General features: G+C 42.4%; 3 protein-coding genes and 3 long non-coding RNA genes across 12 annotated transcripts in view; 3 read left to right on the top strand and 3 right to left on the bottom strand.

Moving 5' to 3' along the window:
• Nucleotides 1–6,965: 6,965 nt before the first annotated feature.
• LOC307045199 lies at nt 6,966–10,083 on the top strand. Of its 3 annotated transcripts, XR_013809806.1 has the most exons (8): nt 6,966–7,584; nt 7,694–7,777; nt 8,372–8,548; nt 8,654–8,823; nt 8,934–9,172; nt 9,260–9,470; nt 9,599–9,794; nt 9,871–10,083. It is a non-coding gene; the product is annotated as an uncharacterized lncRNA (long non-coding RNA). The 3 variants fall into 3 exon arrangements; XR_013809807.1 differs by having other exon boundaries at nt 6,966–7,777; XR_013809808.1 differs by having other exon boundaries at nt 6,966–7,777; nt 8,372–8,566.
• A 17,066-nt stretch (nt 10,084–27,149) lies between these two features.
• Nucleotides 27,150–29,527, top strand: LOC307044958 (uncharacterized protein). Its single transcript, XM_079690414.1, has 2 exons — nt 27,150–27,165; nt 27,361–29,527. Exon 2 carries the CDS (start codon nt 27,417–27,419, stop codon nt 29,037–29,039), a length of 1,623 nt encoding a protein of 540 aa, XP_079546540.1. The 5' UTR covers nt 27,150–27,165; nt 27,361–27,416; the 3' UTR covers nt 29,040–29,527.
• Nucleotides 29,528–30,886: 1,359 nt separating this feature from the next.
• Nucleotides 30,887–38,503, top strand: LOC307042453 (uncharacterized protein). Of its 5 annotated transcripts, XM_079686323.1 has the most exons (12): nt 30,887–31,375; nt 31,624–31,705; nt 33,357–33,564; nt 33,649–33,775; nt 33,969–34,267; nt 34,424–34,514; nt 34,605–34,721; nt 34,848–34,923; nt 35,016–35,273; nt 37,358–37,529; nt 37,700–37,848; nt 37,939–38,503. In XM_079686323.1, the coding sequence occupies exons 5-11, from the start codon at nt 34,080–34,082 to the stop codon at nt 37,752–37,754; spliced, it is 957 nt and encodes a 318-aa protein (XP_079542449.1). In that variant the 5' UTR covers nt 30,887–31,375; nt 31,624–31,705; nt 33,357–33,564; nt 33,649–33,775; nt 33,969–34,079; the 3' UTR covers nt 37,755–37,848; nt 37,939–38,503. The 5 variants fall into 5 exon arrangements, with proteins under 5 accessions (XP_079542449.1, XP_079542448.1, XP_079542450.1 ...); XM_079686322.1 differs by lacking the exon at nt 31,624–31,705; XM_079686324.1 differs by lacking the exon at nt 30,887–31,375 and having other exon boundaries at nt 31,395–31,705.
• Nucleotides 38,504–38,700: 197 nt separating this feature from the next.
• Nucleotides 38,701–43,567, bottom strand: LOC307044533. The gene is made up of 3 exons (XR_013809661.1): nt 43,193–43,567; nt 39,188–39,415; nt 38,701–39,007 (listed from the first exon to the last, which is right to left on the bottom strand). It is a non-coding gene; the product is annotated as an uncharacterized lncRNA (long non-coding RNA).
• Nucleotides 43,568–60,475: 16,908 nt separating this feature from the next.
• On the bottom strand, nt 60,476–63,214 carry LOC307045390 (E3 SUMO-protein ligase ZBED1-like). Its single transcript, XM_079691030.1, has 3 exons — nt 61,905–63,214; nt 60,728–61,737; nt 60,476–60,625 (listed from the first exon to the last, which is right to left on the bottom strand). The coding sequence occupies exons 1-2, from the start codon at nt 62,340–62,342 to the stop codon at nt 61,333–61,335; spliced, it is 843 nt and encodes a 280-aa protein (XP_079547156.1). The 5' UTR covers nt 62,343–63,214; the 3' UTR covers nt 60,476–60,625; nt 60,728–61,332.
• A 7,954-nt stretch (nt 63,215–71,168) lies between these two features.
• The window catches only part of LOC307045391, a 3,598-nt gene continuing 3,184 nt past the window's right edge, over nt 71,169–71,582 (bottom strand). The window contains exon 2 of the long non-coding RNA XR_013809903.1: nt 71,169–71,582. This exon is cut by the window's right edge and continues 1,296 nt beyond it. This is a non-coding gene — a long non-coding RNA (uncharacterized lncRNA).

Here is a 71,582-nt window from a genome sequence, read left to right as displayed (position 1 = left end):
TGAAGGTGAGGTGTGTGCATGGGGATATTCACCAGTACCCGGAGGTGACGCTGGAAATTTCTTATAACGGGAAAAAGCATAGAGTCAGGGCTGGAGTTAGCACTCGCCTTACGCACCCTCTGATTTTGGGAACGAATTGGCCGGGGTTTGCTAAGCTATCGGGGGCTATGGGGGTGCGTTCACGGACGGCAGGGAAATGTGAGTTGTGTGCTGTGTTTAGTGAAGAGTCGGAGGCGGCTGACGTCATCGAGGGGGAAACGGACACGGAGGGGGCCGCGGAGGTCCCTCTGGACCCGATGGTGTTTCCCGTGGAGGATTTCCCCCTCGAACAGTCGAGGGACGAGACCCTTCAGCACGCCTTCGGCCAGGTGGTGAGTATTGATGGCTCCCAGCTACACCCAAACGCAGCACTCACTCACCCACACTTTACGGTGGTTAGGGACAGGCTGTATCGTGTAAGCCGTGACACACAGACAGGAGAGATAAATACCCAGTTGTTGGTGCCAAAAAGCCGTCAGGAAATGGTTTTCCAGGCGGCTCATTATAACCCCATGTCAGGTCACCTAGGGTACGACAAATCACTACACCGGATAATGGCCCGATTTTATTGGCCGGGCATTCGCGCAGATGTGAAGCGGTGGTGTGCATCTTGCCGTGAATGTCAGCTGGTTAACCTGCCGGCCATCCCCAGAGCGCCTTTGCGCCCGTTACCATTGATTGAGGTGCCTTTTGAGTGGATTATGCAACGCGATATCCCGAGGCAGTGCCGCTGCGTAATATCTCTGAAAAGAGCGTCGCGCAGGCACTGTTTCACATTATCTCCCGAGTCGGGATCCCGAAAGAGATCCTGACTGACCAGGGCACACAGTTTATGTCACGCACACTACGCAAGCTGTATGAACTATTGGGCGTCCATTCAATACGGACTAGTGTTTACCATCCGCAGACCGACGGCCTGGTGGAACGGTTTAACAAAACACTAAAGAACATGGTTCGTAAGTTCGTTCACGAAGATAGCCGTAATTGGGATAAATGGCTAGATCCTCTGTTGTTTGCAGTGCGGGAGGTGCCCCAGTCCTCCACAGGGTTTTCTCCCTTTGAGCTGTTATTTGGTAGGAAGCCCCGGGGTGTTTTGGACCTAGTTAAGGAAAACTGGGAGGAGGGTCCAAGCACCAGTAAGAACGAAATACAGTACGTTATGGACCTGCGAGCAAAACTCCACTCACTGGGGCAGATATCACGGGAGAATTTGCTCCAGGCTCAGGAACGTCAGCAGCGCCTGTACAACAGAGGGTCGAAACTGAGACAATTTTTACTAGTGCTAGCAGTTAAGTCATATCATACAGAAAAAGCCGACTAAGGATGACTGACACGGTCAGGTTCAGCAGATAAAAGCCAAAATAACAAAAGCACATAACACATAATCAATCTAAATCCTGCTTGTTAGTTACCCAGCATCATTGATATATAAGCTGCTAGCGATTCATTACTGAAATCTTACCTTCAAAGCTGACGAAGTCGCGCGAGCTAACTAGCAGGCAATGCTAGCAAAATTGGTTGTAACAACCAAGATAAAATATAGATAATTACGCTGTGCATATACAAATGAAGACCAGTATAAGCATTATAAAGGGCCTCTGAGCACTGGCGGCACATATCAGACCCGGGCCGGGGGGCGGGGTCATATGACCGGGCCCTTTAAACCCAATAAAGCTTGACAAAAATATCGGGAGTCCGGGGTGCTAATCTGACGCTCGTGCGTAAAAAGTCGCTCAGTCAGTAAGATTACAATTTAAAACAATGTTTGAAAGAAAAGTAACTAAAGAAAAGGTGTAATATTTAAGATTTCGTTTCTGCAAAGGGTATAGAAAAGAAATATATATCAGAGATAATAATGATATAACATGACATAAAGTCCAACAAACCACAAGGACAACGAAAACATAGCCTAATAAAATGACTACATTTCTGACACACCATTCACCATGAACAGCCAGCCGCCACCATGAGAGCACAGCAGTGTAAAATTGGCACGGCGGCCCATACATTCACGTTCAAGTAGGCTACTGTACAAATAAAATTTGAAGTGTACTCACCACTACTTGAAGGGCACTCGGCGAGCCTTGTGCTCCGCGAACTCGTCCACAATCTGCTGTATGTCCAATTTCTTGGCTCGGTCACTTTCGATGGACAGCAAGGCCAGTCCACTCAGTCTCTCCTGTCCCATCGTGCTCCTCAAATAGTTTTTGATGAGTTTTAATTTGGAGAAAGAGCGCTCGGCGGTTGCCACGGTGACAGGAAGAGTCAGAAATAAGATGAAGGCTGTGCAAACCTCACTGAATGTAGATGTTACTGCTGGGTTGTAAACAATGAGCATTTTTACCAGATCCGCGACAGATTTTAGTTTTTGTATTTGGTCCCTGAAACAGTTTCTGAAAGAAAGCAGCTGGCCAGGGAAGCTGGCGGCGATGTCCCGACCGTAGTGCTCTCTAAGCCGCTGGGCAGCTTGGTGTAAATCCTCATCCTTTGCTTGTAGTAGTGTGTTGGGGTGAATTGCCTCAAACATGTTCACAGTTGCATTTAAGATGGTGAATCTTTGGGACAGTTGCTGGATGATTATATCGAGACATGCATTGAAAACGGTCACCCGAAAGTTGCTCTCTGCGTCAGTGAGGCGGCTGTCTTCAGAAAGTTCATCAAAGTGTCTCTTAACTTTCCTGGCCCTGGTTGTTTCAAACTGTGTTTGACTTCCCCATTTAGTAGCCAGGGCAAGAGTGGCGGACTTCGCCTCATCAAATTGTCCCCTATACTCCACCAAAACACTGATGGCATTTTGCAGTAGAGTAGATGCTTTGAGAATATCCGCGTCTTCTGCTTGCAGTAAATGTGAAGCACAATTTATGCTTTCCAAAATCTTGGTCTGCATGTTGACCAAAAATAGAAAGCTAAATTTGCTTATGGCATTCTTGAGTGCACTTGCTTCATTGCGCTCATCCTTTTTGTTACTGGTAAGGGATATTTTGACGAGGGCTTTTATAATGTCTCCATATCTGTGCCTTAACGCAACAAGTGCATCATGGCGAGATGACCAGCGAGTGGGACATAAGCGTTTTAATGTGATAGTTCTGCTCTCTGGCGTCATTAACTCACTGAGCAATGTCCATCGTTTGATACTGTGACCAACAAAGTTGTAGAGCGTCTCTACAGTGTCATAGAACTGCTTCACTCCAGGGACATTTTTAACAGAGTCGTTGAGTGCTAGGTTGAGATTATGAGCAGCGCAATGAACATAGTGGGCAAGGGGCTCATTCTCGGCTATTCTTGCTTGCACGCCACTCATATTAGCCGCCCCATCATAGCCCTGTCCGCGACATTTAGACAGATCTAATCCGTTTTTCTCTATAGAACCAAGGATTTTGTTTTCAAGCTCTGAAACTGATGAACCTTCAGTCACTTCAAAACCCAAAAAGACTTAATTGATCTGTATATCTGTTGCAATATCCATGTCGTTCTTAACAACAGTTATGTAGCGGTAAACCTGACTCAACTGGTCTATCTTTGACACATCTTGCGTTGTGTCCATGATGACGGAATAAAATGGGGCTTCGTTTATTTCATCAATGATGTCAGCTTTCACACGTTGAGATAATATGTAAATAATCTCATCTTGAATCTGGTGACTGAGGTATTTCACTGACCCTTCTGGTCGGTTGATTAGCTCTTTCAAAACAGGGTCGTAGCGAGCCAATAATTCTATTATTGACAAAAAGTTGCCAGCTTTTCCCTGACCTAGAACCTCTCGATGGCCCCTGAATGCCAAGTTGCTTGAAGCTAGAGTGAGAGTTACATTAACAATGCGCTCCACGACCTGTCTCCAAAATTAGGCGGCATTACGCACATTCCTCTCCATGTCAGCGTCTATTGTGCCGTTGGTTTTCCACTGCTCATATACTACGCATACACCAAGGTGTATTTGAGTGGATTCATGCCTCTCAATTTTAGTAGAAAGATGTTTCCAGTCTTTTATTCCGTTTACCCATGCATTGTTGTAGAACGGTGCCTTTCGGTTGGCAAAAAGCCAGCAAGGCTCACAGTAGCAGCAGTCCAATTTTGGGGAATAGCACATCCAGCTACGTGGACATTTCATCCCAACTTTAGTGGTGGAGGTGTAATATCTTTCTGAAAAGCAACGGTTATCCTTGTCTTTGGGAAATGGACCTTTAGGTTTGCATGGGCCCATTTTAAGGATATATCTTTTGATATTGGCGTCCTCAATGTTTTCAAAATAGTTTGCCCGATCAGTCGGAAAACGCTCCAGAGGATAATTGCAGGACACATCATGATCCGTGGTCTGAGTTTCACCCGTAGGAGTAGCGTGAGGAGGAGACCTGTTGCTGCTTTCATTCCCAGTGTCCGGTACTTCTTCACCTTGCGGCGCAGCAGGTAAGGAGTCGGAGGGGGAGGGGTGCGGCTGGTCAAGCGTCAGGCCTGGCTCTCCTCTAGACGAGCAGCTAGCAGCTGCTGAGTCGTCCCTATTATTATTATTATTATTATTATTATTATTATTATTATTATCATCATCACTACAGCCGAGAGACAGAAAAGGAAATAAGATAGGCGGCCGAGCTACACGAAGTAACAACAACCATGATATCAACATTTACCACAAACTCACATTTTCTTGCTGACAGACGTGTGTGTCCGTGATTGTAGCCTACCTGTAAATCTGGCTAACCCTCACTAACGTTGTTGGCGGGCTGGGGCTCGGGGATGAAACACGGCTGGCAGTGGCAACAACTTCAGGTTCATCTCCCGCAGGAGGAGGAGTAGGGCGAAAAAAATATCCATCTAGCTTGGACAATTTGGCTTTTCCTTGGTCCTTTTTATCTTTTTCTTTGCGTTTTGTAGCTCCACTTTTGTGTTTATAACTGCTCATGCTTAGGCAGTGCTCTGTTGAATGACAAGTGATTGATGATGACGTTGACGTTCATTTACGTATGATGTTGATGGACGGCTGTTGATGACGATTTTGCCCAAAATACATTTGGAGACAATAGAAGGGATTCACTTGCAATTTTTCATGTTTTAATGTTAAATGTGAGTGTGAAAATAGCAGCACAAGTTCAACTCATATTATAGGCTACAATGCTTTATACCTAATATGACCACGAACGTCAGTGCACTCAGTGGCGCGAGGCAGCAGGGCCCGCCGGCGAATATCTCGGGGGCGGAGCCTGCTGCCTCGGCGACCGGCCCCCATTGGGTCCCGACCGTTCCGGGCTCGGGGAGCCCTGCCCCTACAGCCCCCCCTGAAGCTCCACCCCTGCCTCTGAGACAATATAGATAGTTGACAATTCAAAAGAGTTTGATATTTCAGCAACTTACCTCTGGAACTAATCGACACGCCGTAACGTAAGTGAATGAGGTCCAACGCCCAAATGACAATATTTGGAACTATTTCGATGTCCATACCCCAGAAGTAGGCGCCGCCATTTTTTACAACGAAGGTCTATGGGAGTGTCCTAACTCTTATCTCTCTAGGGCTCTGGTTAGAGCCAATAGAATCGAAGGGAAATCGTCCCGCACACACTCATGTTAAAAAAAAATGGATTCAATCTTGCTGAAGAGTGTAGGAATGGCCTGCTCTACTATTTGAAAGCGGAATTGCAGTTTTATTGCTTATTATTCTGCCCTTGCGTATGCATCGCACTGCATACTGTAGCTTAACAGATAGCGAACAAAGACTCAGAAGACGGTTGTTGAGTTGACCATTTACTGAGGCTTGAAATTGTAAAACTGCAAGAATAAACAGAAAAATACAACACAAGTTACACAATTGAAATAATACATGTGCAACATAATGCAAATAGAGTGCAGTATAATCAACAGCCTATGCTAATAATTAGCTATGTCCGTTAGCTTAGCAGCTAGTTAGCTTAGCTTATCTTTAACATTGAAACCACACAATCAATTAAACCAAAATGTGGAAATGCTCCCGATTTCTGAGGTCTCAAGGTTGGCAAGTATGGTTGTAGGCTACCTAGCGCCACATGTTTTGATGTACGTTTTTGTTGATAACGTCGCGAGTTTGTATCTTTCAGTGTTGAGGTGTGCACCGTTAGATTCTGTGTCTTTACGATCATAAACAATGTGTTGGATGTGCAGCTAGGATAAGTAATAAGGGAGCTAGGAGTGATTTTCGGTGCAGTAATTCGGTTAGCATTTTTCACTCGGGGCTAATTCAAAGGCTCACTGTTAGCATTGTGTGTTTTTTTTGGAGAAAAAAAATGAAAAAGATCAGTTAAATTCATTTTTTCCTGTTATATGGATATAAAATATTCATAGTTTATTAAATATTAAGGTTCCTTAGACGTTGTTTCCTGCAAAATGACGCGATTTCGGCCCCGGAACCGGGTCCGTAAGGCTTAAGAGTTAAGGCCCCCAGGTATTTGTACTGTGAGACCACCTGTAGCCTCTCCCGGAATCAAACACATCTGGCTCAACGTAGGAGGACTTGGTTTTGGTGAAGAACATATACAGTTTTACTGACATAGTTGCAGACAGCATTGCTCCAACCAAGCTCAGTGTTTCCCACACAATGTTAATACTTGGGCGGGCCGCCCAGGTATATTAAGGCCCGCCCAAGTATATTTCGGACCTTTTTAAAAAAAAATGTATCCGTCCGCGAGCGACGCCATCTGCGAGTGATTAACTAATGGACAATGAGCCCTCGCTCTACGTCTCCTGTGCCTGTTCGCTCTGCGGTTGATTAACTAGGGGACAATAATCCCCCCCTGTTCGCTCTGCGATCGATTAACTAGTGTATGATCCCTCGCTCGACACCTCCTGTTCGTGCTGCCATCGCGTGGAGGGAAACGAAAAACGGAGAAGACGACGTTAATTTAGAAGACGCGGACACTAAGGTAAAGTAACTATTTTCTCCTTATTGTGTTGCTGTCTTCTGACTTTGGTAGGAGATTCGAATTATTTGAAGTTAGTGGCAACTAAGAGTGTATTTAACGTAACCAGGCCAACTTTGCTGCGTGCAAGTTACGTGTGCTAAATTAAATATAAAAAAGATTATAATTTGTTTTCTCTTCGGGCTATGCCAGTTAGAAGGACACAGATTAACTTTAGCTAAGGTTAGACTGTTAATTTCCCCTGCATTACTCCTCAGATATGAGTATTCAAAAATATTTTAAGAGAATACGGGGTGAGGATGAGGAGGAGAGACGAGGAGAGGAGGAGAGACCACAGGTAACTTAGCCAATGTTAGCATTTTGCTTGCAATGGCAATAATAAATGCATAAGTCTCAATAATGATATATGTCGGTTCATTTGACCTGAAATTATACAATTGCAGTCAACAGTGAGTTGCAATGCAGAGACCAAACTAGATTCAAGCTTGTTTTCAATTCTAGCCGGTGGTCAGTGAAGATGCTGGCACAACTAGTCAGAGTACTGAGGGAGAGGCAGCAGGTCCCAGTGTGGTAGAAGCAGCAGCAGGTCCCAGTGTAGAAGCAGGTGCAGGTCCCAGTGTGATACAAGCAGCAGCAGGTCCCAGTGTGGTACAAGCAGGTGCAGGTGAACAAGCAGCACAGTTCCAAGCATCACAGACACAGACACAGACATAGTATAATAGCAAGGAGAACTCTACCATTTAAATGCAGTAATACCAATGCATTATTTTCAGATTCCAAGCATCGCCACTCAGGATGGAACCCTGATTGGCTCAAAATGCCACAGTTCAAGAATTAGCTCTACCTCACCCAGCATGGTATGAATGGCATTTGCAAGTTCATATTTGTAATAAAACTTATTTTTTGTAAGAATTAACACGTTTTTCTTTTTAAAAAGGAATGTTTTGCCGAATCTGCAGGCAACACAAGCCTCCAATAAAGAAAGGCCCCTTAAAATGGGCTTTCATAGAAGTTGGGATTCTTGTTTTCCGCAAGGATTATATCGAGCGCCACATCTCCTCAGAGCCTCATCAATATAGTGTAAAGCATCAGGTCTCACTTGCATCAGGTATATCATTTTTTTATGTAAAGCTAATTTCTGCAACCTATCAACCATGTTTGGCTCATATAATGAATTATGTCTTTGCCCTTGGTCTAGGCTACTCAGTGATGCAGGCTTTTGAGCCCACAGTTATTATGGAGCATGAGGCCGTCATAGGTGGATTCAAATGTCTTTACTGGCTAGTAAAGAATGAGATGGCTCACCACACCAACTACCCTAAGCTCTTAAGTTTAGCTCAGCTTTTGGGTTGTGATTACTTTGAAAATCTGAAAGTAAACCTAGTACAAAATGATGCTTGTGAAACTAAGAACTTTGACCAGCTAAATGTTAAATGATGTCTTTTTCTCAGGTGGATCAAAGAAACAATTATCAATCACACAGAATAGTGGATGAAATGCTGGAGATCCTTGCAGAGATAGTAGAGTCGCCTATTTTGGAAGAGATAAGGTCATCTCAAGCAATCAGGTCTAGAGGTTGATGAAACCACAGATGTATCTGTAAACCGCCAGCTGGATTTACATGTTAGGTGGGGTATTTTTTAAAGGTATGATGTGCATTTAAATAAAGATGTAGGCCTAGTTAAACTTAATATTTATTAATATGTGTGAAAACCTATACATCTTTATTTTAGACACCTGGATAAAGAGGGTTATGTTTTCAACCACTTCCTTGACCTGGTAACTCTGGAAGATGGGAAAGCTGACAGCGTTGTTGCTGCCATCAAGAGTGTACTACAGAAGAAGGATCTCCCGGTAGACAGGCTCTATGGACTCGGGACAGACGGTGCAGCAGTGATGACGGGTATGGAGTTTATGGTTAAATCTAATGGATTGTGTGAAATGTGTATTGTCAGCTGTTATTAAAGGAAACAAAATGACGCCCTCAACACTGCATTTAATTCTTAAACTTAGGCCGTCTGAATGGAGTGGCAAAGCAGCTCACAGACAGTTTTCCAAAGCTGGTTTCTGTAGCGTGTGCTGCTCACAGACTAGCACTGGCATGCAAAGATGCCTCAAATGCTGTCAGGTATATGGCAAACTTCAGGAACCACCTGCAGGAACTGCACCTATTCTTCCGAAATAGTGCAAATAGGTCAGCCACACTGAGTGCTGCCGCTACCACTCTTGGTCTGAACGACTTGAAAGTCAAGGTGTGTTTTCACCTATTTTCATAATACTATTGTGGTGTCATATTATTTACATATATTTTACTTACCAGTGTTTCTACTTGTTGTTAGGAGGTGAAAGATACAAGGTGGCTATCGCAGCACCTAGCCGTTCAAAACCTCCAGAGGAACCTTACAGCTGTGCTGGCTGCTCTGGCGGAAGAAGCAACCACAAGGAAGTGCCCAGTGGCCAAAGGTCTATAATATCTGTGCCACATACCGCTTTGTGGCTGCCCTCTACCTTCAGGCAGATGTGCTGCCCCACATTGCAATGCTGTCTAAGGTGTTTCAGAGAGCTGATGTGAACTTTCTCTACATAAAGGAGTAGGTAGATTACAAAGAAATGCATTTGATGCTCCCAGTTATTTGCATTATCCATCCTATTATATTGTTGTCTTTTTCCACATTTAGGTGCCAGTCACACTTGTTACTCTGAGGAGAATTCTGGAGGCAGGCGAGACCCCACTCCCCGGAACGTTCCTTGCTCGCCTACACCAAGACTTGGACAACCCAGGTGGACTTGGGGCGTTTAGCATTGCCGGAGAGGAGGAGAGGATCAGGAGGGGAGCGCCCCCGGGAAGATATGTGGGCCAGATTTGTCAGAGATGTAAATACATCCCTTCTTACTTTTACATTCCAATATTTATTTTCCTTGAACTGAAAAATTTATAATATCATTCCAGGTCCTCAAACCTTACATCTGCAGCCTGGAGAGCAACATTGAGAGCAGGTTCCAGCATATTGAAGTGCTGGGGGCCTTCAGTGTCCTGGGTCCAAAGGCAGTTACCTCCAATGATGTAACCAACATTTCAATGTTGCAGACCCTTGCCAACAAATTCATCCCAGGGCAGGATGCCACAGTTATCCAAGAGTGGACCTCCTACAAGCAGCATGTTCTTGAAGGAAAATTTAGTTGGGTCTAGAACCTCAATTCCGTGACCATTCTTCTGCTAAGATGTTTTGACACTTGATTTGACATCATTGGACCTTTTATAAAAAATATAGACCCAAGGTCCCTCCCAAAAATCCCGGCAATTTTTGCTAGAGGGCCAAATCCAAGATGGCTGCTCGCGCCATCTTAAAAAATTAACTTTTGAACCAGAGCGCCTAGAGTCATGTGTAAATGCACTTTTTGGGGTAAGTCGGCCACAAGGATTCAATTTCTGACATCAGTTTGGTGCGATGACATCGTTCGGACCCACAAATCCAAGATGGCCACCATGGTCGAGAAAATATACACGTTTTGAACGGGAACATGCAGGATCACGAGGTACCGGTCACGGCAGTAGAACAAGCACTCACTGTTATAAACTGAAGTATATATATGTACTATATATGGGGGCGGAGCTTCCTACAGGCGATATAGACGTTTGCCTAGAGCGCCACCCAGAGGGGGGCGCCACAAATTAAAAAAAAAAATAAAAAAAGTTTGCTTGGCGCAGTTTTGGCTCTATATCTGCAACCATTATTTTAAAAAAAATAATAATAATCTAACATAAGGGAAAATGAGCCAAAAATCTAAAATGGTCGGTCGGTCTAAGAGCCTCAGCTTTAAGTGTTCACAGTCAGAACATGCTAGAGCGCTGTGCATTGATGGGTATCTGTCAAGTGTTTTTAAAATTGAGCGTTGAGGAAAGAAAGACTAACGTTAGAGAACTGTGAAGAGGCAAAAGCCATCGGGGCGCAGTATAAAAACAGAAGAAAAGAAGAAGAAGAGAAACGTGCCAAGTTGAAAGGTAGGCTATGCCATTTTGATTGTATTGTCAACATTAGCGAATGGATCATGTAATCTTGCTAGTTAGCCAAGCCAACGTTAGCTAGCCAGCGTTTGTTATTACCATTCAGTAGAAACTGTCATAAGGCTATTTTTGTTGTGTCATGAAATAGAAATATTAGTAATAATAACAATGTTAGTTTTGGTGTAGCGAGCTACACGTTAAGTTTACCTCAGAAAGCAGATTGACTATCCGAGTCAAAAATTTGCCAAATTCAACCCTGTCATAATGTGCGCTAACGTTAGCTAACTAGCTCAGTGGTTCTCAACTCCAGTCCTGTTGAATGTTTTCGTTCCAACCCAGAACTAACACACCTGATTCAACTGTTCTAATAAGATAGTCATAGCTCTTGATTAGTTGAATCAGACCTGTCAGGCTGTCCAAATGCTTACTAACTAAATAATAGCTACATTTAACAAATGGAAATTATTCTTAATTTCTTATCTGCCCCCATATCAATATCTAATACGTAGGCCTACTTGTGTTTCTTATAGGGATTCATGAGTATGCCGCACGATATGGATCATAGCTTGTGACAATGTCCAACATTCCGTGTATCCTGCAGTGTGGAAGGGTTTGCAGCAAAGCCACCGATGCCATTACCTCAATTGAAAAATGGGACACTCTAAAGAACAATACAGAGTTATGGAGCGGTCTTGACAAGTTCGGAGACGTCCATACATCCATCGACTGGGATACAGGTCCCGTCGGACACTGTGTCCATGATACATGTAGGTTGACCTTATGCAATGCCACAAAACTGGAACAGGCCAACAACAGACAGAAAAAACGAGTTGTCGATGAATGCAAAGCTCAGTCTTCGTCTACGTCTGACATTAGTTCCACAGCTGCAACTCCATCTTTCAAGCGGCTGCGATCTAGTCTAGGGCTGATACACGATAAAAATAAATGTGTGTGGTGTTGTAAGACGGAGTCGGCAAAACATCCAGAATCAAAGTTGGTCCTGATTTCGTACGATCATGCATGGGCAGCGTTCAAGAGCCATACGGTGGCTCTGGAAGATGAACTAATGCGCGACAGAATCAACTGTCTGATCGATTATGCAGCTGATCAGCCGTATGCACTTGAGATCAGATATCATCACAAATGCTGGTTTAAATATGTTCGTAACTACCAGAGAATGAGTGAAGATGACAAACTTCCCCACATGCACAATGTCACTCTCCGTGAAGCTCAGACAATTTTCTTTGATAACATCAGAACAGTTATCTTTGATGAACATGAACTAAGGTCACTGCAGAGCCTCCTCAGAGATTACAGCTCTATCGTTTCTCGGTATGGATTCCCAACATCTGGAGTCAAGTCATCCTACATCAAAGATATCCTGACCCGGGAGTTTAAGGACAAGATCGGCTTCCACTCTCGCCCTCAGAGAAACCAGAGCGACCTAGTCTATGACACGTCTGGGAGCGGTTCATATGTCGAAGCAGCGATCTCCTCTATTGGTGTCAGCAGTGAGCAACTGGTGCAAAATGTGGCTGCGCGGCTCAGAGATGATGTCAAGTCCATCAAACTCGTCCCATGGCCTCCACGAGTCGAGGAGCTAGAGGAGGAGGAGGAACTCCCGCCTCTCGTTTTGCAGTTGCTATCGGCTTTGCAGGGGAAGCATGGGGTAGATCTGTCTCCAAGCACACTTTCTCTCACCTCTCTCATCACACAGTACATTATAAAGCGACCCACCACTACCGCCATCAATGCCACCGTCACCCTTCACGGATTGACTCGTAGCAAGGAGCTTGTTGATTCGTACTACAAGCTGGGCATGGGGATCAGTTACCCGAACGTGCTTCTGCTACGTGATGTTTGGACAATGCATGACCTTGAGCGGTGCTCGGTCTGTCCGGCAGAGATCGCTGAAGGGGAACCAAGCATCATTATCATCGACAATGACGATTTTCGGAACGATACATTGACAGGAGGAGGTACTTCACACCGCTGTAATTGGATGTTTCTGCAACGCGAAGAACGTCTTGTACATAAGCATGAGGCAAACACCCAGGATGAGCAACCGCGGATCAAACATGCCAAGACTGTCTCGGACGTGCTGACTGAGAAGGCCTCTGAGATGCAAACGGTTATGCCATATAGGACCGTCAAGCGTGGCGAGCCTCCGATCCGTCCTAAGCCTACTACTGTCTCATCGAGTACTGAGCCTCAGCGCCAGCGAAGCATTATTCATGCCCTTGCACGTGCTGATGTGAATGGTGACCGCCCTGTTGCAGCCGAACAGAATATCCCTTCGTACAACGGGTTTCACGCTGGATTGAATATGTGGCAGGACAAAAGCAAGGCTTATTTTCATACATCTTACAATCAACCGCCCGACAAGTCAGTTGTGAAGGACGTCATGGACAAGCTGGTTACCATCATCGCAACTAAGCACATGCCCTTTGCCTTCTTAGTTGGAGATCATCCCGTGTATGTCCTCATCACCCTGCTCAAGGCCGAAAACCCAAGCAAATTCAGTGCCATTGTACCTTTTCTTGGTCCCTTCCATACACAGTGTGTGATGATGAGTGCCATCTACAAGCGGTACAAAGGTAGTGAACTAGGTGAAGTACTTGTCGCGGCTGGAGTTATTGCCGATGGCTCCGTCGATCGTGCACTGAAAGGCAAACATTATAAGAGGGGGCTACGCTGCTTGCGACTCATGTACGAGGCCCTTATGTGTCAGCTGATGAAGGAGAACCTCGGGCCCGACCTGGCTGATGAGACGAGGGAGAACCTTGACATTCTGAGAGATACGAGTCAATCCGAGGAATCCCGCGCTGATGCTCATGTGGCACTAGAGAATGATGCTGACCTCAAGAGCCTTGTCACCAACATGTTCACCCACGTTGAGGCCAGTGACATGGCAAACTACTGGAGGGATTTCCTGTCCATGACAGACGCGCTCATGCAGAATGTACATGCGGTCCATATATGCAACTGGGATGAGTATGTGAGCTCTCTGCGTGCGATGCTGCCATGGATGGTAGCTTACGACAACAATAGATATGGGAAGTGGCTGCCAGACTTTTGGGCGATGTTGACAGCTCTCCCTGCAGATCAGGTTGCGTTCCTTCGTACTGACTTCACCCAGTCCATCACAGGCAACCCCTATTCCAACATGGCCTGGGACATGTGGATCGAATGCACCATGAACAAGGGTAGCAAAATGAAGTCTGGTTGGCTCTCTATCCTACAGAATGAGAAGCAGCTGCTGGTGCACTCCAGAAATGTGAACAATGTGGCCCAGATCCGGGCAGCTCACAATGCCCTTGCAAACCGAAAAAAGACAAAGAGGAAGCACACGGAATGCGGCCCCAAACGGATGCGAGAAGATGAGCAGTGTGTGCAAGACCTGGTTGAATGCATGCATGAGTTTGACACCTTCCCGTTCGATACGGCCTCAACCACCCTCCGTACCTTGCAGTCGTTCATGCCCGCCTCTGATGAGTTCGTTGCAGACTTCAACTCAGCCCATGCCGCAGGGGAGAAGAAATTGACCCACTTTTTGGAAGAACGGGTATTCAATAAGAATACCTCTCTTCATGCACCCGTCCCTCTGTGCAAACGATTGACGTTTGCGAAGGCGTTAAGCAAGGAGAAGCCATCAGATGAACTCAAGGCGAAAGCTGCAGAAATGGAGCGAAGCGCCCTCAAGGCAATGATAAACCTGGTTGAGGGCAGTCAACTTGTGAACCTCCCCGAGTTGCTCGAACATCGTATTGTCGAGGAGTGTGTGCCATTATTTAACTCCAACGGCACCTTCAGAAAGACACAGAAGAGCATGCTCGTGCAGAAGCTCTCTCTGGAATCTGTAGATCTGCAGGAATCATACATCGCTCTTGTGGACATGGGCATGATCTGGAGGATGGCAACTCCATCAGCAGAGGATCGGCGGACGCAAGATGGCAACCCATACAAGTGGTCGGACTATGTCCACAAGCTATCATCTATTATCCTTGCACGCCATCATAATGCTCACTGTATCATATGTGTGAACGACCCGTACGACACAGCATACTCGACGAAGGATGACTAGCGAGACCTGAGGGTACAGGGAAACACACATGTGCCCAACACCTACATGAAATTGGGTGACGCATTCCCCACTGCCAGAATGTTCAAGACGCTGCTGTGTAGCTCCAGCAACAAGGGGCGGCTGCAGAAAATGATATGCAGCTACCTGACCGATCTTGCACAGAGTGTTGATGTGGAGATTGTCTACTCTGTCGGCTCCCACTGTACCAACTTATCAACCCAACAACCGATGCAGAACTACAGCTTTGACCAGTCTGAGGCTGACACTGTCCTGTTCTCCACCTATGTAGTTTTGCGCGAGTCAGGCTACAGTGGTCCAGTTGTCATCGATGCCACTGATACTGATGTATATGTTGCGGCAGCACTTATCTCACAGCAGCTGCCAGGTATGCTCTGTATCAAGAGGAAGCAGGAAACGGTACGCTGCTGTGACATGACAACTGACATGATGGCCGACTGTATTGTGCAGCTGCATTGTATGACAGGCTGTGATGCAAACTCAGGCTTTTACGGCAAAGGTAAGAAGTCTGTGTATGACCAGGTGGCGAAGAGCCCTGTTGCCCGACAACAGCTCTCGCGATGTGGAGATAACCTTGCCCTGACAGAGGAGGTGCTGGAGCAGCTCTTTGCCTTCACACGTAGCATCATCTACGGTGACAACAAGAGCAAAACCATGGCTGAGGCCCGTGCTGCTAAATGGAGGACCATCAAAAAGAAATCCTTCATCCGTCTCCCTCCGGATGCCGACAGCTTGCGTCAACATTGCCTCCGTGCCAACTACCTGGCGTATCTGGTGCGCCATCCATCGCTAAAGCACCATCCCTCACCAATCGGACATGGTTGGGAGCTGGTTGGTGGTTGCTGTCGCCCTGTACGTCACACGCGACCCGCACTCCCGATGCATCTACCTGCACCAAGGCCAACTGAAGAGGGACAGGAAGATGAGGAAGATGAGAGCGATGATGATGACGAAAATCGAGTTGCTGCTGTCCAGAGAGGCGATTCATCGGAATCGGAGGATTCAGAATGTAGCGAGGCAGGGTGCTCTGATTCAGACTGATACGGACTCTCAGTGTCATATTGATAAATAAATAAAAAAGCAGAATTGTGTTTCATTTGTGTTATTGTTCAAAACTTGCCATTTCTCGAGGCAGCATTTTTGCGTTATTACATGTTGTTTGAAGTGTTCTCATTTGCTAACTAGTCAAGTTACAGCTAATAAAAGTATTTTATTTGAAGGTTAAGTAGTTGTATATCTTGTCATACATTCTTATTTCATGGTAAAATATTAATATGCAGATTATTTGCTTATAAGTCGATCAGTACTCAAAACGTGTGTAATTTCTCGACCGGGTGGCGGCCATCTTGGATTTGTGGGTCCGAACGATGTCATAGCGCCAAACTGATGTCAGAAATGGAATCCTTGTGGTCGACTTACCCCAAAAAGTGCATTTACACATGACTCTAGGCGCTCTGGTTCAAAAGTTAATTTTTTAAGATGGCGCGAGCAGCCATCTTGGATTTGGCCCTCTAGCAAAAATTGCCGGGATTTTTGGGAGGGACCTTGGGTCTATATTTTTTATAAAAGGTCCAATGATGTCAAATCAAGTGTCAAAACATCTTATCAGAAGAATGGTCACGGAATTGAGGTTCTAGACCCAACTAATTTAAGGTTGGTAAATACCTAAATTAATATGAACTTGACGGTTAGAATTGCTTGTTTTGACATCTGTAAATGTTTCAATTATACTGTATACTCATTTAACCTGCCTTGGCTAATCTCTGAAGGACAAGACACAAGCTGAGATCATGCAGCTCTTGGCCAGTGAGAAGGACGAATGGGCAGAAATATACCCAAACCTCAGCCTTCTCTCTTCAGCGGGGTTGGTCATCCCTGTCTCCAGTGTAAACTGCGAGAGGGATTTTTCTACGATGAACAGGGTACGTGTCTTGCATGTCATTCTGTATAGTTCATTTAAAACAAACTGTCTGTTTTACAGATGAAAACTGACATGAGAAACCGACTGAAAGGGGAGCACCTGGCTGCATGCGGATAGCAGTCAGTGGACCAGCGGGATGGGATGAGGCGTTCTCATACACACAGGCGTTGGAGCTGTTCTTCAACAAACCTAGACGGATTAAGTGCTCTGACAAACAGTGCCATCTTTGTACAAAATGAATATTGCCATACAGTAATGTAAAGTTAATGAATAAACCTGTTGTTAAAACTTGTTGTTTGTCACATGTGTTGCACGTCACAAAGCCCGCCCCGCGGTCCGCTCACACTGCTCGCAGCCCCCCCCCCTGGCACCTTCCCCCCCAAGTATATTTCAGATCTGTGGGAAACACTGAAGCTGTTACATGAACCATCGTGTTCGTCAGTTCATTAGCCACTTGTGTCAGACTGCCTCCGTGAACATAAATGACAGTATCATCAGCATACATTTGGATGTTTGTTTCAGGACATATCGATGATAAGTCGTTTATATACAATGGAAATAACAATGGACCCAGAATTGACCCTTGTGGGACACCTGTGGACAGCTTGAGGTTAGATGATTGATTATTCTGTAATCTGACATACTGAGAACGGTTGAACAAATATGATTCTATCCATTTAAGTGTTTGTGTGGAGAAGTTAATGCTGGATAGCTTAAATATGAGTTTCTTGTGATTAACAGTGTCAAAGGCCTTCTTTACTGTAAGTCGAGAAACACTGCTCCTACAACACCACCTTTATCCATTTTGGATTTTATTTGTTCTATGAAAAAACTGTTGGCTGTTTCTGTAGAGTATTTGGCCCTAAAGCCAAATTGCATTGGATGCAGAGAAAAAGCTTGTTTTTCAACAACTTTTGATACTGTAGGAAGGATACTAATTGGCCTGTAGTTATTGGTAGACATTGTGTATCCACCTTTAAAGATTGGGATAACTACAGCCGGTGTTAGAAATTAAAATCAATGTTTTAATGGGGAAATGTAGTTTAAACATGCCGTCAGTTTTAATGCTCTTTTATACTGAAAAACCAGAAATTCTTGTGCACAAGCAGTTAAGCTTTTATTCTGAAAATCCTTCATCTACGGTTAGCATTTAGCATGTGGCTAATATACGATTTCCTAAAGAGGTGAATTTAGTAGCGAAATGATATGGAGTGGTGCAAACCGAAGCCTACTGATTTAACACTACAACTATAGATGTCGAGATACTACCATGCTGAATATTAAATGAAGGTACAGTTTATTTGAATACATTATTGTTTACAGGCGAGAGTAGCATGTGACAACATCCGGAATGACCGGAAATCAAACGAGCCGAGAAGTATTTTTTAGAGTATTGATTACAGCGTTTAGAATGTGTTAAATGAAAAGTGATGAAAGAGAATATGAGGAGAAAAGGCGTGTTAAGCATATATTGAATGTGAAAAGAACCAATCCTCTGTTTAAATGCAATAACGGACATTGGAGACGAGGCGAGCCGGCTGTCGGGGAGGAGCCAGCAGAGGATATATAACAGCACCGGAGGAGAGATCCAGGCTCTTCTCTTCCCTATCGAGGAGCGGATCACAGCTGTTTGTCTGACTGAACAATATCATGCTTGTGACCAACCCGCGCCTTTTTTAATTAAAGTACCCAATTGAACTTTCACAGAGACTCCATTTAGTCTCCTTTTAAAGCTTCTCTCCTGGACGGGAGAATAACGAACACAGTTAACAATCTGGTGAATTCCCTGACGTGATCCCGCTGACCGAGGAGAGAAAACCAACCGGCTGTTTCCTGGAGACGCTTGCAGCCATTCGACACACAAGAACTCAAATCAATCGGTAAGAAGATGCCTGTTATGACAAAGATTCTTCACTAGTTAAACTAGGCAAAGTTAGATTTGTGTGTTTGACGGCAGCCGGCTGATCCTGAAAATAGCTGTGCATTTTCATGTTAAAACAACCCAAATTGATAAAATAATCACTCTAAAACCACGAGGCGTTGTTTTGTCACAAGCAGGGTGAGTTCACACTTTCTTTTGTTCCATTAACCCTGCATGCTATTAACCACGTGTGGGTGTTGAATTTTAAATATATAGTGTGTGGACATTGTACTTCGGATAGGTGCCTTGCTGCTTTCACATAGGTGTCTCTTGTTACGTTAATAGTTAGTTAGCCTATGACGTAAGGGTATATAGCCCATTTGACGATTTTTGTTAAGATCTGGAGACATAGCGAATCGGTTAAGGGCCGAGTAAGTGAAAACCAGCGGGGCATAGTGAATCAACTCAGGGTTAAGACCGAAGTCAGTGCTTTAAAGAAAGTCTTTTTCAAGAAAGGCTTGGTTAAGGTCTAAGCCTTTATCAGTGGTTAAAACTGTTCTGTTTAAAAAAAGATATTGCGGGTGGGTTACGGTAATCGGAATTACAACAGCAGTGCAGTAATAAGACGACGGTCTATTATCAGTGGCTGATAGGTCTCCATATTGGTCCCGGTTTGGCGTGTCCAAATAGCAACAGTTAACCATAGTCGACTATAAAGTCAAATATTACGTGAACAGGTTTATAGCTAGTGCGTAAAGGTTCCTAACTTTAAAGTCCTTATCTTACATTAAAAACTTTTTTTGGCAGTTGATTTCTGGGGGGTGTATGCAACAGATAGTCAATGTATGTTTCTTTATTTCATACTGAATAATATGTAAAAAAAGGAAAAATATTAGGTCCAATAAAAAAACTTTGCTTCTGGAAGCAGGCCATTTTGTGACGTCACGTGTGGTTCCCGGCTGCCGCTGTCTGGCTCCCTGCTGCCGTCCGGATCGACAGCCAATGCGCGCAGCCAGCGAGAGTTCACAACGAAAAATGGCGTCAAATATTGTTGATGTTTACGCATCAGAAAAAGCTAATAGCGCGGGTATTTGGCCCAATTTGACAGAACAATTATTTGGTGTGGACGATGCGAGCAGTGACGATGAATCTGAACGATCTCTGCCGCCTTTTACACCAGAAATAAGAGGCCTAGAACCGTATAGGTTCGAGCCAGCAAAACGCGAATGTGCACCACCGGCCTCAGCTGAAAACATGGAAGTCACTCCGCCCTCGCCAGCACCAGCTCGAGTCGGCAACACAGATTGGTAGAGCTATTCATATGTTATGTTATCTTCACCATGATCCGGAAAAAACAAGACAAACTCGGAGATAAACACTGATACACAAAGTTGACATGCGGCTATACCAGCAATGCTACACTGTGTGATGCTGGGACGGGCTGAACTCACCAGGATTCGCGGAACCACACGTGACGTCACGACACAGCACCAAGCAGCGGCAAGTTTGAATCCAGACTTTTCTGGATACCTCTGAATTTGACCCATTTTCCCGATATTAACAAGTGATTTACAGCAAATAGGAAACGATATTCGATCTATATCACGTGTTACTGGAATAAGACCCAACAAGTTAATGCATTTTGAAACAGTTCTATGATCTTTCAGCTACAGTAAATTACGCAAGATAAGGACTTTAGGTGATAATATCAATAAGATAAAGCCCATAGTCGACTATAAAGTCAAATATTACGTGAACAGGTTTATAGCTAGTGCGTAAGGGTCCCTAACTTTAAGTGATGATATCAATAAGATAAAGCCCATTTTTTCAAAGTAAACTAGATAGAAATGTTGTTATTTTAAACTAAGCGTTGTTTTGGCTTGGATTTCAGGGTTTATAATACCACACCAGTGGTTTACTTTGTTACGGTTCGTTTAAAGATCACCTCGCCATTGTTTAAACTCCCACCTGAGAGCCGCATGGACAAATCTCTTTGTCTACAGGTCAGAGTGCGAAATAATCGGGTGCCATCTTGTTTACACCCCACATGTGGAAAAACAAAGACAGGGCAATCGCCATTTCGTGAAATGCAAATTCAATTTGCTCCTTTTGCTTTGAATTTGCATTTACACAGAGCATCCACCAATTAGAAGTAGCAGAGTAGAACATTTAGCAGACTATTTTTGTAATTATGAGAAGGATACAGATTACAAGTGATGTTGTTCCCCCACACAGAAAACTATTGTGTCCACACAACTAGTGAGGTCAAGAAGACGGGCTTCCACCCAAAATATGCAAGGGGCGGCGATACACCTGACGTGAAGCTGTCCAGACCTGAAAACAGAAACTCGATTCTGCTGTGGTGAAGTCTGGCTACAAAGGGAGGTGTCCGATAGGGTCGCTTGTCTCAAACCAGTGAAGAAGTCAACAAGAACCCAGCAGAACTAGAGAGTGACTGTTAGTGGGAGAACTGTGACGGAGCGACAGAGACTGGCCCAACATTTTCCAGCCTGTACATAGATAGACCCCGTCAGAAGACCGGGGCTGTGTTTAAAGGGGAACTTCATTTATTCTTAGCCAGAAGTGCAGTTTTTAATCAAACAATTATGTGATTTATGGAGTCAGATTACATTTTTCTCATAAACACAATTTTATAATCGGTCTGAAGTGTCTGTTTTAAGGCATGAGCCGCAGATTAAATAACATAACACTGATTAAGAGCTTGGATGAAGAAGTTGTAGGGTTTTTACAACAGTTTCAAGAATCAGTCTTTATTTATTTATTCTTGAGTAACTTTACTGATTTATAGTGTAGTGCGTAAGGCAATATCTCATTATGAGTGAGGAGCACCAGCCCTTCATGCAGGTCACTCTCTGTGAGAATAGTTCATATTTTCCCTCCAGTTTGGAGACAGATTATTTTATCATAGGTTAGTTCAGCAGTGTCAACCAATCCTCTAATCCTAGAGTTATCGAGACGCATTAGCGACACCAGGGGTATTGTTTTTCGCAGCAACGATGATGCATAATACCATGACAAAAGCCATTATTGAAACAAGTAAACTATTAGAAGTGCTAATGGGAAATGTTTTGTGAATATGCATTTATGCCATCAGAAAGCCATACATCATATGATATTTTTGTACGCCTTGTGGGTACACGGAGAATTTATATTTATTTAATGCAACGTTGTGGGATTTCCATGTCCTGTTCATAATACGGTAATCATTACAATATTAATTGAGCATTTTATGCTCAAAGGAGGGAGTGTCATGATTATACAGATATGTTGATTTCAGTGACGTTGTAGTTAATAAATAATAACATGTAGTCAACAATAGGTCATAAAACAACAAGAGGTATGCCGAAGCTTGGGCCTTCTCCAAGGAGGGAGTGGTCCAGTTTTAGATATTAGACAAATAGAAGTGGATGAATATGTCAGAACTCTTGAGTAATATTATGCAAGTTTTGTCTACACAGCAGGCTAGGAAAACTACAGAGATACCAGACGAGACACCAGAAGAGACTCCTGTTCGGCCAGGTGATTGGGTGAGGGTGAAAGTTCACAAAAGACAGTGGGCTCATCCCCGGTGGACGGAAGCGTGAAAGGTTGTAACAAACTTCACACGCGCTCCGGTTTAAAGGTAAAGAAAAAGGAGCAAATTGACACCACCTCACACATTGTCACCCTTCACTGGCGACTTCCAGAACATTATTGGGAGTTAGGACTGATTTGGCAGAGCTGGAACAAAACAATAAATAAAAATGTGAAAACCTATTTTTTTGTTTTACATCTGAAAAAGAGTCCAATTTTTTGTATGTTATTTTTGGACTCATTATTTAAATTCTGTAACGGACACAACCAGGGATAAAATAGAGATGATGACGAGAACAAAGCCAAACCAATTGTGGGGTCCCCTAGGGATAAGAGTCAGAATAGCATTGTTGATTGTGCTCATTACACTTGGCACCTTGTTGGTTGGAAGGGGAGTACAATATCAAGTAAAACATGGAACCATTAGTTCACTCATAGAGAATGCCCACATCACTAACAAGACTCCAGCTGTGTTTCACAGACTTTCACTTATCCTCAGAGCCAAAAGATCAGCTGAGCAACAAGAGGAGGAGTTAGAAATACTCGTTCCCAAACAAGAGGCGGTTATAATCAAGATGATTCACCCCCCTATATGCAGTTCTTGTATCAAATGATGAGATGGGTTTAAGTGATCGGGATATGTAAGTGATGGGGATTTACAGATTAGGGGAATCTCTAAATACACTGGATCCATGTTTTAGTCTGTACCAGAAACACCCCCTGTTAAGTTTATGAACAACCGACCGGTGACCTGAGTAGAATTATTGAAAATGATTACAGTTGAAACAGGCTACTAACCCAAAAGTACAGCTTTGTACGTACAAACTCTATGAACAAAATTTCCTAGCAGACAGTGGCGACATTGCAGATATGTCCAGTCACCAAAGTTACTTATGTTCTAAATAACAGTGAGATTTAAAGTGATTGAGAAAATATGGAGACGTTCCTTTATAGTGTGTGAAATATGTGGTGCTTGAAGCATCTAGGTATTTAAATTTATGGAAGAAAGTGGTTTCCTGAAAGAGTTAATTGGAGTAAACATGTTACAGTGGGTGAAAACAATGTTTAGGGATATGGTACAATTATTAGAAAACATTGACTGGGCTTAGATGACATTTAACATCAAAGAAAGATAGTATGGTTAGGAAAATAGAGTGGGAAAGATTGGATTTATTTTACCTCAGTGTGTTAGAATTAACTATAGATAATGCGTCCCGAGATCTCTCTCTCTCTATCTCTCCGCCTGTCAGAACGCTACGACCCCAACTTCCAAGCAGACAAAAGACCTCACCACGGAAGACTCCTCCTCCTCCATCGAACAGACAGAGAAGCAGAGCTGAACCATCTCCACCTGAGGAATCCAGAACTACAGGTGACATAAAAAGGCACACTCTCATCGGTCCCCCACAGGACATGAAGTTCCAAGCTGAACCACAAGATTTGGACACAAGAGCAGAGTGTGGGACATGAGAGCAGAATACGCCCTCCATGCAACAAAGTAGAGACTGTAAAGGAGGAGATGAAAAGCAAAGCAGATGGGACACTGAAAAGAGTTACAGCGGAAGGATCCAAGCGCAGATGGACTGAGGAGAAGGTGAACGGAGGAGAAGACAGGCCGGAGGAGTTGGCATGGTCCGGCAGAACGTGAGGGGGTCGTGGCTTGACAACCAGAGGGGGAGAGAAGGAGAACGGGAGTGAGTGAGTTTACACATAAACACACTTATTCACCAACGAGAAATACGTAAAGAAAAAGGTTTATTAGCCATGAATTAATCAATTGGTGAATTTATAAAGTAAGAAAGAGGAAACTATTAAATAACCCTAAAAACACACTGAGGGTAGAACATATTATTCAATCTTTTCATCATATGAACAAATTATTCTTTAAGAGTTTTTTTATTCATGTGTGAATTTGGGTAAGATTTAATTTGTTACAGTATAGACCTACAGTTTAAAGGGATGGTTTTAGTAACCACTCTATAAAAGCAGACAAATCTTTATTTGTATGGAAAATGTTAAAGGTAGAGCTAGTACCAAGCCAAAGATAGTATTCCAATCTAGAGTATTGATATCTCCATTGTAGCATGGTTATTACCTCAGGAGGGAAGATTAAGGTGGAAATAACAGTTATTTTTTGTCCAAGATGTAGAGTTTTAAAAAGACAAAAGAGAGATTGCACATTTTAATTTAAAAAAAACTAATATAATTGGGAGTAATACATGGGGGGCCTTGGATCACTCATTGTGATGGTGCATATTTTACAACAAATATCGTTCAGGGAGAAGGGGTCGCTCGATCCACCCTGCAGATGTTTTAAATCTTACTTGCAGCTTCAGAGGGAGCGCACGGCACCAGAGTATGATTTTTAAAAGACAAGCGCCACCAGCTCCTAAAGGTCATCCATTCAATCAGTGATGACCTGACTTTTAGAGATGTTATTTAAAGGAGAAACATATCTGCCATAGGTGTAAATTCCTGAATTGAACTGCAAACCATTAATGAAATGACTTCTGTTTTAAAGTCCTTGTTAAAGGAGGGAGTAATTATCACATGCTCGGGCACCCAAGGTTCCACACACTGTTAAAGGGGTTAGCATTGCTATTTAAGTAGACAAGAATTGAAAATAAATTAGTATAATGAGTTATTGATATTCCACTGGTTTTCCCACCATTTCAGGGACTTTATCACTGCATTAGAACAGACCACCCAAAGTTACTGAGTAGGAACTTTTAAGTGATGAAACTCTACAACTGTTGTAACTGACCAAAATCTTCTCCCAGAAATGACTGTCTAGAATGCAGTACCCCAGAGTAGAACGTACCGATTGATCACGACGGCCCCTTCTAGAGAACATATTACTTTCATACCTTAAATGGTATGAAAGGAGGGAGGGTACATTTCTCATGAGGAGATAATTACAAATGCTAGCAGAACAAGACGACCAACCCCCGTATACAGATGTTGATGCGATGATGAGTTAGTTTAAATGATATGGATGTTCGGAGATGAGATTGATCAACGAATGTCCAGCTGATGTGATTCTTTACATTATGAAATCATGTGAAGAAGTGAGCAAAATAAAATGCTAAAATGGAGTGAATCCATTTCAATTTACTTTACACTATTCCAAGATAGTTTATTTTTATTTTTCAATTTACTTTGCCAATCCAAGATATTTTATTTTATTCTTTATTACTTTATACTATTCTAATATGGTGGATCTCATGTTGTAAAAATCATTGCTATTCTAAAATGGTTTGTTTCTTTTCACTTTGTAAAAACAAGTGCCTTAACAATGAGCGTGGTATGAGAACGGTTTCTGTGAAAGGAGGGACGAAGAAATGTTCTGATACCAAGCCATTGCTGCTATTTTGAAGAATGATATTGAATGTAAACACTAGAAGTTATGCACAAGGGAAAACTTTTATGTTTGAACACAGACAAGAATTTATTTTGTATTTTTGTAAAGCCGGCTGTAAAACCATTCCATTTGATTGTATGTCTGTTAATATGAGATATGTAATATGCAAAGTTCAGATGAAGAACTCATTGATTTCAGTATTATACACACCTTTTAGGTGTGTAAGGAGGGACTGTTAGAAATTAAAATCAATGTTTTAATGGGGAAATGTAGTTTAAACATGCCGTCAGTTTTAATGCTCTTTTATACTGAAAAACCAGAAATTCTTGTGCACAAGCAGTTAAGCTTTTATTCTGAAAATCCTTCATCTACGGTTAGCATTTAGCATGTGGCTAATATACGATTTCCTAAAGAGGTGAATTTAGTAGCGAAATGATATGGAGTGGTGCAAACCGAAGCCTACTGATTTAACACTACAACTATAGATGTCGAGATACTACCATGCTGAATATTAAATGAAGGTACAGTTTATTTGAATACATTATTGTTTACAGGCGAGAGTAGCATGTGACAACATCCGGAATGACCGGAAATCAAACGAGCCGAGAAGTATTTTTTAGAGTATTGATTACAGCGTTTAGAATGTGTTAAATGAAAAGTGATGAAAGAGAATATGAGGAGAAAATGCGTGTTAAGCATATATTGAATGTGAAAAGAACCAATCCTCTGTTTAAATGCAATAACGGACATTGGAGACGAGGCGAGCCGGCTGTCGGGGAGGAGCCAGCAGAGGATATATAACAGCACCGGAGGAGAGATCCAGGCTCTTCTCTTCCCTATCGAGGAGCGGATCACAGCTGTTTGTCTGACTGAACAATATCATGCTTGTGACCAACCCGCGCCTTTTTTAATTAAAGTACCCAATTGAACTTTCACAGAGACTCCATTTAGTCTCCTTTTAAAGCTTCTCTCCTGGTCGGGAGAATAACGAACACAGTTAACACCGGCTTCCAAACATTTGGAAACATTCCTTGACAGAAAGAGAGGTTGATGATTTTGGCAATAGGATGAGAAAAACTGAGGTCTTTGAGCATAACTGCATCCATACTGTCACGATTCTCATATTATGTCACGTTTATAGTTTTGTAGGTTTGGGTGTTTTTGCTGTTTTCCATGTCAAGTTTTCCTCCTGTTTATTGTCTGGTCCTTTCCCCTGTGTTTTCCTCTTGTCATTAGTTTCCCTAGTGTGTCTAATTGTCTGATTAGGTTCACCTGGGCCCCTGTGTTTTCTCCTCCCTCCTCACCTGTGTCTTGTTGTGTGATTGAGTCTTGTGTGTATTTAAGTTCTGAGTTGTCTGTCTGTCTTGGTCGGTTCGTCGTATTCCCTGACTAGTTCTGCGGTGAGTGTTCTGTTTGTCATTGTATAGAGATATCATAGCCTTGAAATAAAGGAAGTTTTCAGTTTATATCTGCATTTGGGTCCTGCTTGTTTCACGCACCGTGACAGTACGAACCGACCAAGAAATGGGCCCAGCAGATCCGTTCGAGTCGGAATTATTAAATGTTTCCTTTTTTTTGGCTAACTGCTCGGATAGATGGAAGAGAGCACCCGGAGTTCAGCAGCGGGAGGCTGTGTTGTCGGAAGCGCCAGATGGCTAAAGAGAAACCAGGTATGGTGAAGTTCTTACCTGGCTGGATTTCAAAGATCCTCCCTGTGTGTGATTCCCGGCCTGCTAGCCCCAGGCATGCTAGCTCCCGGCCTCCCAATTCCCAACCTGGCACCATACGCCTTGGTGGGTTCCGGCTGAAGTCAACCCGTGCTTCTGCCCCAGTTCCTGCTCCTGTCCAGGAGTCATATTCTGGAACTCGTCTGGCTTATGGAGGTCCACGGAGTATTCAGGCGGCTGCTAAGAGGAGGAGTCGCAAGGCCAAGCTAGCAGCTCAAGCCCCAAGAGCCATGTTTCCGGCTCCAGAACCGGACCTTACAGCCATGTTTCCGGCTCCAGAACCGGACCTTACAGCCATGTTGCCGGCTCCAGAACCGGACCTTACAGCCATGTTTCCGGCTCCAGAACCGGACCTTACAGCCATGTTTCCGGCCCCAGAGCCGGACCTTACAGCCATGTTTCCTGCTCCAGAACCGGACCTTACAGCCATGTTCCCGGCTTCAGTGCCGGCTCCAGTAACCATGGTCCCGACTCCGGCTCCTCGTCACCTGCTGACTCATCGGTCGACGCCAGCTCCTCGAGTCCTGTCGGCGTACCGGCCGACTCCAGCACCTCGTCTCCTGTTGGCTGTCCGTCCGACGCCAGCTCCCCGTCTCCTGTTGGCTGTCCGTCCGATGCCAGCTCCCCATGTCCTGTCAGCATACCGGCCGACTCCAGCACCTCGTCTCCGGTTGGCTGTCCGTCCGACGCCAGCTCCCCGTGTCCTGATGGCTGTCCGTCCGACGCCAGCTCCCCGGGTTCTGTTGGCGAACCAACCCACTCAAGTGTCGTTGGAGGTCCCGCAGACTGCCCCGCTGCCGAGGGTCCTGCCAACCCCCTGTCCTGTGCCGTTGGAGGTCCCGCAGACTGCTCTTCTGCCGGGGGTCCTGCCAACCCCATGTCCTGTGCCGTTGGAGGTCCCGCAGACTACTCTTCTGCCGGGGGGCCTGCCAACTCCATGTCGTGTCCCGTTGGAGGTCCCGCAGACTACTCTTCTGCCGGGGGTCCTGCCAACCCCATGTCCTGAGCCGTTGGAGGTCCCGCAGACTGCTCTTCTGCCGGGGGTCATGCCAACTCCATGTCTTGCCACGTTGGAGGTCCCGCCGACTGCTTTTCCGCTGGGGGTCCTGCCAACTCCATGTCCTGTCGCGTTGGGGATTCCGCCGACTGCTCTCCTGCCGGGGGTCCTGCCGGTCCTGTGTCATCTTCCATGGAGGATCTTGCCGACACCGGCTCCTGACCGGCCTCCGGAGCTGTCTGGTCTTCACCCCTCCTCGGACTCTGCCTTGCCCCCGGGCCGTCCGCCCGAGATTCCCTCCATGGACTCTGCCTTGCCCCCGGGCCGTCCGCCCGAATTCCCCTTTTTGAACTCTGCCTTGCCCCCGGGCCGTCCGCCCGAATTCCCCTTTTTTGAACTCTGCCTTGCCCCCGGGCCGTTCGCCCGAGACCCGTCCTCCAGACCCCCTCCACCCACCCTGCTGGATTTTTGTTTTTTTGGGACGTCTGGAATCCGTCCCTTGAGGGGGGGGGGGTTATGTCACGATTCTCATGTTATGTCACGTTTATAGTTTTGTAGGTTTGGGTGTTTTTGCTATTTTCCATGTCATGTTTTCCTCCCGTTTATTGTCTGGTCCTTTCCCCTGTGTTTTCCTCTTGTCATTAGTTTCCCTGGTGTGTCTAATTGTCTGATTATGTTCACCTGGGCCCCTGTGTTTTCTCCTCCCTCCTCACCTGTGTCTTGTTGTGTGATTGAGTCTTGTGTGTATTTAAGTCTTGGGTTGTATGTCTGTCTTGGTCGGTTCGTCGTGTTCCCTGACTAGTTCTGCGGTGAGTGTTCTGTTTGTCATTGTATAGAGATATCATAGCCTTGAAATAAAGGAAGTTTTCAGTTTATATCTGCATTTGGGTCCTGCTTGTTTCACGCACCGTGACACATACCAAATATGTCCTTTGCTTTAGATGGTTTAAGGGATTTAATTACTCTTTTAACTTCTGCTTCAGTTGTGTTTCTTAAGCTGAAAGCTGGCTCCATTGTATACATTTGACAATTACTTGAGAAAAACACTGTGCAATGTTATCAACAGAATCAATAAAATAGTGATTTAAAACTTCAGCTACATCGCCTGGAGTGTTTATAAGCTTACCATTTACTTTAAAGGTGACCTATCATGCAAAATGCACTTTTGTACGTCTTTTATACATGAATATGTGTCCCTGGTGTTCCAGGGAACTCACCAAGTGTCAGAAAACAGAACCTTCTCTATTTTCCTCCATACCCAAATCTCTTAAAAAGGGGCTGCAACGGATCTGATACAGACTGATCCAGATTTGAACACTTCTGTCGTCACAGAAGTGGCGCTACGGCTATTGGGCCAACTCCACCAATCAGGAGGAGACAGCCACGGACATTGCCGTTCGAAAGCGTTGGAGACGCTGTAGTACATATGCCAGGCCTGTAGATGGTGCTGTTCTCACAGAATCAGCCCATGCAAAGACAGTGTTAAATTGAGCGAAATGAGGAACGGCTAAAATGCATGATCTGTTTGGTATTTTGAAAAATAAAAAGTATAAATATGCCTTATATAGGTATGGTCATACACTATATTAATCAAATATAGCATGATAGGTCCACTTTAAGTTCAAACTGTTTTCTTTCCCTATGTTGATTACCAGTTAATGTTTTTAACTGGTCCCAGATCAGTTTTCGAATGACCTCCTGACTTGTCTTTTATAGTTACAAAGAAATCTGCCTTAGATTTCCTTAACTTTATTCCTAAGCATAGTAAAATGACTTCTGTCATGGCTTGATTTAGTTTTGATTGCAGTTTTTAAGACTAGATCACGTTCTTTCATTCGTCTGAAAATATCCTCATTTATCCAATGGACAGTGTCTTTGTTATTTCTATGCTTGATTTTGCATTTGAAGTTGTTAATAGTCCTCTCTAACGTTTTTGAGAATATTTTACTGTCTTCTTCATGGTCTATTCCAGGCAAAATATCTTCCCATTTAATCTGTTCAACAGCATTTGTAAAAGTCTCATATTTGTTTTTGGGGATTCCACAAGATTCATATTTCCTGACGGAAGGGCGAAAACGCTTATTGGTTAGTTTCCTGGCGACAAAAGTCATATTGTGGTCAGAAAGAACAGTTAACATGTTAAAAGATTTAAAAATTCTCTCTGGTCTGTTACTAAGTCTTAAAGAGCATCTTTCAGGTTTTTATTTGTTCTACATTTATGCTTAAACTTGCTTTAATTACAATTAAAAAAGGGAATGCAGGATTTGATATGTTTTACGAGACATAAGGGCAGGAATTCAGAGGGAAAGGAGCAATTTTGAGCTCTGCTCTTAAAAACGGCTTTTTTTTAAGGTCATACGTCAAACGCGTCATATTACATCACAAAGGGTAAACATCTCCGCTCTCTGACCGCGGGTATAGTAGAGTTGCGTTAAGTAGAGCGGTTGTGTTTTAAGGAGCTGGTATTTTTCGGTAGTTTTACATTGTATTTCACCATTTGTAATCATGGTGCAGTATTGTGTTTGTGCAGGTTGCACAAATACCAGCCTGTCAGGACATCGAGTCCACTATTTCCCTAACAGGAAAAGAAAGCTAGCTAGCTTTCGGTCCTGGGTTCGTTTTGTGCAGACAAAGAGACGGGACTTCAATGCTGCGTCTGTGACGAAAAACGCGGTCGTTTGTGGCGCTCATTTTCGACCGGAGGATTATGAGTCAAGTGATGTGATGGAGTGCAGTATGGGATATCGAAGCCAGGACCGTGTGAGGCTGATAGCTAGTGCGGTTTCGTCAATACACACAGCTCCGGCAGCAGCAGAAGCAGGCTGGAGTGAGAGCGCGGGAGCGTCGGTCAGAGATTCAGCAAAACGAAAACGTGAACTGTGCACCGTAAGTATTGTTTTTCTAACGTTTGCTAACTTCCAAATTAGTCAGTATAATGATTTCAATAATGACAAGCAACGTGTGTTTAGTATTTATTGTTGTAAGTTAATGTTGCTAGCTTGTTAAACCCACTTGCTAAGTCATAATGGATAATGTTAGCTAGAATTGGCGTGGGGACTTTATTTGCATATCTAATGGCGCAGTTGCTATTTATTTTCATGAGTAATCATGTGTTTCATGTGTGTGTTTTCAAGACTTTGGGAGACAACAGTACTGCAGATTCACCTACAGCCAGTGATGCTGGGCTTCAGTGGCGGCTGGTGGAAAATATTTTTGGTGGGGCTGTTGGGAGAAATGACCCCTTAAATTGGGACTTCTGGTGATGTAATGGCCCCATAAAATTGTGGTTCTAGGGCCAGGAACAACCAGGCTGAGTCGGGCTGAGTATGCTAAACTAACTGCGGTCAAGCCAGCCTCCACTCGGGAAAATCTAGTCAAGCCAGCCCTCACGTGATATTGCGGTGCGCGAATATCCTATGCATTACGGTTGAGTAAAAAAAAAATCATCCCTCTGTGTTCGTGAGGGCTGGCTTGACTAGGTTTTTCCGAGTGGAGGCTGGCTTGACCGCAGTCTAAACTATAGAGAGAATCGTTGTCAAGGGGGCTACAACTACAACAAGATGAACATATTTGACCGTGATTTAATTGTAATACGTTTCAAAATGATGCCGAAGTAACAACATACTGATACCGGATAGTAAAAACCATGAATTAAGGCTTTGACAAGTCTGCAGACAGACGGCAGGCGAAAAACCTTTTAAAATGCGTGTTTTCTAATGGAGATTTGGCTAAGCTAACGTTGTAAATGCTCCGACCGTCCACACTCACAACAACGGCCTATACAGACATAAATAAGCCAGCGACTGTATTCGCCATGACACAGACAGTATGTGGTTTGTACTTGTTTAACTTTTGTCTAGTTTCTGAACAGATATGAAGAGCTGTGAGCTCTGAGTGCTAAGAGCCAACAGCTGTGTTGTTTTCTGGGGAGCTCATTGAAGATGACGTCACGGCTCCGCCTACACTGCGTTACTACAGATACTACCCCAGTTCCTCACGAGTCTAAAAAACAACTCACGTCAACGCACGTAAGCAACGTGGGCGCCGAGTGAGCGCCCTCGTGACCAAAATATTTGACGGCGCTGATTGGCTGAAATTATGTTTCGGCGGCACAGTTTACTATTGAGACTTTTGCAACGTGCTTGTTGCTGCTGTTTGGCTCGGGGGCAGCGCCCCGTAATGATAAACTAATGCCAAGGGCAAGGCCAGGCAGGAAACATGTGGCTTATCAGTAACTTTAGACATCGTAACACAATTTTAAACAAGATTTTATTGTAGATTATACATTTTACTGATACCAATTGTATGATATTTACCTTGTTCCTTAAAAATAAAAAATATAAAATATATATATTTTTTAAATATATATATTTTTAAATATATATTTTTTTATTTAATATTTTAATTTAATTTATTGTTTTGTATGTGGGAAGTGGTGGGGCGGCGCCCCTATGGGCCGGCCGCCACTGCTGGGCTTATAGACCCAGAGCAAGAGGTCGTCTCTCCACTGGTTCCTCAGCCAACATCTGTGCTTCACTGCGGCTCACTGTGTAACCTCAGACCTTTCCATCGTTCATCAGGTAAATGTAACACAGAAGTAGCGCGCCCATTTTACATCAAAACGCAGTAAAGACTCTGCATAGTTTTTGTACATGTTAAAAACCTATTAGAAAAACATCTCAGTATGATACAGGCTGTTACAACTCCAAGACTTGCTATGACCTCAATAATTAACATATAAATGAATTAAAACATCTCAGCCCGAATGTCAACAAAACCTGAACATAAGCTTTGTAGAGGTAGATTGTATGGCAGGGCTGTTGTTTATGGCAGGCACAATTACATAATATATATCTTTTTATCCTAGCTGTCCAGGTACAGCCCAGGATGGTGAGTGTGGGGTGTCAGACAGAATCTCCACTGCCCAGTCCTGCACACAGTGATGATGAGTCATCTTCTGTAACGATGGACCACCCTGGGGATATGCCAAGGAGCCCAGAGGAGGAAATGATGAGCGAGTCGTCTGACGAGGAACCATCAAAAGAGCCAATGCAGCGAACTAATGTTGATCTCAAGTAAGGCTTCTTTTAATTTTAGATGATGTGTACTGTATTACCAAATTGTGTCGGTCAGAAATAACAAGTGTTTTTTTTTTTCAGTGCTGTTGACAAGTTCATTGTGTGCCAAATCCAGCTGATGTCCTTGTTCACCATTTGCCCTTCCTGTTGTGGGGAAACCCAGGGTAATGTGGAGCAGCAAGAGGGAACGTATATAAAGATAAAACAAGTAAGAGGATATGTGTGAATTCCACTGATGTAAAAATAAAGGTTGTATCATAACCTGTATGTAAATGTTTGTTTTATTTTATTTTTATGTTTTATCAATTCACTGTGTCTATACTTCATTAGTTTTATGGTATAATTGATTTTTGACTGACTGAGAGTTGTACTGGCAATGTTCTGCTTTTCACATCTCTTAGGTCTGTGCAGCATGTGGGTATGAGCGTTTTTGGCAGAACCAGCCAATGCTGTACAGAAACATGCCAGCCTGCAACCTGTTACTGAGTGGGGCCATCCACTTTTGAGGTTGCATGGCTACCCAGACAATACGGATGTTGAAACTGTTAGGGCTTCAGTGCATCAGTGTCGGCACCTTCTTCCGCCATCAGCGCCTGTACACAATCCCTACTATCGTGCAGGCCTGGCAAACTGAGCAGGCTGGGATCATCCGAGAACTGAAGGAGATGGGGGGTGGGCTAATCCTCTCTGGTGACTGCAGGTAGAACACTTCAGCTTGTATTATTGATATCAAAAAGAGGTCAAAACAATATTTAAATTACATTAATTTAGCTTTATCCAAAGCAACTTAAAATAACTGCATTGCATTGTTTTTTGGGCTTTAACGTCTGAATTAAACAGTTTTTGACACTCATAGGTCAGACTCTCCTGGCCATTGTGCCAAATATGTCACCTACTCCTCGATCGAGGACAGAATAAACAAGGTTTTGGATCTTCAACTTGTCCAGGTAAGTTAACGTTATCAGTCACACAAGTCAGATGTGCTTTCGTCTGATGTGACACGGTCAGTGATATGACTGCATAATGTTGTTTTACAGAGCTCAGAGGTCCCAAGCAGCACCTGGTGTGAACTAGAGGGTCTGAAACGCAGCATTGACTTCCTTAAGGAGCAACACATGCAAGTTTCAGCCCTTATTACGGACCGAAATCGCCAGGTAAAGACACACAAGAACGAACAGACATATGTACACACAAAGATTCTTGGCGCACCATATTAACAGCAAAAAATGCATTTTCTTACTAGTTAGTAAGTAATTAAGGTGTTGTGTTTCACTCTTTAGGTTGCCAAGTGGGTGCGGGAGGAGTTGTGTCCAGGAGGAACGACTAATTTCTTTGATATCTGGCATATTGGTAAAAGTATGTATCTTGATGTTGGTAGGTTTGATTGGGCTGAAATTTGTTTATAATTACATTTTCTTTTTTAACATTTTGTTTGTGTTGTGAAACAGGTCTAGGGAAAGCTTTGGATGCTGCTGCAAAGGAGAGGGAGTGTGAGGACCTGAAGCTGTGGAGGCCAGCCATCATCAATCACCTGTACTGGACTGCAGCTTCCACTCCTGATGGAGATCCAGATGTGATGGAAGCCAAGTGGCAAAGTATGGTGAATCATGTTCAGGACATCCATGAACACGGCACTCCTGCATTTCCCTGCTGTGCACATCCACCTCTGGAGGGAGAAGCAAGGGACAAGGAGTGGCTAGAACCAGGTAACGTACTCTGTACACACTGTGTTGCTGAAACATCTTAGTCGTCCAAGTGCTTGCTGGTGCTTAGTTTATTTTGGTTCCAGAGCACTCCATCAATATATAACCCAAAGTGTGCTAACACATTAACAAGGCGTTATATAAGTATCACACAATCGTGCTTTATCAGTGTAGGTCAGGGCCGGCCCTAGACTTTTGGGGGCCCTAAGCGAGCTTTGGCTTGGGGGCCCCCTTCACTCTAGCGCGTTCTCACTACACACAACACGGAACCAACTTTTGTCTTATAATGTTAGCATGAGCACACATATTGTATAAATAAGCATGTAAACACCGTGTGTAGTTCCAGTAATCCAAAATTCGGCTCACAGATAGCAAATAAGCTTGACTCGGACAAAATACGTCTCAGGATAGTTTGTTTTTTACTTACACAAAAAAGTATCAAATACAAACACATATTCTCTCAGCTCAAAAAACTATGTTGCTCGGTGCTTCTTTCTCCTTCTCACACCCGCCAATCACCAGCAGCTGCCGTCGGCTATAACGTCTCGTAATCACGAACAGCTGCGGTCATCTATGCCGTTAATTTCACACGGCTGGTTCAAATAAATAATACAATAGCACTAACAACAAAGGACTACAACATTCAAAAATATCAGACTATACACTTTAACATATGGCTCCTACACCGTGGACCTAACATCCTCTAGGGGGGGTCCTCATCTCCGCTAGGGGGGTCCGGGGGCATAAATAATGAAGTTAAAAGCATCAATCTGATGCACTTTGAGAGCAAAATTAACAGATCTATGGATACATCTCTCAACATCCATATGAAACAGAACTGTAAACAGATTTTATTTTTGTTATATTTTACAAATCACTCCCCTTTTAAACTGTATTCTTCTTTTGTCATATAGTATTTCACAATTGTTTTTCATTTATTCTCTCTGGCTGCCCATCTCATAATGTTCACATAGAAACTAGCTGTCAATAGGAATATCATTCAGAAGAATTATAATTTCATGTAAAAATCTGTCACAAAAAGAGGTTGCACATTTAAATTCAGGTGTTGTTATGGCAACGTCAGTGGCCAAACAGCCACATTTACTGCTGCAAATACGTTCAAACATGCTGTCGACACGTAAAGCAGTGGCATGCCACCATTTCAGCTGACCTTTTCTCAGAAATACTGTCACATAACATCATTTCATTGCTAGGTTGATGTTTAGCTAAGCTAACTATGAAACACTTTAACTGACAGAACTCAGTATCAACTGTGTACTGTAAGGTAGCTTCTAGCTTCATGTCGAACAGTAAGACAACATTTTCCAGAGAGCTTTCTTTGAAATCACCAGGTAACGCTAAAAAACATTATTTTTTAGATTGTATGACTAAGTGTTTATTTAATATATCTGGCTAGCTATAGCTACTTGCTAACGGTTTAGCTTACCCCCGCGATTCAAAGTAACTTCAACGTAGCTGTAATTTATGCTTTGCTTACATGTTTGCATATCTTGGAAGTTTACTGACATTTACATACCATTTACCAGGCTCAAGTGGTGGCTCTGGGGTTGTTGTGTGAGCCACCACTTGAGAATTGTCGTCTTTTTTAAGAATAGATGTTCTTATGTCCATCTTCAAGAACTCTGAGTCCGACTGACAGTTTAAACATTGTCACAGCTCACATGATAGATACCTGTCAGCCAATAAGACAGATGTTTATTTCCATTCAACTCTCTGGTTGGTCTCGTGTCTTGCCTCTGTTGTATTCACTGAACACGGGAAATTACAATTCTGCCGTCCTCTCTAGTGTGGTGGATGTATTATATGATTGACTCAATTATATAATACATGACTTTGAGAGTAGGCAATCTAGGCATATTAACACAATTAATTAAACATACTTATCACGGCGACAGTGTACTGAGATTATTATTATTACTTTTTTTTTTGCTAGGGGGGCCCTAGTGGCTGCGGGGCCCTAAGCGGCCGCTTATGTCGCTTAATGGGTCGGGCCGGCTCTGGTGTAGGTAATACATGCATATGTAGACAATTCTAGTAACATCAGAACAAAATATGTGTTTGTACAGGAACAACTGCAGCCATTAAACTGGAGAGGGTGACTTTGAGAAGAACATTGGTGAAGGATGTCCGGAAGTTGTCTCCACAGCATCAGACCTATTCCCTGGAGGCATTTCACTCCCTCATCCTCCACTTTGCACCAAAGCACACTGGGTTCTCCTTCCTTGGGATGTACAGCAGGTAATTATGATGTGATGGTGAAATAATGTGTACGGCTTAGGGATGTTAATAATTAACCATTTAACCGTTAACGAACAATACGAAGTTTAACCGACTAATGCTATCAGTTAAACAGTTTATTCACGTATGTACAAACAACTTCTGAACTGCATAATCTGCTTTTTCTACAGGCTTCTCATGGCAGCCCTGCACTTTAACCACAATAGCAGCAGAGAGGTTGCTTGAACCAGTGATGGTGAGGTGCGTTATGCAGTTCGCTACCCAAGGTTCTGCAAAGGTGGCTGGGTAGTTCGCCCTATCAAGGAGAAGCCATCATACGGTTAGCTGTTTTACTCGGTCCCTAAATATTATTTATTGTGTGATGCATCTATAATATCACTGAATGTGATCACTTGTTTCCTTCCTTCAGCATACGCTGTAGCCCTGATGGGGTCTCTGAGAGAGGGCTACTCCAGGTCACCAGAGACTCTACGAGAGAGCAGTGCAGTCTTGTCCTCCACTGCCCCTGCCCCCCTTTCCACTTCCTGCCAGGAGATCGCCAAGGATGAGGCAGTTGGCCTTTATCTGGCACGGCATTCCCGGTTTAACACAGGAAATTAGTGTGAAACCAGCAGATTCTGTGGTTCACAGTTTTCAGGGTCAGATTATTCTAAATTGACATTTGTTTATTTGTTAAATAAAACCTGGTAAGAGATTTTGATAGTACAAAAATCAATATTAATATATAATAAAAATATTTTCTTTCTCTCTTCATAGGATATGTTGGGACAGGTCCCAAAGCTTGCCACTGTATTTACTCCCTCCATCTGACAGGAGGGAGCCTTGTTGAGCTGCGATAATAATATTAAATACATAATTCCATATTCATAAATGAAATGATATGCAAATAAAGATTTCTTGGCTGTGGACTTATACTCTACATAATTATGTTGAGGTCATGGTAATCTAATTCAATAAACAATAACTGCAATGAACAGATAGCATTTTCTGACTCGTAAAATGATTGGATATGGTGTAATTTTTTTTTAATGATTCTGTGTTGAAAAATGTATATCTTTAAAAACTGCATTGGTGTATTAGGGCGGGCCATACTATTTTTTTTTTTTGTAAATCGATTGAGAGGAGTGTTCAAATAACGTATTTTGGTGGTTATTAATGAAAAGACACTATCTATCAATCAATCAATGTTTATTTGTGTAAATTGAAAAAATACCACATTTACAGCATAGGTAGACAAAATGTTTGGAAATGCATGTGTATGCGAACACATAGTGCGAACACACTATGATTGTGATTAATTGTATTGATCGTCACCAAAATGAGGCCACTCAAAACCTTTGTAAATTCCTCCTCCTTCTTCTGGGAACTGTCTTCTGATGGCAGACACAACACATGAGGGTAAGGGCTTCCTAATGTGCCTGCCTAGAACTCCATAGGCCCAGTGGATGACCTACCTGTAAACTGTGTAGCGGTATTGCCTGGGGATAGGGACACAATATCTACAGGTAAACTTGATAGCCTTGTTAACATCATCAACAAGTGTTACATAGTATATAATCTACAGGTTCTGGGTTTTGAAACCTGCTAAACACTCGGGGTCAATAGCAACTGTAACATCTTTAATAGTATTTATCTTTTTAATTGTAATCTAAACATACTCATGTCTGCTGGCCTGAAGCGGGCCATGCTCCTGCCTGAAGTTCATGTAGGCTATCTGTAGCACAAAGGGATTCAGACAGCATGTTTCAAAGCCTGGGTGCAGTGTCAGGCATGTTATGTCTGGTCTGGGGGTGAGGTTCTCCACCAGGGCCCAAAAGGGATCCACCTCCCTGCAGCACATGCTCTCCACAGCTGAGGTCATGGGCTGGCATTCCCCACACAAGCACCTACAAAACAAAATGTTTATTTGGAAACCGTATTACATCTCTCTCCCCCCCTTCGCTGCTCTCTCCCTCCCTTCCGGTACACAGCACCGTAAGACGTAGTGTGGATTTGCATTAGGTAACGCGAGATACGGCTGATACTTGCGCATTAGTTTCTGTTATGGATCAGTATCAACAGTCCTGCCAGTAACGTTACTATATTATCAATGCTACTTTAGTTATAGCCTGATATATGATAGCTAACTTTACAATGTTGTGATGTGACGTTAGCTAACATTCTGTAGCTAACGCCGGTCACTCACCAAGATAGCTGCCCAGTTCTCCACTGGTTCTCCTCACACCACAGCTCAATTTCTCTCCGATGGCCGTTATTTCTTCTAATCCTTGGCTGATCCTGGTCTCTTGGACGCCTAGCAGGCTCATAATTATAAGGTTGTGGTCCGTCATATGCATTCGAATATTCATGTTCAACTTCTTCTGTGTCGAAACTAGCATTGGGATCCATGTTTATTAATACGTTACACCGGCCGCTCTCCCCCTTGTGTCCCCCGTGTTACGTCACACGCGGGAGGTCACGTGCCGAGGCTTTTTTATGCGGAAGTGAACATTTCTTACAAAAACGACGCCAGATGTCACTGTAGTGTATATTTCTGTATATGTTTTTGAAAATCTAGTGTATTCATCATTTTCCTACACATTTATTCACAGGTGTCTTTAACCTGGAAGTTTCTCTTTAATTCAATTTGAGTGCTGGTTTGATTTGTTATTCTTGTAGGTCCACTGATCAGTTGCACAAGGTCAAAATAATCAGTTATATGTTTTAGATTCTTTCTGGCCGATTTATCCTCCCAGTTAATGTTAAAATCACCCATTATAATAACTTCTTTGTTGAAATTACATTCTCTTAATAACTTCTTAAAACTTCTTAAAATGTTCCTAAAAAAATTATGCTAGAGTATGCTAAAAAACTATTAAATATGCTTCTATTAGCGGATTTTTAGGCCTGCATTAATTATTTAGTTGGTCACTTAAGCTGACCTTAAAACAATTACAAAACACTATTATTCATTTGGAAAAACAAAAACAAAAGAGGCTGAAACAACCCAAAGCTTTGGGAAGATTTCAAGTGATAATTGAAATAACATATTGATTTTAGTAACCCTAAGTTAATTATCCCATCCCATTGCTAATTTTGCTAATGCTTTAGCCCCAAGCTGTACCCGGTGCCATGCCTTTGTTCCAGTGGCCTATTATTCAAAAACGTCAGGATAAACATCCTTTTATCCAAAAGCCAATTGTTATAAAAGTACACACTGACCGCAACAAACAGAAAACAACCTATTTTTTACAAAGGCAACAAGTACCAGCCAAAGTTGAGTAGGGCCAAACCTATGAAGTCATGTGCTTCTGTTTGTTTCAGAGAGGTTTGTGGATTGTTAGCCTTTGGATCAATGCATGTTTAATTATCGGGGTAACGGGCTGTTGGACAAAAGGGCACTGGGACACTTTGTGGATACTAGGTATTTCTAAATAATTGCCAAATGCCAGTCAGTACCCTGAAAACAACCCGGCACTTGTGCAGTAGCTTAAATGCACTTCACCAGCCACTTCACACATTTCACGGAAACCCTGCTTTTGCATCTCAGTGTGGTTTCAATTTTAAATGCCTTTTTTAGGCGAAACTCAAAATTACAATCCATCCCCTCAGTCTCACAAAATTCTTGAGTGAGAGGAGTGCCAGTTAAAGTTAAAAAATGCAACAGTATCCCTTCAGCCATAATTTAAACTGCACTCCAACTTCGGCAGAGTTTCTGCTGAGTGATAGAAGCTAATGTTCAACTGGCAAAGCTTAGATACAAATGGGGCCACTGTCTGTTGACATGTTCTGGCAGCTCCATTATGAAGCAGATAATTTGACTTTGTGCAGGGATTATACAGCGCAGCAGCAAACTCTGTGAAGTGAAGATACCAATGAAATACAGCAAGCATCAAGTTGGATACAGATTTCTCTCTGACGATCTTTTAAGAAATGCAGGAGTGTCTGTTTCAGATCCAGTCTTTGCAGAATAACCGTCCTCTGCCTTGTAGATATAATCATGCACTGATAAGAAATAGATGTATTTCAAACAGCTGTTTGGAATCAGGGCTGTGACATTTTCTGACCGAACACTGCAATTGAGAAATACCAAGTGAGCATGTCGCATATCAGGGTGATGCAGGGTGCCAACTGTTTCATTTTATTTATCATAGTCCATCTCTCTACAGTTGTTCTTCATCAATAACTCCAAAGGGAAGTTTGGCTTACTCTGGCTTTGAAGCTTCTCCAGGAAATGTTGACAGGCTTTGTGAAATATCTCGTCAAAAACCGTATAACATATTGTGCTCTGATGAAATGTTGTCACCCATTGAATCATTGTTTCTCCATGCTTTTGGCATGTGACCTCTGCACACAAGTGATCCATGATTCATGGAGGAGGACTGCTGTCAACAGTTGGGGCCTGGAGCATACTGTAGGCGGCGTGTGAGGCTCAGGTTTGGGAAGGCTAAATAACTTTTTACCTGACGCTGCCCTTTTTACCTGACGCTGCCCGCCTCCGGCGTCTATAGATAAGAGATCAACTCAGTGAAAGCACCGCCTGCTGACCGATCAGAGCTCAGTGTGCGGAGTTTAAATCTATCAAGTCATATTACAGGATAAAGGAAATACAGAACAACTGCCGTATGCAGGGAAGCAGTGGCGGTTCTACGGGGTGGCAGCTGCCACCTCAGAAAAATGCCTTGCCACCCCAGCTGCCATCCCAGTTGGCAGCTTTGTTTTTGAAAGAAAATGTGTGGCTCATCGGGCATTTATGAGAGAAAATCTCTAATGTCCGAGTGCAAGTGAATGCAGCACAAGACGCGAGCTTTGTAACCCCTCCCCCGGCCCTGGCTCGAGCGTAGAAATAGAGTGGCGAAGTCCCTCCCCTTCTGGTGGACCTCCATGGGACCTTATTTCGGAAAAATCATGTATTGAAGTCAATGGAGAGAGAAAGATTATCTTTTTATCCCGTTTGAATTGTGCAACAAATTACACATATGATGTTTGTCGATTTAAAAGATAATTTTGCAAGTCAAAAAAATAAAAATGTGTCGTAAAACTGTGAAGTAACATATTTTTTGTGTGAAGCGCTCAATGAACTACAACTCTGGTCTTGCGAAAGAGGTGAAAAATACTACAAGTCTGGGCATGTTGAGAGCTGTACATACACAAGGGGAGTTAGTCAGTTCCGTAAGAGCCAGCATGCGGGACCGGCTTTCAGTGGCGGCGCCAGAGTATTTTTGTTGGGTAGTCTATGGTAGGGCTAACCCATACAGTGGTGGGGCTCGAGTCAGTATTTGTAATGTAATTACATACACGCTATATCGCACCCCTTGACAGTGAAACGCCACGCGTGAGGCTTTTATTAGCCTCCTTTTATCAGCTAAATTACATCGAGAGTAACAGGTGTGAGTTAAACAATACAATAGTCTATTCTGCTAATTCCACGTTGTTACAACATGATACGCAGCGGCAGAAACAAGAAAAGTTTGCATATAGAATTGACACGGAGAGGGAGAGAGAGAGAGGGAGAATGAGGGAGAGACAGACAGAGAGAGAGAGGGCGAGAGAGAGACACACAGACACACACAGGTAAACTGAGAGAGACAGATACAGCACACAACAGGTGGCCTGTGTCTCTATTGTCATACAAAACACTTTTTCAAATGACCCATTATTACAAAAATATATTCAAAACTCACTATTGACGTTCTCAAAGTAGCGCGATCCGCCGGTTGTTGTGGTTGGAAGCGAAAATGTCAATGACACGCTGGACATCCAGTGCCTTACTCCTCTGCTTATTGATAGCCAGCAGGCCCAGGTTGCTGTTCCGTGCATCACCACTGCTGTTTCTTAGATAATTCTTGATGCAAAGCTGCGTTCGCAGCTAGCAGAGGTCACAGGCAGAGTCAGGGAAATGCATATGAGTCTGTGTCAATCCGTAAAGGCATCCTTGTAGGGTCGCATTAAAGCGCCTGTTCGACTTGTTGTACCTCAATGCGAGGGCGTTTAAGAAAAAATCTATCCATCCGAAATATACAATTCATCCTAGAAGTTCTCGGCGCGAGTTTGGGGACTTTTCACTGTGAACGTGACGTATCAGTAATGCATGACGCAGCAGACCCAACGTTTCGTTGCTCTGATTGGCTGTAGGTCTATTCAAATTGCATTCGGAGGCATTCTGATCTGACCGCGGCCGTGCTGATATTATAACGCGAGAGAATTTCCACACCTTTAGTGTATAAAACTCCCCCACTACTTAGACTATTCCTTACACCCCTCTAGCATAAGCCCGAATGGACTCAACCATATTGCGTCAGTAACGTGCACTTCAGGATCAGTTTGTGTGTTGTGGACACGACCGGTAGATTTTCGCAATCCGTGTTCTCATCCACATGCTTACCTTAGCATCATTTTTCATGGTCGGGCTAAGGCAGGGCTAAGCCATTTCTTGGTATGGCTATAGCCTACCCCAGCTATACCCTGGCGCCGCCACTGCTGGCTTTACAAGGTTTTAGGTGAGTAACATGAGTGTAATGTGTAACGGTAATGTACACGACTCTGGGATTTGTAGTCTTTCTAGTTGCGTATTTTTTAGGGCTGCACGATTTTTGGAAAAAATCTAATTGCGATTTTTCTGACAAATATTGCGATTGCGATTTGAATTGCGATATTTGTTTTTAAGCGACCCAACGTAAGTTTATTGTAAAATGCGGCCATAACTCCGGCTAGGAAGGTCGTATCAACATGCTCCCGTCTCTAGCACCCCCGCAGCCAGAGCTACGAGTGAAATAACTAAACTTACGTGAAACTTCCGTTGGGTTGCTTTAAAGTCAAGTTTCACTTTAAATTCACCCTGTAATAGATGTAAAACATGTGATGGAGCATTACTAACCTGACTCGGATGGTTTATTTCACCAAACCATCTAGGAAAGCTCCATTGGAAGCATAGCCGTGGGAACATGTTTCAAATGGGGGGTGCTGTGGGGATGACACCAGGGCTGGTTCTGACCGATTTTAGCTGGCAATGAAAAACCTCTACAAAAGACCAATACACTACAAAAAGAGAAACATATTGACATGGTGGACAGCTTATATAAAAAGGCTTCAAATGTATTTAGCATTATAACATGTTTTAATTGGGGGGTGGACTTCACATACTCTAGGGGGGTCCGGGGGTGCCCCCCCGAGAAGATGTTTTTAACATTTTAAAGTAAAATGCTTCAATCTGGTGCACTTTGAGCGCCCAATTACTAGAGACTGATCTAGGGGGTACAACTCTAAACACCCATATGAGAAAAATCGGTTTGCATTTTATTAATCAAATAAGTATGTGAACATAACCAATAACCTACCATAGCCAATAACAAATAAATGTAACTTATTTTATTTTTGTTGGTCATTCATATCTTATTTTAACAGTTAACATTTATTTATTTATGCATATTTTTAAATCTCTCCAGTTTTAAACGATATTTTTGGTTTACTGTCCTATAGTATACATTGGAATGCTTTCAAACCTGCTTTAATTTATCCTAATAATTATAAAGGTGTGCCTTGGAAAGATTTGTTTACATAAATTGTGATCAATACGTTTGAGATTCACTGAGATAATTTAGACTAAAGTGAACTATCTAAACCCTCAGATTCCTTTACCTCACTGAGCCTCTCAGTCTGACAGGACAGAACTCTCCCTCCACATTATTGTAGAAACAGTTTCTTATATCCGTTAGCGCAACAGAAGCTAACAACAATCCCCGCCGGTACCGGTGCACCCCCTCTCTCTATCTCTCTCACTTTGGCTGTGAGCTGCGGGCGCCTGATAAGCCAACATCCCCCACTTTCATCACTACAGCGCCCATCGTACAGGGCAAATGGAAAATGTAACCACGGTGAAAAGGGTGTTATCTTTACTTAATTATGAATGTTGTTTCATCAAGGCTGGAAATTCGTTTTGTTTGTATTATATTTGTATTATATCTTGTAGAAGTGCAGATCCCCTGTCCTCCACCAGGGGGTGCTGCAGCACCCCTACTTCCCACGGCCCTGATTGGAAGCCATTTGGAAAGGGCAGGTACTTTCAAAAATACTTGGCAGGTGATTGGATCAATCTGTCTATCACCTTCTATCATGGGCCACTTCTGAGTGGTTAACAATGGCTGGTACATGTGGAGCACAGCACTTCTGATTGGTGTGGATGATCGATTAATCGTTCAGCGCTAGTATTTTTCATAGTCTTATATTTCAACAGTTTTACGATAAACTGTGACTTTTTTGACATGGAAATTATTTTTTAAGATCCCATGGGGCGGAAGTAGATGGGCGTGACTTCGCCACTCTATATGATTGCTGGCGATTTCATTTGAACCGGGGGACAGCGCAAAGCGAGAAGCATTTCGGATCTAAGTAGACGGAAGGAATGAGGTATTTGCTGTCTACAATGACAGAGAAGAGCCTGTCAAGTTTGGCTGTACTCAGCATTGAATCAAAACGCACCATAGCTTTAAATCTTAATAAGTTTGTGAGGCGTTTTGCTGATCAAGATGGTAATCGCCACATTCAGCTGTTATGGGCATGCCAACTTGATACTCTGCGCACGGATGAGTCGATGAGAATAATAAACTGTTAAGATGATGACCTTACGTGTGTAAACATATTTTTTTCTTTGTTGGGGTCTGCCCCCAAAAAACTGTTTCAAGTCCTGAGAAAGTCAAATAAGAAGGTGTGTAAAACTTCACTGCCCAGCCAAAATAAAGTAACCACTTTGATTTAACTAGGCCAGCAGGTAAGGACTTTCCACTGGATAATAACTGCAGCGATGTATATGTTTTAGCTGAATACATGTTTTTTTAACCCTAATTGATGCAGTTAGTCACTTCTTTAATGTTTGTTCTTTCTGAGGTAAAGTCAAAATTGTAACTGTTTGCAATGAAGTTGTGGGGCGCTGAACTGTTCTTTTGATTCTTTTGAATTACTTGTCTTTCAAATTTGAAGGAGGGTGAGCAAGCATCTTGAGGAACATTCATCATTAACTCCTCCAAAAAATATAGTTTATTTAATAATAACACTGAATATGTGAATCATAAAAGTGATTGACAGCTGATAGAAATAATATGATTGTTAATAGTATCATATTCATATAGACAAACCTCGATGAGACAGTTAATTAATTATTGCAGCAGTCTGCATAGATTGGTACCCCTGCTGGTCTAAGAGTGAGACAAACTCATTCAGTTATTGTTCAGTTAAAATTCATTAAATTATGTCTGCCACCTTATATATTTATATTTAAGGCTTTACTGATGTGCCACAATAATGTCACCTAATGTTATTGAGTTAAAATAAATATTGTGGCTTTCCAAGTTAACATTGATTGATATGACTGCGATTAAATCAGCATATACTTCTGCCAGGGGATGCCACCCCTGAAATTCTCCTGCCACCCTCTTGCCACCCCATGAATATTTTTCTAGATCCGTCCCTGCAGGGAAAACGCCGACATGTCGCACTTATGATTCATATCCCATCATCAATCACATCATCGATCATATAATATCATAATATATCCTATATTTCCTTATCTGAGCCAGCTTCTCGAGCCGTATCTGGCCGTGCAATACTTACAGTGTCACATAGCCTACTGCAGAGGTGCCCAGTACGTCGACCGCGGTCGACCGCGGTCGACCGGTCGACCGCGGGGGCAATGCTGGTAGATCGCGAGTCATTCATAAAAAAAAAAAATCCAGCTCCGTTAAAATAGACAAAACAGCTTTTGATTCCTCCTCCCTTGGCCTCCCTGCCACTTAATTCAGGAGTTTACTTGATTGACAGAAAAAGCGACCTATTGCTTTCCAGTCTGTTAACCCAGAATGCAAAGCGATACAAAATCAGTCAAGTGCCGGGAGAGACAAACAACAAAATGAGTGCGGGAACGAGCAAAAAGCTAAAGACATACCACTTCCACACAGAATGGGAGGGAGAATCTTTTTTTGTGATGTCACATTCAAAGGTTATTTGCCTTATTTGTAAAGCAAGCGTCGCTCTGCCAAAGAAAGGTAACGTGGAGAGGCATTATCGGAGTGTTCACAAGGCATATGACAGCGACTTCCCTCCGAGTAGCGAGTTGAGAAAGAGAAAGGTCATGTATTATTGCTACACAAACATTATCTCTTAGTCTTAGTGTCGCCAACTCGTTTCTAACATGCAAAAAGACAAACAAATGCGTCTATGGTCGGTGTATTTTCTATCTTTCCAATCCAGAAGAGATCTCTCTCTCCCCCGTCTGTTTGCAAGGGGGCGGGGCAGTTTACACACACGCAGCTCCTACATGCAGCAACACACGGAGGAGATGGTGGAGAGAAGCGCTCCAAGGTGTGGTTACATGTTACCCGTCTTGAGGTGGACAATGCTCGTCACCAAAAGTGTTTAGCATGTAAGGGCGGTAACACGAGCAATTTGTCTAAACATTTAGCAAAAGTGCACCACATTCAGACGGAGGAATGCACCGGGTTCGACTGTCTTTCTCGTAGCTCTGTAGCCCCATCCACGAGTAACGTTTCCACGTCAGGTGTTATGTATGCTAGCAGCAACACACGGAGTTAACTACATTATACAAACATGGGTTAATGATTAGACTTAGTAACTGAGTTATTTATTTTGTTAAAGTTTCAGCTATTCTGTTTACAGTTCTGTCATCACATTATTTAATACGATTTGTTAAAACATTGTTGTTTCTTTTGATGTGAAATATTATTTATTTAATTCAAATAAAAAGCAATGTTAATTTTGTTCACAATTTGTTCAGTTAATTTAATAATATATGTATTTTTGAATCAAGTATTCATCTTTATTGTCTTCATTGTTAGTTTCCACATGCCTAAAACAACCTCAAACTAAATCTAAAAGTTGATGGCTAAATAAGAGCGTTTGAGAAATTGTGCAAGGCACACAGCAGTAGTCCGAATAGTCGATTAATCGTTTCATTAATCTATAGATTAATCGATAATCAAATTAGTCGTTTGTTGCAGCCCTATTGTAGTTATCCCATGTAAAAATAAAACGTGTTATTCAGCAACCCTTGCAATTTGGGATTTTATTTTTGATTGGTAGACCTCGGTTAGCTGGTCATTTCAAAAGTAGCTCACCAGCCAAAAATGTGTGGGCACCCCTGGCCTACTGTATGCAGAAGTATTATTTTAAGCAACACATTAATTTGACTCAAATGTAATTATGTTAATTATTAAGTTAGATCACTCCTGTCTTAGATGAGGCAGTGATATCATAAACCTGTTAATGTAGGCCTACACATTCAAACACTCGGTAGTTTATTTAATTTTTTAACCAGCTGTCCTGTATTCACCTTGCATGTGCAACTATGTTGCTTTTATCCTGGATAAAGTGTTTAAGTCATGGATGTTTAAAGTTGAACTTCTTCATATCTGTCTAATATTATAGTTTCATTTTCATTAATGAAGTATGACGCTGCGCTGTCAGTACGCCTGTCCATGTTTGTGATTGGTCAAATGTTGCTATCCCCGCCCCTTGAACGCGCTCTCAGCCGAACAGAGAAACCCTGGGTTGATTTACTGAGTTGATAACCAGTAGTGATGGGAATTCCGGCTCTTCTTGGTGAGCCGGATCATTTGGCTCGGCTCAGCAAGAAGAGCCGGCTCTTTCGGCTCCCAAACGGCTCTTCAGTTGACCATACCTTTTATAATTCAATTAAATGTAGCCCTGTTTTGACTAATCATTTATATGTGTACACATATATCACTTAAATTATTCAATACATCCTTTGTACTGCAGTATTCAAAAGTAAAAATAACATGTTTAATATCAATGATTTGCTTTGACCAATTGTTTTCATTGCATTTACAGACCCTTGTAACTCTCTGATACCATGACTGCACTGACTTGCGTGTTGAACCACGCTACACAAAGCAACACCTATACAAAATTATATTTAAAGAAAAAGCCCTAACAAAACAGTAGGGCTCTATTTTAGTATTAACTATAGAAAAAAAGAAAGCAACAGCTGACATCAAATCTTTGCTGAGCCTAAAGATAATCATAAATAAATAACATAGTGAAAATAAATATATTGAAATGCTCAAAACAGCAGCATCCAACAGTCTCTAATCCTTGGATATTACATGTCACTGCATGCATGCACGGAGCACCCGTAGCGTAGCGCAGAGATCATCATATCATTCTGTCTTGCATTACTTTTTTTTTTTAAAACGGCTCATTCGTGGGCGCGAGCCTGCTCCCGTCGTTCTCTTGGAGCTGGTGTTCGCTATGCGATACACCAGCGTCGTATCGCATAGCGAAATCTCGTTTGTTAGTATTAGTTAAGATAACTCAAACATATCCAGGGTATGTTGAACTGACTTCGTAGTACAGTTTAATGGTGGCTGCATAGCAGCGCTAATGTCAAAGACACAAACATTATACATTATATTTGAATTTTACCAGGATGCAGTGACACAAATATTTGGGAAGGCACAGTCTTTCCTAGCTTACAGTACCCGCCGCCCCTGGCCTGGAGCCTGATGGATCATTTGATCTGATGTGCCTTTCACAAAACTTCGGCATTAGCGGGCAAAGCCTTGCTGAGCTTGCAAGGCCTATTTTGTTTGTTTGATCATAAATAATAAATTGATTAAAATGAGCCGCATTATGTGGCTAAATGGCTGGTGAGCCATTTGAATGTAAACAGTGCTTCCTGCTCCACTTATCCATTTATAAGTTTAGCTACAAAAAAGGCAAACATAACGCATGAGCACTTAGCTTAAATAGAGCTGCTCTACAGTAATATAAGAAAAAGTAAACATCCGGCAGTAAAGTACTTTCCAAGGCCAAACTATAACAAAAGCCTTAAAAAAAAATCTAAATCAAAATGTAACATTAGTGCAATCATTTAAATTGTTATAGTGTTTTTAAGCACGTTAACCTTTGAGAGGCAGCTCACACAACAGCATATAAAAGCTACAGTGCACGGAGCTATCCAGTAATGTAACAATTCTCCAGGAAAGTTTATGTGGGGAAGTGTATTGTCTTGGTGAGGTGTTTTCACTGCAGGATCTTCAGGTCTCTGTTTGTAAATGTGTGTGTGGGCGTGTGAGTGATGCTTAGGTACGTCTACACTACAGGCATCAAAAAATGCTTTCAACGCTTCGCCCATTCACTTGAATGGGGTGACGTAGAAGATTTTGAATCTTCGCCGAACTGCATTGTGGGGAGCATGGCATGGCTTTGCAAGCATCACGAGCATCTATCGGCATCAAAAGTTGAACAATGTTCAACTTTTGAGGCTCGATGCTTGGCATCAGCCAATCAAATTCCGTTTATGCAAATCCCGCCAGTGCAAGCTCAGCCAATCCAACCGCGTGCAAGCTGGGAGAGCCAGACCGCAGTTCATTTCCTCATATTCCAAACGAGATATTACGGTAGCAAATCACCCGGTTCTTTACGACCGGAACTATTTACCGGGATACAAACCGGAGGAACCAGGCATGGAGGGAGGTGGCAGAGACAGTGGGTGAAACTGATAGTTTTTTCGCCTGTTTGGAGAGTTTATATCCAGTTTACTTCGTTTTAACATTGCTATTGCTCTGTATGTCGGGGGCGGGAGATTCATGTGATTGGTTGCTCGCAAAAAATCGCCAAGCTTCAGACACGCCCAGCTTCAAGATTTTTTCATGCCTGTAGTGTAGATGGGCCGTGTCATAGCTTATTTTTAGCATAAACACGGGATAAAGGGGAAACAGCTAGCACAGGTAACAAAAAATACACCTACCAGCATCTCTGCAATCAGAACTACTTCCTTGAGTTTCAATGTGAGGAACTCGACGTCAAATAAATAAACCGTGACATAACCCTTCATGAAATGATTGTTATTGTTATACTTTATTTTCTATGCTTATGTTGAGCTAAGCTATGTGGCTGCTGGGAGCATTGTATTTATCACAAAACCAATAACGTTAAATAAACAATTAATTTTTCTTCATTAATCCACCAATAAACCTAAAACGAATCTATAATTCAGTTGTGGATCAACTGCGCTCCATTGGTGTCCAATTGATATTATACCTTTGTTGGTTTTTATATAAAAATTATTTCAAAGGCTTTCTATTGGTATTTTACAATTCAACTTATGCGTGAGGATGTCTCATGAATTGCCACTGAACAAACAAAGGTTGAGCTTACCTACAGTAATGCTTTCATAAAAAAATTAATAACTACAAATATAGGAAAGGAAGAGTACCACTGGTTTATGTGACTCAGAAAACTGAACTGAATGTTTTTGTCTTCGGTTGAGTGGCAGCTCCTCCTGCAACATGTTCTACTCCGCCTACACACTTCCAGCAAAACACAGATTCTCTTTGATCCTCTCTGAGTATAGGTAAGATGTAATTAGGAACCAGACGTACCAATTACGTAAATCTATCTATTTCCAAATCATTTCATTTCAATTTCCAAAACTGAAATCCACGTATCACAGAACGTGTGCCTGACAGACGTGTTGATGCGTTCCTGTGGTTGTAATCACAGGTTAGCAGGAGCCACAAAATGTAATGGGAGGTAGTTACGGTGCAGTGAGTGTGTCTTAGAGTGTATGTGGATATAATTGGCTGTCACAGCATTGCCTAACTCCTGAGCATTGGCTGCAGCTTTTTAGCTATTCAACACCACATCAGGAGTTGGTGCCTAGTCCATCAGACACTTGGATGAATAAACTTGTGATCGAGTAGTTTCTACAGATGCCAGCTCAGTGTACTCGGGTACCAAAGTTCAGCGACTTATAAAGAACAAAAACACAGCTTGTATCGGGCGCCATCAGATTTACCTCTGTTTGTGAAGTGCTCTCTTAGTCTCACTTGCAGTGCTGACAAGTTTGGCAATCCCAGAACTAAAATCTCAAGACAGCTGAGTAGCTGCACTCAGAATCACCCGGGACTTGTGTTGAACAACCTCCCTCATCCCAACCCACTTAGGTGCTGCAGGATGCGAATAACAAACCTAAAAATATTAATTAAGTGAGCTGCTGCGCTAAAGCTTAGCCAGGTAGTTTGCCTTATGATGTTTAACAAGCTGCACTTCCTTGCTGCAATGTTTTGGTTTCCTGTGTCCCAAACAGAATCCCAAAGCTGCTACAGACAGGAATAATGTATCAGAGTATTCAGACATTTCAGGCAACTACAGCCTCCTCACAAGCAATCACTTTACTATAATATGCTGGAGCTCTGCAGCTAGGGGCGTAAATAAAAGTTCATTGTCAATTGTAGCCTCGAAAAACATGATACATAATGTATAAGGTAAAGTTGGTTGTTAACAAACCTATTTACTTTTCATTGTTGGAATGTATGAGGTATCACGATAGGCACGGAGGCACCGACTGAATAGCAGGAGCACGGCATGGGACATAAAGTAAAGGGATGTAGCACATGAACATACAACTGATGTTTTGATTACATTTAACAATGTTTTTTACCCACCCAGCATGTAGATTGTTTGGGTAAAAGTGTTTATAATGAGGTATTTCCTTAGTATTCATGTAACAGCATAAGAAAATCAGTTCCTTTCTCAATCCCTTGCAGTAACAATAAAAGCATGCAGAGGAAGTATATCTGGAGTCAGCATTGAGACTTTATCACAGGGGGTAAATCTCTTCCAATCAGAGAGTCAGCAGTATGATCCCATCACCTGTAGTCAACATGTTGAAGTGTCCTTGGGCAAGATACTTAACCTCAAATTGCTCTCGTAGGCATCTTTAGGTCAGTGACAGAATGGAGTAATTTGGGACTTCCCGTCAACCTTTTACCCTTGAAATAAAACCTAAACTATCAAAGCCAAATGAGGCCGCCCAGCCATCTCACTTTTATTTCTACTAACCTTGTAGGAAGACATGTTCCTTTCCTTTTAAAGACATTTTGAGTAGGAAAAGTACAGGTTTAAATATTGAAAAAGAAATTCCAGTGGACCGCTTCAGTTTCTGGCTCTTGGTGTTGTTCATGCTGGCTCACCTTCACACTGTAATGACTTACGTAGACACTTTAATACCACAGAGCCATTGTTAATGTTATTAGTAACACCTGTGAGTTCTCCTCGGGCTACATGCAAATCAGGGTTAGCCTCCTTCCAGTCCAGAAGGACATTTCAAAGCAGCTGATGGTGTCAGAAGAATACTTACTTTAACACGATTGTTTTTCACCATGTAACAGTAATCAATTATTACTTCAACAGAACAATGATACTTTTTAGTAATGAAGGCAATGGCTTTGGCTACACAATTTCTAGAGCTGAACTGCACTCTCTTAGACTCTAAAAAGTGGTTTGTTCATCAGTGGATCATCAATGGAATTATTGCTTCAGATCACTCCACCAGATTAGTTTTGTCTATTATTGAAGAAAAAGACAGTTTTTGCTAAATTGTGCAAGCTTGACTTAATGGTCCATTTTTTACTCAAATATAATTGAGAAATGGTTATAAATTGACACAGGGAGATGAATATAAAAGATAAGGCCAGCAGCTCATTGCATAACTTCCCGAGTGTCTGAGGCTGAACTGACTGAGGTGCTTCATGTGAAGCTAGACCTTGCAGGAAAAGAGGAAAAAATGGAGTGGAAATAGAACCAGGAGTCTGATCCCTCAAGGTTCAGCTTTATGGTCATTATATAAGACAGGATTGAACAATAAAAGAGAGCCACAGCCTCCAGGCTACATACACAACATGTATACACATGTAACCAAATATTGCAGCCTTTGCTGAGCCTTTTTTACTAGAGTGGTTCTTTTTAAACTTTATGTATCTAAAAAAAACAAAAAAAAAACAATACATGTGCTAAATGTGACCTAAGATTTCCATCGTCATAACTGCACTTTATGACTAATAAAAGCCTTGAACCTTGAACTATCGCTTCGCTGTTATTTTCTTGCTTATTACTGAAATGGAGAAAAGGAGGTAAAAGATAAACTTTAGATAGAACAACAGATCAAAGTTTCTAAGCCTGCTTGCTATGTCGTTTTAAAAGGAACTACAGCCCTAATTCAATTTCCAACCCTATTGTTGCAAGCCACAACACTGAAGGAGAAACATAATTCCCTTCTCAAAAAATATTTAGTGCTCTCCTGGTTCCATTTTTCTATTACATTACATGTCACTTGTTAGACGCTTTTATCCAAAGCGATTTACATAATCAATACTGTGGGCAATCCCCACAGGAGCAATTTGGGGTGAAGTGTCTTGCCCAGGGACACACAGACATGCTGACTGCAGTGGGGTTTGAACCTGTGGCCCCCTGATCTCAACACCAACACACAACCCACTGCACCACACGCCTCCTTCAGCCTGTCCTCCTACAAAAAACGACCAAATAGGTCGATTGTTACAGAGAGGGTTATTTGTGAATAAACGACCATCTGTAACGTTTGTATTCAACGGGAGCAGGACGTATTAAGTGCTTGAACAAACGATATATTTGGTCGTATGAGTTTGAGGACTTGTTGGCCTCCTTCTATGATGCTCTAATTCATTAATGTTTTCTTTGATTTTGAAAAGTAGTCTCATATTGTTAGGTTTTGGCCTTTCTGAGTTCCGAATCCCCAAGTTGCTAATTTTGAGTATAATATTACTATTATCAGGTAAAATAAACAAAGCGGTTTTAATCAGCTATCATGGCTCTCTTATGTCACATGACTGAAAGGCAACTTTCTTGGCTTTCAATTCATCCAGGCTTTTTTAGGAGAATAATTTGTATTGCCATTGTTCTCACTTCATCCTCAATCAACACATTGGTTGATGCCTGAGGTTACTAATAATACATGTTCTTTTAGTTTGGTGTATTTCTCCCGGGTGCCAGCATCTCTGAACATGGGCCAGTCTGTGTACCCAAACTGTCCTGTATAGAGCTGTTTATGCTTTTCCTGTTTTTATTTTTCTTCCAATGATTCAACCCATGGTAGAGTAAGTTGGCAGGAGAAGCAGAAAAATGTGTCCAAAGTGGGGGTGGTGGAGGCCTTTGTAGCTTGTTTTTGTAGACATGGTCCAGTGTTTTGTTTCCTGTGGGTGTGAGGATAAACTTGTAAAATGTAGGTAAAAATGTTTTAAGTCTGTTCGGTTAAACTTCCCTCGTACAATTATATTGTGTTGTCTAGGTACAACTGATTGCCTTATTTGTACATTACACTTATTAGGATTTTACAAAATGGTTATTTGTTTTAACACATTTGTATGAATAGCCATGTTACATGTAACATATGTCGGTATGAATACTAATGTGAGCAGCTGCATCATACCAGAACATCTTGACTGGCATAATTTTTCTCCCCTGGGGCTTTAATGTTGCTTTCCTTCATCCCACTTTATCAAACATGATGCAGAGCTTCTCTTATCCGTAACAGTGATAAATAAATTAGAATAGCAAATAGAAACTGGTGTTAACAGAAAGGCTATCAGGAAACAAGGTGTAGAGGCAGATAATAATGGATTGTTTAAGTGTTACGAGAAATCTAGAGGAATGAGCACAGTGTCTTGAAATGCAAATGCCTTTTGCAGAAGAAGATTACCCAAGATAACTTTTTACCCCAAGGCACACTTTAAAACAAATACAAAAGTTTGTTGACTGACAGCAAAGTAATGTGGGTTAAAGTACAAACCATTGTTAGTGTTGATGTAGTGCTTTACCAAATCCACTATCTGCTCTACCTCAGTATTTCAAATGAGTGTTTACCTAAAATCACACATGGCAAACACGAGTAAACATCTGTTTAACATATTCATGCCCAGAGATAGCAAGTAACTAAGTACATTTACTAAAGTACTGTATGTATGTAACATTTTTAGATACTTGTACTTTACTTGAATATGTCCATTGTATGCCACTTTTTACTTCTTCTCCATTTTAATTCAGAATGTAATAGTGTACTTTTGCTCCTCTACATTTATTTAGTGCCTTTAGTTACTTTACAGATTTGGATTAAAGATGTGAAATATAATCAACACGTAAATCAGACTTTAGTTCCACCTGGAGTAAATTCACAAGCTACCCTGCAGCATACCAAGTCATTAAAACTAGCTGCACCTTTACTAGCTGTGATAAACACATAAATTCATCAATAATTATAATCTAAACATATAATATATATTATTCTGAAATTGAGCAATTTGCATAATAAGTACTTTTACTTTTGGTACTTCAAGTTTATTTTGATGTTAATACTTTAGGACTTTTACTTGAGTAACATTTTGAATGCAGGACTTTTACTTGTAACGGAGTATTTCTACTCTCTGGTACTTCTACTTTTACTAGTACAAGATCTGAGTACTTCTCCCACCTCTGTACATGCCTCAGATTATGGAACAACAAAATAAATTGCCATAATTAAGGAGACGCATTTACATACCCATATTACCAAGAGACTATACAATACTAGCACTAAATGCATATAATCAGTTTAATTTGTCAGAATGGATTATAATTAGACAAAAAATAAACTGAGGATTATTGGAGCCAGGGAGGAACAGTTAAGTCAGCATTTTAAAACACAAACCAAGACAGAACTCCATGTGTAATCACAGACTTAGACCTGAACTTCAACAGCCACATTAACACAACTACAAAGTCAGCCTGCTATCACCTGAAGAATATTTTTTGAGGACTAAAGGACTTATGTCCCTGCAGGATTTGGGAAAAGAACTTGGCCATTCATTTATCTTCAGTAGACCCAACTCCTGTAACAGGTCTCCCTAAAAAATTGATCCTGCAGCTGCAGCTGCTCGAGACCTTGACTTACACCTAGAAAATGGATCACGTTACTCCATTTCGGAGGTCTGTCAGATAATTGATTTAAAAATGTCACGAAATGATTAAGGATCAAAAAACAATTTCTGATCTTCCCTTACATTATGAATCATCCAGAACTTTCCGCCCATCTGGGACAGATGTGCTTAGACTCAAATTCTGTATCAGTGTCTTTTATAGGACTCACTACAACTTTGATCAGACAGCTGCTGCTTGACTTGCACCTAGAAAGTAGATCAGAGACCCCAGATCCAACATTTAGAATGGAGAAGCAGCGTGCAGATTTTATTTAGGAACAGGCTCAACTCTTACTTCTTTCAGCCCCAAGCCTGTTTTTCAGGTTTCAGGCTGGAAAATGACATTCCCAGAACAAATGACCATATCTTCCCTTCTAAAAGTGTTAAATTAATAATCTTTTTTCTCAAAGTAATGATAAACCTGTGAGTTGGATGTAGAAAAGTCAGAATCAATATAGATGTTTTTTATTTTAAAGAAAATTCAGATTGAACATGGTAAAAAACTGTAAATTATAGTGTCCGTCCAAAAGATATTTTGTACTCATAGTGAAAACTAACCTTGGATGATGGGCTAGTAGACTAAAAGCTTTAGGAATCCAAAGTACAACATATAATACCCTGTATCAAGATTGATGTAAAACAAGTGATATTTGACCTTTTTAGACAGATTTAGCAAAAAAAACCTCTTCTGGGGCCATTTGGGTGGATTTTCCATATCTCTGGCCCCCCTTCTTCGATTTTGACATGTGACATCTCTTTCTGATCTTAGAGCCAATAGAATCGAAGCGTCTTGGCGCATTCAATGAAATTACAGAGCCTAGGAATGGCCTGCTCTACTTTTTTTAAACGGAATTGCAGTTTTATTGCTTATAGATTATCAGAACATTTCAAAGGGCCACATTGGATATTAATCTATGGATTAACTACATCATCGTTGTTATCATTTTAATGCCATTGAAGACCAGTTTAGACCAGACAAAGACAAAGGTAAGCCATGTTATCGTTGTGGTCTACCTAGCGCCACTTGTTTTGATGTACGTTTTTGTTGATAACGTCGCAAGTTTGTACCTTTCAGTGTTGAGGTGGGCACCGTTAGATTCTGTGTCTTTACGATCATAAACGATGTGTTGGATGTGCAGCTAGGATAAGCAATAAGGGAGCTAGGAGTGATTTTCGGTGCAGTAATAGGTTAGCCTTTTTCGCTCGGGGCTAATTCAGAGGCTCACTGTTAGCATTGTGTGGTTTTAAAAAAAAAAAAAATGAAAAAGATCAGTGAAATTTAGTTTTTTCCCGTTATATGGATATAAAATATTCATATTTTATTAAATATTAAGGTTCCTTAGACGTTGTTTCCTGAAAATGAAGCGATTTCGGCCCCGGAACCGGGTCCGTGGGGCCTAAGAGGAAGACTCAAGACATTCCTTTTTGCCTTTTTCTTTTATTAAAACAAATGTTCTTTTTATTTCTGGCATTGTATTGTAACTTTTATTCTGTTATTTATAATAGTTGTCCAATTATATTGAAGCTTTTAATTGTTAATTCTGTTTTGTCTTAAATGACGGTTTTTAATCAAAGTTAAATGTCATTTCATAATTGTCTTCCTTTATAATGATACATAGGCAGTACATACAGTGTATATATATATATATATATATATATATATATATATATATATACACACATGTCAGGGTTTCCACACACAGCTCCACACCGAGGGAGAGGCCTGCCGATGCGGAGCCTGAAGAGGTTTCAACAACGGCCACAGCCTCCGGCGTAGTGACACCGTCTGTAGTAGTAGCAGAGTGATTTTATAGCAATTGATCGAATCCGTGCTGCTGCACCCGTCAACAGAGCGTGCGTGTGATATATTTAGTTGCAGGATGTGCACTGAAAAATAGGGCTCCCCCGAAAGCAAATGGGTAATTCGAACACTGCCCTCAGGTCCGCAACCTCGGCCTTGTATTGGATTCAACCCTTTCATTTCCGAACCACATCAAGTCAGTATCAAAATCAGCCTTCTTCCACCTCAGAAACATATCCAGACTCCGGGCATCACTCTCCGACTCTGTTATAGAGAAGCTCATTCACTGCTTCATTACCTCCCGCCTGGACTATTGCAACGGACTCCTGTCCGGGGTTCCCAGCAAAACCCTGGACAGGCTCCAGTACATCCAGAGCCAGGGTTCTCACACACACCAAGCCCTGGCAGCACATCACCCACATTCTCTTCAACCTCCACTGGCTCCCGGTCAAGTCCCGCACCACCTACAAACTGCTCCTCGTCACCTACAAATCCCTCCATGCCCTCTCGCCTCAGTACCTCACAGATCTCCTCCACCCACCCATACATTCCGTCCCGCACCCTTCGATCCTCAGACTCCGGCCTGCTCTCCATTCCCCATTCACGCCTCCGCACCTTCGGGGACCGTGCCTTCAGTGTCGCTGCCCCCACCCTCTGGAACTCCCTCCCAGCTGAAATCCGTAACGCCCCTTCTCTGAACATCTTCAAATCAACCCTGAAAACTCATCTGTTCAACAAAGCCTTCCAACATTAACTCACTCTTCCCCCCCTGCAATGTAACACTTCCATTTCTGCCCCTTGTTTTATGTCTTGTCCTTTTATGTTTCTTTGTTAAGCGACCTTGGGTTGATGAAAAGCGCTATATAAATTAAAGTTATTATTATTATTATTATTATAATTATAGGCAGTACATATCACAGGTAAAACCTATAATAATTATTATTTTTATTTAGTTATTCTGTTTTACAGTTAATCATAGTGATACTTTACATAGCCTGCAAAAGCAGCAGTTTGTTGTCCTATGTGCCTCTGGAAGTCATGATCTTTGTTTTGGTGTAGGCGTTTGTTTTATTGTGGCTATTTTCTCAATTACTTCCTGTGTTTTCCCTCCTGTGCCTGATTGTCTCATATTGTTTACCTCCCTTCGCCAGCTGTGTCTTGTCCTGTGATTAGTCTTGTGTGTATGAAGGCCCAATCCCAAACCACTCCCTCGACCCTACCCCTCCGTGATGGAGTGAACTTCGTCTGTAGCCACACTCGCAGCTCAACGAGGCTCCCTCCTGTCAGATGGAGGGTGTTAAGCTCCTCGTAAAGATACACAAACTAGAACCCGCTATGCAAGAACACTGGGACGGAGACTTAGGTGAATTGTCAAAAAGACTGGATTTAATAAGTCCACAAAAACCAGGCAGGGTACCAAGCAAACTCTGAACAGAGTGGGGAGAACGTGGAGCAGGGCTGAGACGGAGGTTGGGCTGGACGTGGCAGGCAGGACGGAATGGAATGTGGAGTTTCTGGAACAGGCAAAATCAAAATAGGATTAGCATACGAAAAAATCCAACAGGAAGAGTATACAAAAGTACTAGAATATCTAGTCAGCCGGAACTGGAGTTTACCACTGTGAGTATACGAAGAACTGGCGAAGTCTGATGATCGAACCGGGGTTTTAAGCAGCAGCAGGTGAGTGGTGGTAATCAGTGATGATGAGAAACAGGAGCGGAGGTGAGTTGATGGAAAACGGAAATTAGGTCAACCACGCCCAGCCAGGAAGACAGACAAACAGAAAAAAGGAGAAGGAGGTACCGCAAATCCTCACAGTACCCCCCCTTAAAAGTAGTGCAAAATGGCTCAAAGGAGCTAGCTTATGAACATCAACATCAGCAGCAGTTACAGATATTCAACCCGTGTATTCAGAAACCTGTGCTTCTTCTTCAAATAAAGTGGCAAGAGGAAGTGAAATGTAAAGGTAGTAAAAATAAATAATAATAATAATCATAATAATTTAAAAAGTTTAAATTACCCTACATTTTCCTCATCAAGAAAAGATGTCAAACTGGTTAAATTATTTTACATCTAGTCTGTATACAAAAGATAAGTAAAAAAGAGTGAACATCTTTTTTAATGGAACAAAGACATGTCAGGGTAAGGTGCCGATAAGAGATTTCAGGGCAAAGTGCAGAAGAACAACAACAAAAATCAATAAATCTTCCCCTTCATCCCTTCAGAGATTTTTGGCCAAGAAAACCAACATGTCAACCTTTGCTGGCTTCAGACATGCACGCTGACATGTGACAATATTGCCACTGGCACTGAACAGTCTCTCTGATGGTGCACTCGTTGCTGGTATGCAAAGGTACTTACGAGCCAACTTGCTAAGCCATGGGAAGTTGACATTGTGCACTCTCCACCAGGCCAGTGGATCTTGCTCTCCATCAATGGTAGGAGTTATGAGGTAGTTGTCCAGTTCTGCTTTAATGGTATCCTCCAACTGCACAGTAGAGGAAGCAGGGACCACCTTGGTCTTAAAAAAGCTGCCCAGTGACCGCTTTCGTTTTGTAGAGGTGGATGGTGGTTCTTCTTCTGCACTCAGGGGCATGGTATGGGTTGTGACACAAGCCCTCTGCTCCTACAACACACAGTAATAAGAGGCATCAATGTTTTGCTATCAGTTGTGATTAAGACCAACGAGGCATTTTGTCTAAAAGTTTAAAATGTCAGTAGAGTATAGTTAAAAAAAACTAAAAGTTAACTTTTTGTTTTATTTTGAAACAACAAAGAAAAAGGACAGCTTACCTTTTGTGCCACCTGTTCCATTTCCATCTTCACTCTGTCTTTGATGTATGGGACATTCTCTTCGCTTATGTAGCTTGTCTTGAATCTTGGATCAAGGAAGGATGTGATGTCCAAGAGCTCCTGTGTCACTGGGTCGCTGTATTTCTCTTCAATGTAGTGGAGAGCTCTTGATTTGATCTCCTTGGTGAGATTCGTGTCCTGGTCAGTTTCAGCAAGCGTTGCTGTTCTGAGGAGATGGAGCACTGGCTTCAGGTATGACACGCTTACGTAGTCCTCACCTGAGAGGGCGTCTGTGAACTCCTGAAGAGGACCGAGGGCATTGTTTACAGATTCAAGTACATCTATGTCTTGCCAAGTGGGGATCAGGTGCCGCGTCTTCCTGTCTTCAGACAGAACCTGGCACAGTGCCTTGCTCTGCTCCAACACCCTCCCAATCATTTTCTGCCGGGAGCCCCATCGTGTCGGACATTCAGTGACCAGTGACTGTTGAGGTAGGTTTAAGTCTTGCTGTGCCTGTTTGAATGCCCTCTTCTTCTTCCAGCTGTGAGTGAAGACCGCAACCAGCTGCTTGCAAAGTCCTGTGGCCCGTTTGATTCTTTGATCATCTTTGACAGCATTTTCTGGTGGAAAACATTACATGTATTACAGTATGAAAAGCCATAAGGATAGCTCATAACACAGAATTCATAACATATTGATTACATCTGTTGTCATCTTGTATTAAGTTCAATTACGTTTTTTTTAGCAGCAGACGTCAGGTGGTACTACCACAGTAAGTTATTGCCCATAAATTAATTTGTAATTGGTAATTAATGTACAAGCAAGGAATATGCTTTTTAGATATTCCACTAAAAAACAAAAAATCATTTAATTCGTAATATAGTGGCATCAGCTGTGGTTGCACCACCCTGACATCTGCTACTACAAAAACGTCATTGACCCATTAGTAAGGGCTTCAAAAATAGGGGAGACCGCCTTTGCATCTCTCGGCAATCCGCAATTAAACAGAAGCAAGCAGTATTGGGAGGTTTTAAAGTTTACCCATGAAAGGGTTCATTTTTCTCACTAGGATAAACAGTATGTTAAAGTAGCATTGCGCTAACAGTTGGTCAGCTAACTACAGCTTGACAACAAACCTCTCGGCGCTTCGTCCCTCCCCCCTCCCAACTGTGTTTGAGGGCAGAGTAATATAGCAGAGACTAGGGCCTCTGCGAGGATAATACGAACTCTCACACTTGTAGTAACTTTGTAAACATACACACTCGCACGAACACACATTCTTGTACTTACCAATTGCAAGATGCAGCTTGTGTCCGAAGCACTGCAGTCTGGTCCATTGGTTAAGTTCCATTGCTTTGATCATATTTGTAGCGTTGTCTGTTGTTATGCACGTCTGGGCCTCTTCTTTTAGACCCCAGTTGGCCAAGCACTCCTTCAGCCCCATGGCAATATTCTCCCCTGTATGGTCAGTGGGGAAGTATGCTGTCTGCAGGCAGCGGCTACACAACTCGAAGTTGGCGTTGACGAAATGCACGGTCAAACTCATGTAGGGCTCGGTCGTTCTGCTTGACCACAGATCAGTAGTTGACGCATAAAACTCTGTGTTTTCCAGATCATTTAGAACTTTAGCCTTACATTCTGTGTAGAGCTGTGGGATGGCAACTTGATTGAAGTATGTGCGGGAGGGCAGAACATACCTCTTATCCATTGTGCGTAGCAAACTTTTAAATGCGTCTTTGGTCACTGTGTTTACAGACACCATGTCCTTCGATATGTAAGTCGTTACGGCAGCGGTAATCTCCTTGTGTCTTCGGCTAGTTTTTTCATAAGGCGTCACACTGGCGAACGATGATGTTATTGTTGGCTGACTTGCCGAAGTATGGCTGCTGCTTGATGTTTCACGGTTCTTTTTCGCCATGCACTGCTCATACAAGTTCAGGTGGTGAACTCTCAAGTGGCGATGTAAATTGGTGGTATTGCCAGCCGATGTAGCCACTTTTACACGACATGTTTGGCACATCACCTGTTTCTGGTGTTCATCATCATCCTCAAATCCAAAATACTGCCAAATGACCGACGTGCTGTTTCTTTTTGGTATTAATTTAGTCGGCTCCGCTTCTGCTCCCGCTTCTGCCATGCTTGACATTTAATGACGAGCTACACACTGATTGGGGTGGAGAACACGTCATCTGGTCACGCGCAGGCTGCAGCTTTCTGATTGGTAGCTGGCACAGAGCCTTGGGCATTCATGTGAAATTATTGACGAAATTATTATTATTATGCACCAAGAAAAACCGCAGCTTTGACGATCCCAAAATCGTGTTGTCTGAGATCGCGATTTTCGGTCTAAAACGATAGATCGTTCAGCCCGGCCCTGCCCCGACGTCTGACGTCCAAAAGACGGTGCACCGTATAAGCAGGGTGATTGTCGATAATACGGGCGGGAGGAGGGGGTAAGGCCGGAGGGCTCAATTCACTGGTGTGAAACGGCTTAATCTGAGACACGTGGAAAGTGGGGTGAATTCTCAGAGCTCTGGGAAGCTTCAACCGGACTGCGGAAGGGTTAATGATCCTTAGGATGGGAAAAGGACCAATGAATAGAGGGGAAAGCTTCTTGGACTCAGAGATGAGAGGAATGTTGCGGGAGGACAACCAGACTGACTGGCCTGGGACGTATGGGGGAGCTGCCTTTCTGTGACGGTTGGCTGATCGCTGGTTCCGTGCAGAAGTCTGGAGAAGGGCAGATCGTGTATCTCTCCAGATCTTCTGACAGCGACACACATGCTGCTGGACTGAGGGAACTGCTAAGTCTCGCTCCTCTTCGGGGAACAGGGGCGGCTGGTACCCTAATGAAGCCTCAAAGGGGGAGAGACCAGTAGCGGAGCAGGTGAGTGAGTTGTGGGAGTACTCAACCCAGGAGAGATGAGAGCTCCAAGTAGAGGGGTTTCGGTCGGTGATGCAGCGGAGAGCTGACTCCAGGTCCTGATTTGTTCGTTCTGTTTGCCCGTTTGATTGGGGGTGATATCCAGAAGTCAGGCGGACTGAGGCTCCCAGGCATTGACAAAACTCCTTCCAAACTCGAGAGGTGAACTGGGGACCACGGTCTGAGACAATGTCGGAAGGGATACCATGTTACCGGAAAAAATGTTCTGTGAGGGGTTGGGAGGTCTCCAGGGCTGACGGGAGTTTTGGAAGGGCAATGAAGTGAGCCGACTTGGAAAACCGGTCTACTACAGTGAGGATTGTGGTGTTGCCCTGGGAGGGGGACAGGCCGGTAACAAAATCCAGTGCGATGTGTGACCAGGGACGACTAGGGATAGGTAGGGGCTGGAGAAACCCTGCAGGAGACTGGTGGGAGGACTTGCTCCTAGCACACGTGGGAAAGGCAGAAACGTACTCCAGAGTGTGCCTGTTGATCGTTGGCCACCAGAAATGTCTCTTAAGGAAAGAAAGAGTGCGGTTTACTCCGGGATGGATTGAGAACCGGGAATTGTGGACCCACTGTAGAACCTTGGAGCGGGCAGCATCAGGAACAAACCGACGGTTCGGAGGACCATTGCCTGGGTCTGGTTGCTCTCTCAATGCCTCCAGGATGGTGTTATTAATCTCCCAAGAGAGGGTGCCTACTACACAACTCTTGGGAAGGATTGAAGCATCTGGAGGCTCGGGAGAGTCAGGAGAGTATAGCCTAGACAGAGCATCGGGCTTTACATTCCTGGAGCCAGGGCGGAAGGTGAGGCAAAAGTCGAAGCGACAGAAGAACAGAGCCCACCTGGCCTGTCGGGAGTTCAGTCGCTTTGCAGACTGGATGTAGGAGAGATTTTTGTGGTCCGTCCAGACCAGGAAAGGCTGCCTTCGAGCCAGTGTCTTCACTCCTCTAGTGCCAACTTAACAGCCAGAAGCTCCCTGTTACCAAATTCATAATTGCGCTCCGCAGGAGAGAGGCGACGTGAAAAAAAAGCACAGGTATGGAGGATGTTATCAGGACCAGCCGTCTGAGACAAAACTGCTCCTACTCCAGTGTCAGACGCGTCCACCTCCACAACAAACTGCTTCTCTGTGTCTGGCTGAATAAGGATGGGAGCTGAGGTGAACAAAGACTTGAGTTTGATGAAAGCTCTGTTAGCCTCCGGAGTCCAACAAAACGTGATGTTGACGGAGGTGAGTCTGGAGAGAGGTGCAGCTACCTTACTGAAGTTCCGGATGAAGCGACGGTAAAAGTTGGCAAATCCCATAAACCTCTGGAGCTCCCTCCTTGTACAGATGTAGCGATTCATTTCAGACAGTTTGAAACGCGAGGGCCGTGATTGGTACGTGATCTGCCCTCGCTCAAGGGAAAACCTCCAGTTTGACTTGAGACCACCCCCTTGATAGATAAATGTAATTATAATGAAGCCAGCTGCAATGGATCATTGATCCACCAGGGGGTGCAGTGGGGTTCCACACTGGAGCTCATGTGAAATAAAGTCAGATACAGTATGCTGGATGTACAGCGGAACTTTGTTAAAATCCATATGTCACGGATATCATACTCTGTGCTAAATAAGAGACATGTAATCATTTACAAAACATCACCATGTTGTTATTTGACAAAATAATGTTGTTTAGTCGAAAAAAAACGAACAGGAGGAAATGCAGCCCGGCTCTCGATTTTTAATCCTAATTTAATCATCATCTTCACCACGATCATTTATGTTTATGTTTGCCGAATTGACATGAAATCACTGACACATATGAATATACTGTATTCAACTTCATTAAAACGTTATTAACGTGCCTAAACTCAGTAATTCACTAAAAATATTTATATTTTAATGGAGCCTCGTCGGCAGATCAGGATCCCAAAGCGTGGCGGAGGGATCCTGATCTGCATGACGGGTGCTATTTTCCCCATAAGGAACAAGTCGCTGCAAATTATCCCGCTTATTACACGGCCACATTCTCAACAAAGTAACGACATGACTCCCAATATTAATTTAAATGCTTTTATGGATTTAGAAAATGTTTTTATTGATTTAAAAAATAGTTGTATGTATTGATTTAAATTGACATGCATCAGCTAAGAAAAATAGTCTGTTGTTACCGTTTTTTAAACAGTCTGAATGAAACGGCAGCTCTCAGCTGTGTATTTACACAACTAATGGCCCATCAACCACAGCTCTCTCCCCCCCCTCCCCCCTGATCTTTCTTCCCCAGCAGCTAAATTAACTGGATGTTACTCTGAGTGACCATAGACTGTATGTGACAAGCTTACAGTTAGTGACGTAACAACACCATAAAAGCTGGTGGGTTGAAAGCAATACGGGAGGTAAAAATAACTAGAATAATTGTGATTCATTTATTGTGGCTTTTATGTTTTTAGGTATAAAATGTTATGTAATTCAGGCTTATAGTTCACCCTTCTCTAAAAGCCTTCAACAATGACAATATTCATAGTAATTTAATAAATCCTTCCAACACACATTGTAAAAAATAGCCTACTGTAAGTTAAGAAATCATTCCAATATGTACATCTTCTGATGTAACAACAATAACATTATAAATAGTAACTAGCTGAACATGGTATTGCACATTTAGCTTTGAGTGTTACTGACCTGAGATGTTTTTATTACATTAATTAAGGCGACTGAGGCTTTTTAACATACAGGGATGCAAACTCATCAGGTATGAAAAAGGTGACAAGGATCCGAGCCCCCGGCTCCCCCACCCCACGGAATAACAGAGGATTTTAGCAGTCAGAACAACTAAAGCAGCAGTGTTAATAATAACAGAAACGCCAAAGAGTCACATCTAATATAAATATATAAAAGCATTTATTTTAAATTGTGTAGCAGTTAGTTTATAATTTTGGCAGCACTGTTGAGCATTTTGAAAATGTATTTTCGTGCCTCTGTGCAAGGCTTAAGTCTTTTTATCTTTATAGCCACATGGTGTAAAGTAACTAAGTTCATAAACTCAACAAGTACTATACTTGGGCACAATTTTGAGATACTTGTACTTTATTTAAGTATTTCAATGTTTTGCTACTTTGTTCTTCTACTCCACTACAGTTCAGAGGTACATGCTGTACTTTTCCTCCACTCCATGTATGTAATACCTTTAGTTACTTTACAGATGTGGATGAATGATGTGAAATATAATCAAGTGTTAATTCCGACTTTAGTTCCACCTGGAGTAAATCCACAAGCTACCCTGCAGTATACAAAGTCATTCAAACTAGCTGCACCTTTACCAGCTTTGAGAACACTTTCATGATCAATCATTATAAAACATATCATATCTATTATTCTGAAATGGACCAATCTGCACAATGACTACTTTTACTCTCGCTACTTTCACTATATTTTGATGATAATACTTTTCTACTTTTACTTGAGGAACATTTTGAATGCAGGACTTTTACTGTAACAGAGTATTCCTACACTCTGGGACTATTACTTTTACTCAAGTACAAGACCTGAGTACTTCTACTTTTACTCAAGTACAAGACCTGAGTGCTTCTACTTTTACTCAAGTACAAGATTTGAGTACTTGAACTTTTACTCTAGTACAAGATCTGTGTACTTTTACTCAAGTACAAGATCGGAGTACTTCTACTTTTACTCAAGTACAAGATCTGAGTACTTCTACCTTTACTCAAGTACAATATATACTTATACCACCTCTGTTTATAGCCTATGAAAAAAACTATTAGAAATAGAAGGCTAAAGCTAACGTTAGCAGATAGTGACAATGTATGCTAGCTAGCTAGCTCAACGATTCCTTAAATAATATTGCCACAGAAAAACGTTTCAGTTCACATCACGCTCTGCCGCTCCGACAGGGAGCTCTGCTCTGAACACCTGAACGGCCCGTTCTAACAGCTGTTCACCAGCGGTCCAGTCTGTGCCACAGTGACTACGGACGCACAGTTAATATTAACGAACGCACCCGTAGGTAATGTAGCTGCTGAAGCTAGACCATCATCTTGGAGCAGCAGAGCCTTATTATACATCCATGAGCAGAGCCGACAGGCAGGAAGACTCGAGCACACAGCTCGTACTTCATTATAATATATAAAAAAAGAACACCATGCGTGTCATGATGGCACATAACAGCTCACGGCCGCAGATTACTCCGGGTCCCAGCCCCCCCCATACCCCAAAAATATTTGTATTGCAGATCTACATGAATCACACAAACAACTTATTTTGGATTCAAAACGGCGAATTTCGCCGAAAGGTGACAAGTTTGCATCACTGAACATAGACAGAGCACAACTGAAACATAACATCTGAGATGTAACACCATAATACACTTTTCTGGGAGTCTTGGGATGTGAGGAGTGAGGGACACGGCTTAGAACGGGCGTGTCGCCTGGCAGGACAGGAGAGTGTGTGCACCAGTCTGCCTTGATCTATGAATTCATGTCCGTGACACTCACTGCTGCCCACAGCTGTTTTATAGAAGGACATTCCTTCACTTCATGAAAGTGTTTTAACCACACACCTCTACACACACATGACGGGTGTTATTTTCCCCATAAGGAACAAGTCGCTGCAAATTATCCCGCTTATTACACGGCCACATTCTCAACAAAGTAACGACATGACTCCCAATATTAATTGAAATGCTTTTATGGATTTAGAAAATGTTTTTATTGATTTAAAAAATAGTTGTATGTATTGATTTAAAAAATAGTTGTATGTATTGATTTAAATTGACATGCATCCGCTAAGAAAAATAGTCCGTTGTTACAGTTTTTTAAACAGTCTGAATGAAACGGCAGCTCTCAGCTGTGTATTTCAGTGATGCAAATTAGTCGCTTTTCGGCGCCTCCCGCTTTTTTAACGCTGATTTGGGTGACTTGTGTAATTCGTGGAGAACCGAAGAGTTTCCGTTTTGGGGGGGGGGCAGTCCGTCCGACTGACTGACGGACGGACAACTTCTCACTTCAAAAAAGAAGAAGAAATCTAGATCGCAAAATAATTAAACAAGCGAGTGCCTGTTTTTCCAGGCCAAGGACAGGTTCATTGAACACAACACGAGCGTAACGTGTATTCACCATAGGTCTTCACGTGGTTATGTCTCGTCTGAAAGGAGTAACGGAGAGCATCGGAATGCCGCTCCAGCTCTTCAAATATTAGAGTACCCATAAGGAGCCGTACACATGCCACAGTGTTTGCGAGGCTGTGTCTTTAGTTGTAAGCACAGTGACGATCTGTTGTTATTAGCATCTGGTTAGCTAGCTATGCTAACGAATTTAAAGAGCTTTTCTACAACCAGGTGGAAGAGAGCTCTCTCCTGAGAGGCTCAAATAACCTCAGCTCAGTGAGGTTAGGCCACACCTTGATATGATCATTATAGTTATTAATGAGACATTAGAGACTAAATTATTAACAGGTATAAAATACTATATGACAGTAACAAAAAAAAGTTGTTAATAACAATAGAGTTTGAAAGGGGAGTGATTTGTAAAATATACAAAAAGAAAAATCTGCTTACAGTTCTGTTTCATATGGGTGTTGAAAGATGTATCCATAGATCTCCTCATGTTGCACCAGATTGATGCTTTTAACTTCAATATTTTAAAAAAAATCTTCCCGGGTGAGCATGCCCCCGAGAGGAGGTTAGGTCCCCCCCCACTTAAATCATGTTCACATGGATAGGATACTAAATACATTTGCACACATCTTGTGTCCATATCTTTCTGTTTTGGTGGTCATGCCACAACCGTGCACTTGAATGCATGCATGCATGCATGCATGCGTCAAACATGAGTCATGGTGAGATATCTGGATTAAGAGGTTGCTTTTTCTTTGCACAGCATTAAAGAAAGGCCAAATTAATGGGCTGTGATTTTAGTTTTTTTAAGCAGAGGTTGAGTTCAATAATTTGTACGGCCCTCGGAGGATGTTGTACAAATTGAAAGGAAAAAGGTTCCCCACCCCTGCTGTAAATAATAATAAAAACCGTTGATTCATAACTTAACATCTCTGTCTCCTATTGATCTGAGTAAATTATAAAGAACAGCCAGTTAATTGAAGGATTATAGCACAGGCCATTGTCAGATGGTATATTACGCAGTTTTTTTTCTGCTTCGAATAGTTCTCTCTTTTTTCACCATACCTGTGTTTGCATCACTGGTATTTACACCATTGTTTCCCAACCTTTTTTTTACCAAGGCACCCCTGAAAATATTTCTCGACCCCAAGGCACCCCAACTTTTTGTAGATTTAAAAACCACTTCAGAGCTTAAACTAAAAACCATAAATACACCATAAATTGGTTTTCAAATGTGTATTTAATTGAATAGAACATTTTATAGAACAAATAATGTATTCACACATAATAACAAGAACCAGACTAAAAATGTCAGCACCATTTCTATGATGAATTCAATATTATAAACAGGCCTACTAAGTATGCTCTTTTGTTTTGGCTGAAAATAGTAGGCCTACCTTTGTAAAAACACGAATACATATCAATACAGTTATTATTTGACATTTGGATTTCAAAAGAGGCAAGCCTATGATCACTTAGATTAAATAACTTAATAGAATTGGAGGGATGAAACAATGCCCTCTGACCTGACTGTGGTCATGTGACTCATCAACCACATCCCAAATTTGAAACATTCTGCATTTCGCTATCGAGATAATACTGATTGACAAAATCATAAATCATAAATTTATAAGA

The sequence above is a fragment of the Notothenia rossii genome, assembly GCF_949606895.1.
Source record: "Notothenia rossii genome assembly, chromosome: 6".
NCBI lineage: Eukaryota > Metazoa > Chordata > Actinopteri > Perciformes > Nototheniidae > Notothenia > Notothenia rossii.
This window is presented reverse-complemented; position numbering and strand designations above follow the sequence as displayed.

Excerpts from the sequence above, each read along its gene's own strand:
- LOC307045390 (XM_079691030.1), bottom strand. The coding sequence starts at position 62,342 with ATGATTGGGAGGGTGTTGGAGCAGAGCAAGGCACTGTGCCAGGTTCTG. Across the intron at positions 61,738-61,904 it reads TGGAACAGGTGGCACAAAAG|GAGCAGAGGGCTTGTGTCAC; the intron begins GTAAGCTGTCCT and ends TGTGTGTTGTAG.
- LOC307044958 (XM_079690414.1), top strand. The coding sequence starts at position 27,417 with ATGGCTAAAGAGAAACCAGGTATGGTGAAGTTCTTACCTGGCTGGATT.
- LOC307042453 (XM_079686322.1), top strand. The coding sequence starts at position 34,080 with ATGGCTACCCAGACAATACGGATGTTGAAACTGTTAGGGCTTCAGTGC. Across the intron at positions 34,268-34,423 it reads ATCCTCTCTGGTGACTGCAG|GTCAGACTCTCCTGGCCATT; the intron begins GTAGAACACTTC and ends TGACACTCATAG. Across the intron at positions 34,924-35,015 it reads TATCTGGCATATTGGTAAAA|GTCTAGGGAAAGCTTTGGAT; the intron begins GTATGTATCTTG and ends GTTGTGAAACAG.